Source organism: Sardina pilchardus, chromosome 17 (genome assembly GCF_963854185.1).
Source record: "Sardina pilchardus chromosome 17, fSarPil1.1, whole genome shotgun sequence".
Taxonomy (NCBI): domain Eukaryota; kingdom Metazoa; phylum Chordata; class Actinopteri; order Clupeiformes; family Clupeidae; genus Sardina; species Sardina pilchardus.
In genome coordinates, this window is record NC_085010.1 from 19,551,560 (window position 1) to 19,623,648 (window position 72,089).

A 72,089-nucleotide genomic window follows, 5' to 3' on the forward strand; every position below is an offset into this window, starting at 1 on the left:
TTTCAATGAAATACATTCAGTAAACACGTTGTTCTCTGTCTCGTTTTCTCTCTAGGTTTCGTTCTCTACTTAAGTTTCGATTTCCTGTCTGTACTCAATGCCCTGAACTACTCCCTGAACAATCCCACATTGCCATCTAGTGGACAAAAATGATAATGTCATCGTGATTATCTCACAAATACAAAGGTTATACAGAACACAACAAAGCAAATAAAATACATCATGGGGGTGTACACTACAAAAGCTCACACAGCATCATCAGAGGGCGGCTGGTTTGGAGCACCATCTCAAAAGAGGCAGACTCCAGCACTATCTCACCCTGATACTGCCGTGGTTTGAGCCCCAGGCTCTTTGCGTTCTGATCCAGCCCCCAGGATATGGATCGGTTCTCGCCATCCCAGTCGCTCTGCAACACATAGTCACATATGTGGGATAAAGAGGTAGAGGTCGCAGACCCACCGAACAGGCTGAGCTGATAGACTCCTGCACGTGGCAGGGCCACGCTGATCGTGACGTCTCTCTCATCACAGGAGAGGAGCACGTAGCGGGAGAGGGGGTGCTTAGGTTGCTGGTGCTCCTGTCCGGACAGATCAGCTAGAAGTTTCAAACTGTGCTGATTGCGAAATGTGATGGTGCATTGCCCCTGCTGAGTATCTATTATAGGCCTGGTGTGGCTGAAATCAGTAAGACCTGCTTTGAGCGTGGCATTGCCAGGCCCACAATTACTGCTCAGACCAGGTGCAAAGAGTCTATTGATGTTAATGGTAGCACCGCTTGTGCAATGCAGGAGGAAAGTACCAACAGGACTGAATGAGTCAGTGCTGTCGCAGTCCTTCACAAACACTGTCAGCCGATAGTAGCCCATATAAGGGCAGAGAACGTGACAGCTGAGCTGGTCAGGTTCACTTTGTGTGGCCAGGCATCTCTTGGCCATCTCTTCAACCAGGTCTTTGTGGAAAAGTTCACACAGCATCATCAGAGGCCGGCTGGTTTGGAGCACCATCTCAAAAGTGCCAGATTCCAGCATGATCTCAGCCTGATATTGGCATGGTTTTAGCCCCATGTTCTTTGCGCTCTGTTTGAGGCCCCAGGACTTGGATGGGTTCTCGGGGAAGCTATCTAAAGGCGAAGGCTTGGGACATTCCAGCAAGAAGTTGCAGACACAATGGTGCTTGCCAGACGTGTTAGCTGTTCGAGCAAACACATTTATGTCGAACGTCCCCTGGGTCGGGGGCCGAAGCCGCAGCTTCATGTGAGTGGTGGTGACGGTGAGGAAAGCAGCAGAGGTGCTCAGCTCTCTCTGGTTATTGCTACTGCGCTGACAGATTGTGTAGGTAAACTCCAGAGGCTCAGGGAAAGTCATGGAAATGGTGGCTTCACCATTCTCTGAAATGGGAAAAGAAGAAGGTAAAGATGTTCATGACTGAATAACAAATAAAGGAAACAGCAGAAAGGGAAACAATAGTATTGTGATGCATTATGATACTCCTACTATTTAGCATTTACTATTTTTTTGGCCAATTGACAACATGTTTGAAGTAAAGCCTCCTCATATCATGAACAAACTTATCAAAGTATGTACTATGACAAATCCTCCTAACACTCAATACAGTTCACTGAGATGGAAAGCCAACCTGTGACCAGCAGGAAGTGTGTGGGATGGTGAAGTGTCAGCCCCAGCTGAAAAAAAAAAGAGTATTTTTGGACCCTCATCCGGAACTCCTCCAATGAGAGAGGTTCTTTGAGGAGTTGCCACTCCACCTCATCTGGGAAGTGGTCACTTATGAACATATCTGGGTCCGTCAGGAAATAAAACTCATTGTAGCTGGAAAAGAGACAAAAAATATTTTACTGGAGATTCATTTTTATTATGAGCTTAGTCATTTTTTCTGCATGCCATTTAATTGTCCATTTAAATGTCCACAGCATTTTTAAAACCTTTTTTACTTGTGACACATTTCAATGACCGTTTCCATTACAGCAGTGAATTACACTATCTCGCCTATACGACTAACTGCAAAATAGCCTGTCTCACCATTGGTTGAAGACTTTTCCGGTCATGTCGACGGTTCCTGCCCCCCAGCATGAGTCCAGCAGGTACCAGTTCCCCTGGAGACGCACTGCATTCCAAGCGTGGTCAGACTTGGTGGGTTCGGCGTGAAGACCGGGCCGGTAGCTCCCACCTTTGCTGTGACCAATCACCTTCCGGCACTCGATCCCAACCTCACTGCAGAAGCACACAAGAGAGACTGGTGAGGAAAAATAGTCACCAGAATGTAATAGCACTACATATGGATTGTCCGTTGATTGGGGTCAAAGGTGAAGGTGAGAGGTTGAGAGGTCAGTGTACCTGCACATCTGCTCGCACAACCTGGCATATCCATCACAGACACCTTTGCGAGTCTCAATGACCTGCTCAATTGAGGTTATCATCTCAGTCATCCCGAAGTATCCGCTTACGTCATACTCTACAGAGAGACATCCAAGCACACTCTCATGTCATCAAAATAATTATACAGCTACAGAGATGTCCTCAAGCCATTACAACAACTATGGCTACACAACAACATTGACACATAATACACATGTTATGGCATGTTATGATACTCAGAACCTGATGCATCTCAATTTCAGTGAAGTGTTCCATCCACATAAATAAACAAGTCATTAACAGATTGCATCTCTCATTGTCTCATATTGGATATCTAAGAATACTTAAGACAATCTCTTTTGCAATATTGCAATGTTCAGCCTTTGCCAAACAGCTTATTCTTCTCCTTGAGACTAGGCTCTTATCTGGTCCAGAATCCTGAGCTAATATTGTTGTGTAATGATTTCATGCCCACAAAGCCAAATAAACAAGCTTGCCAAGTCTGTAGGCTCACTCAAGTCAGGAGAATGCAATAGAATGATGATAAGAGCCAAGGAACTGACCAATGTTGTGGCACAGCCAGATCCAGATAGCCCTTAACTTTTGCAGGTCAGTCACTGCTCCCTCAGTGATCTTCTCAGTGATGGCCTTCACAGAGAAGATCCTCCTCCTCCTCAGCTGCAATAGAAAACAATGTGATATAATGTCTGACATATCCACACAGACATACACACACACACATCTTGGTTATATAAATGAATGATATCCGTCAGCCGAAAAGCTTGCTACTCCTGGCTTGGCTTCAGGACGCTTGGTAAGATGTGTGCACTTTGAACCAGTTTTATATGCTTTCTTATCAGATACTAGCCTGGCTAACGCCTACCACTTCTCAAATGAGACGTGGTCTGGCAACCAGACGCTCATTTTCTCGTATTTGAAAAAATGCCCAGATCCGTTCATTGGGCGCCACGGATGTCTATCAAATGCGCATAGCTCACCCAACTCGTTCGTATGCAACGATAAGGGCTGCCATTGACATCAGTGTAAATCCTTTGGCGTCGAATGTAGACGCAAGAAGGCAACGGAAACTTCTCGGATGTTCTGTGATTGGTTCGCCAACATCAGGCGAACATTTGGGCGTTAGTTTCCAGACTGGCTTAGCAGCGAGATTCAAATCACCGCGCAAGGCAGTATGGGAAAACCCAGGCTAATCAGATACCGAGATAACAGTGAAACGATAATGCGATAATCACCTCCTCTCCGGCTCTGATGGCATGGGCATCAATCTGGCTGAAGACTGTTGGGCTTGGAAACAGATACTTTTTCAGCTTCCTGCTGCTCCTCCTCCTCTTGAGGCTCCCCCTGGCACTTCTCTGTGAGGTTCGGAGTTTGCTGCCACGTCGCTGAATGTTATTCTCACTCATTTTACCGGTGTCCGTCTCATCTTCCCCTCGTTTCGGGAAAATATCGTTGAGTGGCCGTCTCTCTACAGTATTTTTGGCTTTTTGGCTACGCTTTGTTCGAGTGCTCCTTTGTTTGCGTCTCTGGGTATCATTAGCTTGTGTGCCTCCCAAACTTGCTGGTTGCACATTGTCGTCTATCACCATATATATATGGGATGTGTCATCAGTGTCAGTATTTGTTGATGGCTCAGGTGGAGGTTTTCTCTGACGGTTTTGACTGCGCTGAGCTCCATGGCTCCTTCTGGACCTTGTGCTTCCCCTCACTCTCCTCGATGAGGAACGTGTTATGCTTCCTCTCTTCGCCACTACTACTTTTCCCTTCTTCTTTTTGCTTTTGGGGTTCCGTTCCTTTTTACGCCCCCTCCTCAACCTTGTTATGATAGCACCCATCTTCTCACGTCTTGTGTGTTTCAATAGTGTCTGGAAAAAGATGGAGAGCGTATCTCAAAATCAAATCACAAATTCAACAGTATGTCTTTCACATGGACACAATATACTCTACGTTGCCATCAGAGTGTCTTCTTATTTTGCAAGTTTTAAAAATAGCATAATTCATACACAGAATTTCACTTTTACACAGCATATTATTTCATTATGCATTCTCCAACTCATCTGTTCCCTTAAATTCCCTCTGATATTCTGTGAACTCTCCTGGAGTAAAGGAGACACACTAATTAATTTGATCACTGATGAGTGTATCTATTCAAAAGCAGCATAGTATAAAAACTAGATGTACCACAGGGCGGTACCTCTGGGCCATCTTCATTGCTGTTAACGGGACAGAAGTGCGGTTGTTCCCTGCTCAGAGGTTTGCAGAAGGGTGAAACACTGTAGAGGACGCACCAATGGGAAAGCCAAAAAGGCCACACGAAGCCCGAGATCAGAGCAAACTGTTTACTTAGTCTTAATTAGCTGGATTATTTTGACATGATGTGAAATTTTAATTGATTTACGTTTTACAGTCTGATTGTCATTTTATAGTCTTCCATTGCCCTGAAACTTAGGCCATTAGGCCATCTCTCACATCTCAGGTGTGGCCGTCGCAGAGCATTAGATATTTCATGTCTTTTTAGTTTGTGCTAAAGATCAATGTTCAACTGCCGATATGTGATAGGGCCTACAGTACCATTAACTTAAAAGAAATAGGCCTGCTGATTACTACTGCTTTTTCATGATTTCCCCTCTTTTTTTGACAAATCATACCCTGCATGTGGATGTGTTTATACACGTGTGTGTGTGTGTGTGTGTGCATGCCTGTGAGCATGTGCATGCGTATGCATGCATGTGTACTGTGTGTGTGCATGTATCTATGAGTGTGTGTGTGTGTGTGTGTGTGTGTGTGTGTGTGTGTGCACTGTGCATATGTGTAGTCACAGTGGATATGGCTATGACCCTTTCCGTGGAGGATGCTGAAGATATTTACCTATTCGCTTTCATGTTCATGGGTTTTGTGCTGATTGGAATAGGCCTTGCCCTGGTAACCCAAAAAATTCTGAAGAGGACGGCAGCTGTCCAAAGCCCCACAGCGCTGCCCGTCATGATTGAATCAGTGGGCAGAGCGGTGGGCGCTCAAAATGGGACTATTAAAATCTGTATGGACAATATCATGCAGAAGATGAAGGAGAGGGACAACACCACGGACATAAGGGACAAGGAGCTGACCCACTGTTTGGTCAACATCATGGAGAAGCTCACGGCTCTGCAAAAACAAATTGGTGGACATAGAGAGTAGCTACGTAAAGGAATGTGGCTCCTCGCCTTGGCTCGCCCAAGACCAAACAAATCAAATCTTATCTGCTTTTGGCCCCCCCTCTGCCAGCACCGGCCTTGACCGAGGCCTCTACTGGAGCAACTTCCCCAGAAGATCACTGCAGCAAGACGCTCTTGTTATCCTTACCCCCCCCCCCCCCCCCCCCCCCTCCAGGATTGTTGACTCTGCCCTGGACCTGACCAAGGTTGTCTCCATGGCAACATGCTATGTTATCGCTTCCAACTTGCGGACTGAGGCGCCTAGATTGGGACGACAGGCTAAGCAACTCTTCAGGCTCACACACACACGTACATGTATACTGATATGCATTTCATCTCATCCACCCATCCCCCCATCCAACGCCTTCGATTCGCTTCTTTCCCCCCCGGCCTGTAAGCGGGTCTGTGACCAGCGCCCCCCATGGCTGCAGGACCAGATGGCTGCTACCTGCGCCGGGCAACCTCCTCTCCCCCCCACCCTCCCCAGTTGCTATGTTGTGATGTTGTAATGTGTGATGATTTTGTGCTTATGCTGAGGTGTTTTTTTTCCTGCCCCCACACTGTTCTCTCCATAGGAGCATAGTCTGAGGGTTGCCTTTTTTCTCTCCTCCCTCTCCTCATGTTTATGCTGTATTTTTTCTATGCCTACCAATCCTGTTCTGTCTCCCCCCCCATACCCCCCCTCCCCCCCTATGTCATTCTGTAAATCTTGGACAGGCTGGTGTTAATTTCGTTGTACTTGTGACAATGACCAATAAAGAGCTTACTTACTTACTTACTTACTATGGATATAGAGTTTGAGCGCGCCTCTCATGAATGGAATTCCACAAAACTTGCTTTCAGAGGGAGTCTTAAAGATCCTACACTTTACATTTTGTGTCAGCCAAAGATACTGCGATACCATGCCTCGTTTTTGCTTTTTCACTTTTAACTAGGTAGTGTAATACCTTAAATGAGATATGGTACGATTTGGCCTCTTGAGACCAACATATGGGAAAAGGTTGGTCATCCTAGGCCCTACAGTTCTCGAAATATGAACAGAAAACTGTATCCGGCCTGCCCTCCTTTCCGGGAGCCCAGTGCGGCAGGTGGGCGACAGATCAATACGGAAAACAGGTTTCCATGTCATCCTTGTGAGGCTACATACTGTACCCACCAGCCCGGTCTTTCAGTGTCCTGGTAATCATTGACGTAAATTCATAAACTAAACCTTTATTAACGCCGTTTCGCTAGTGCGCTGGTCATAATAATAGCTGACCACTAAAACATGCACTTTCATGCGTTGCTGTGCCAGTTCCCTTCCAGTAATCTCCTCGTTGATGCTGATACAATGTCTGCTGAAGTACATTTTACACTATAGTTTTACATTTAGATTTACTCCTATTTGCATGCTGTCATTTGCCGTATAACACCTCGATTGAATCTTTTACCACAAATTAGTCATTTTATAGTGTTATACTGTATTTCCACATGCATACAAAATCCTTCAAAGGTTTACAAATTTAAACGTGAGAGGGAAACTGAAAGCTAAAACCTGCAGGAGAAAACCATAAAATAATGCTGTTGCCTATTTTTGGGCTCCTTATCAACAGAATGACTTGGCTCAGTGCATTGGTGTGTTAGTCATATGGAGGTAGTGGCATGGGATTTCCAGTGTGGAATCACACCCTTTTATAGTGAGCTGTAAAACAGCAGAGGTGAGTGTGTGTCTGAGACAGAATTTCCCTTCTGCTTTATCTTGTGAGATTGGCTGGCACCGACTGGTTTCAGAGTTACCAGCAAAGATTCTAGAACAGAGCAAGATGGATCACTGGCCGGAGAATACGTTGGATATGTTGAAGTACATTCTAACGCTCCATGGGCGCCATTTTGGTAAGCCGAAAAGTAATAAATCGTGCCTTTCACACGGCCAGATCATTACCGAGTAACACAACAAAACAAAAAACAGCTGGCAACGGCAAAAACAGCTGTTTAGGTGGGTTTATATGATTGGAACTGTGTCTGAAATGTTGCTGAGCTTACCACAATGGCGCCCTGTCGGTACTTCATTCTTTTGACGCAACTGATCCATCTTGCTCTGTTCTAGAATCTTTGGTCACCAGTGTTCCTAGATGTGCCTCCTGGCACCGTGTCCTTTCAAATGGGGTCTGGCAGAGTGCTGATGGAGAGCCCTCCCAACCCCGTCACCTCTTTCCACATATAATATTATAGACTGTTCTTGAGATGATAAGACAGATTTTTCTTTCATTATTCTTTTTTATTTAAAAACAATGCACATTATAATATAGAATTCATAAAACACAGAGTGCAGTTAGACCTACTTAAACTTAACTAAGTAAATCAAATAAAAAAATATGATAATAATAATATTATTAATAAAAAATAATAGCAACCATAATAACAACAACTAATAAATAACAACAATAGATAACAAATAAATAACAATAACTAGATAATAAATATAACACTAACTAGAAAATAAATATAATACAATAAATACAATTGCCTTAAATAGCAGTTTTCAAGCATTGAGCACAAAGTGCTTTACAGACAAACATGAATAGCGCTTTTTCAATGCACAACAAAAGTGCTTCACACACAAGATACTAACAAATAAATGATACATAAGCAGCCAGAGAAGCGATGTACTCACCAGCGTGCCCTTGAAACCAAGAAAGATAACGGAAAAATTAACAAATAATAAAAAGTCCAAAATAATAGGTCCATGGGCAATGACGACTGCATGGTGTTTCTCGTGTGGTCTGAGAGGTTTGAAAGGTTTGTATTGTTGAAACATGTTTAAAAGGTATTTTGGTCCCCACCCATTTAGATATTCATAGACAAGCAGCAGTACTTTAAAATCAACTCTGTTACTCTACATGCTCTGTTGTCTTCTCTGTCCTGTGCTTTGAATTAATATTGTGTAGAGTCACTGATCCAGAATAAGGTCTAAACCCTGCATAGAGAGGCTCTGTGAATGTACAGTTACATGTGTGCAAATGTTTGAGTATGTGTGTTTCAGATGAGACACTGTAGAAGGACAGGGTACCAGCTGGCCAATCTAAATACACTCCAACTCTGTTGGAACAAGGTGACGGGGCCTGTACATCAGTGGACTTCCCGTCATGCCAGACCGAGAATTTGCTATCACCACAGTATAATCTCCAGGAATTCTTATTGTGTCCAAATGTCGGGGTGGGACCTTTCCCTTTCCTGCTGATTCCTTTATAAGCCACAGCTACAGCTGCCACTCCATCCCATTCAGCTTCCCAATAAGAGCGGCCAGACAAACCCTCTCTACACAAAACTTGTTCATAGAAATCAAATCTGTCTGGATGGTCAGGGTATGGCTGCTTCTCTTCCAAACGTGTCACCTTTCTGTTTCCTTCAGACAGGGACAGAAATGCGTTTGCTGTGTTCGGGTCCAGTGAGAGCTCACAGGCATCTACAGACAAAAAAAAAGAGGTTTTAAAGAGCATTTTTACTCTTGTGTGTGTGTGTGTGTGTGTGTGTGTGTGTGTGTGTGTGTGTGTGTGTGTGTGTGTGTGCACGTGTGTGTGTGTGTAAATATATACATTGTGAAGGAGTGTGGGTATGGACATTTACATTTTTGGATTCCTGGTATGATCCTACACTGTCCTCCAAAGTCTAGTCTATAAAAACCAAACACACACACATAGAAAATCAAAACAAATTTCATATTGGACAAAAAAGCAGAAAATAAAATAAACATGGCCACAAATAGTTTGTTTGGGGTGAGCTCCCTCTGGTGTACTTTGGTGTTTGGTTCAAATACAATGGCAACAACCATAAACATACTTGAGTGTCTCCAGTTTGCAGTCTGGATCCTTTAGAAGAGCAGAAAGCATCTTTTCTCCTGACTCCCCTGAGTGATTGTAGGTCAGATCCAACTCTTTCAGATGAGAAGGATTTGAATTCAGAGCTGAAGCCAGATACGAACAGCCTTTCGCTGTGACTAAACAGCCTGACAGCCTACAAGGACATGAATCACAAGTGAGGGTACGCTATTGGTCATTAGAAATACAACTATTCATGTTCACCAGTCAGACACCAGACCCCAGACATTCAAGACACCAGTCAGCACAGAATCAATCAAGAGGTTACAAGGTTGAAAATGTGCCCATCATTGTGAAAGTGCAAATTATACCTTCATCCATCCTTTATGTATGGTGTCTAAAACTCAGTAACTCATTTGTTTCAATTCAAATGATTTAAAGGGAAACTATGCAGGATTGGCGATTTCATCGCCGGTTTCGCTTTCGCTTTTCGTTGGCACTCGTTTTATGCTTGCATATTTCACTGCAGAGCTTCCCCTAGCTTTAGCGTGTATATTTGACAAAACTCCTCAATCGGTCAGTCTGCCGTGCCTTTCCCCTCACTGCTCCCCAAGCGCCGCTGTAGCAGGCACCTCACTGTTCCAGGTTACTGTGTGCTCACTCTGTGTGTTTCACTAATTCACGGATAAATGCAGAGATCGAAAGAGTATATTTACTATACTTTCCCATTTCAATGTTTGCTGAAGATTCAAATGGCATGCTCAATCACTCAATAGCTCAATCTTACACACTTAAATACCTAAGAATCTCCAGTTTACAGTGTGGGTTCTTCAGTCCAGCGGTGAGCAGCTTTACTCCTGAATCCTGCAGGTCATTGTTACTCATGTCCAGCTCTCTCAGGGGAGAGTTCTGAAGTTGTAGAGCTGAGGCCACAATTTCACAGGACTGAGCAGTTAGGTAACTGCCCATACATCTACAGCACAAAAGATAAAGCACAGGTCAGACATAATTAATAATGTAAATAAATGATTTCCAAATCATTTCTGTACTTTCTTTGTGTATTCTCTCTGCCTTATGATGACACCGTTAGTTTAAACTCAAAGACCAGAAGTGCGTTCCAATTCGCAAAACATACTGTAGGCGGACATTTACGAATGCTTGCAAACAAGTTATTGTTTGCGTTTGCAGTTTTTGGGGAAGGTTTAGTCTGAGGAGGTAGTTCTCGACCAAATAATGTCGTTTGCCACAAACATACAAAAGTGTTTGCTGAATTTGAACGCACTTCAGTATTCTGAATACACTTTTTAAACACTCACAGAGCCCTCCTGCAGTTCCTCACAGCTGGTAAAAGCCTTATTCCACCTTCAACTGATGTGTTGTATTTCTTAAGGTTGAGTTCATCCAGCACCTCTTCCGACATTTGAAGCATGTAGGCAATTGCTGAGCAGTGGGTAGGAGAGAGCTCATTTTCTGTGAGTGTCTCAGATTTCAGGAACTCTTGAATCTCTTTGTAAAGAGACTGGTCTTTCACTTCAAGCAGACAGAGGAACAGATTGATGGATCGACCAGGTGAGAGATGCTGAGAGCTACCAAGTCCACTTCTGATAATGTGTTTAATGTACTGAGTAATTTCTTTGATGCTCTCTGAACTGCTCTCTGTGTGTGTTAGTAGACCTTGTAGTAGTCTCTGATTGGACTCCAGTGAGATGCCCAGAAGGAGTCGGAGGAAAAGGTCCAGGTGCCCATTCCCGCTCTTTAAGGCTTCGTCCACAGCTGATCTCAACAAACTGTACAGTAAACTAAAATGCTGCAGTGCCTCTGTATTCATGACCACATAGAAGTGAAATACATGGACCGCGGCCAGAAACTCCTGAAAGCTCAAATGTATGAAGCTATAGACCTTCCTCTGATGAAACACAGATTCTTCCTTAAAGATCTCAGTGCATATTCCAGCGTACACTGAAGCCTCATTTACGTCTATGCCACACTCCTTCAAGTCTTGATCATAGAACATGATATTGCCCTCCATCAGCTGTTTGAAGGCTAACTTGGCAAGTTTCAAAAGTACCTCTCGGTTTGACTGCAGGAGCTCCTTTGGATCTTTCTCATCTCTCTCATCATATTTCTGGCTCTTTGTGCTCATCTGAACGAGCAGGAAGTATGTGTACATTTCAGTCAGAGTTCTGGGAATTTCTACATCATCTTGTTCAAACATTTTCTGAAGCACAGTGGCTGAGATCCAACAGAATACTGGTATATGGCACATGATGTGGAGGCTCTTTGCTTTTGTAATGTGTGAGATGACTCTGTCGGCTTGATGTTCATCACTGATCCTCTTCTTAAAGTACTCCACCTTCTGAGGGTCACTGAACCCCTGAACTTCTGTTACACGCTTGATGTATTGAGAGGGGATCTGAGTTGATGCTGCTGGTCTAGAGGTTAACCAGATGACAGCAGAGGGAAGTAGCTCTCCTTTAATCAGATTTGACATCAATGCACCCACTGATGATGTCATGGTAACAGTAGACATTTTCTGGCACCCTGAAAATTCCAGAGGAATCCTGCTTTCATCCAGGCCGTCAAAGATGAACAAAAGTTTACACTTGTCATACATATTTGTATCCAGGCCACGAAGCTCAGGATGGAAGTCAAGCAGAAGTCTATGAAGACTGTACTCGTCATCTTTAACCAGATTCAGCTCCCGGAAGGGAAACATAAATATGAAATCTACATCCTGATTGGATTTTCCCTCAGCCCAGTCTAGAATGAACTTGTGCACAAAGACTGTCTTTCCAATTCCAGCAATACCTTTAGTTAAGACCATTCTGATTTTCACTCTCCCCCCCCCCCTTTGTGCATTTGAAGTAAGGGGGCAAATATCTCATTGCAGTTTATGGGAGTGTCTCGTAATCGCTGTATCCTTTGTGTTTTCTCCATTTGTAAAACCTCATGTTCTGTATTCACCCCTTCACTTTCTCCCTCAATGATGTAGAGTTGCGTGTAAATCCTGTTCAAGGAGGTTTTTTTATCTTGAATTTTATTTCCCTCAAATAAGCTCTCATACTTGTTCTTCATACTGGATTTATATTTCTCTTTGACTAGCTTCATAGCATCGTCCATTTCTTGGTCCAAAGTCTGCTTTAGGTCTCTAGTCAATCCTGTTGGTGAACTGGAAACTGTGTGTGTGTGAAGTACACACTTAAGTCCTGATGTTGGGTCACTGCTGAAGTTGGTAGGATAAGCCATGGACTCATCACTTTTCATAGACACACAGCTGGGTACTGGAGATGGAGGTCTGTGTGTATGTGGTCTAGAGATAGACAGAAGACAAGAAAAAAACCCAAAGACTAGTAAGCACTTCAAAATAAAAGAGAAAACAAAAAAACATAAGTGTGTGTGTGTGTGTGTGTGTGTGTGTGTGTGTGTGTGTGAGAAGTACACACTTAGGTCCTGGTGTTGGGTCACTGCTGAAGTTGGTAGGATAATCCATGGACTCATCACTATTCATAGACACACAGCTGGGTACTGGAGATGGAGGTCTGTGTGTATGTGGTCTAGAGATAGACAGAAGACAAGAAAAAAACCCAAAGACTAGTAAGCACTTCAAAATAAAAGAGAAAACAAAAAAACATAAGTGTGTGTGTGTGTGTGTGTGTGTGTGTGTGTGTGTGTGTGTGTGTGTGTGTGTGTGTGTATGTGTGTGTGTGTGTGTGTGTGTGTGTGTGTGTGTGTGTGTGTGTGAGAAGTACACACTTAGGTCCTGGTGTTGGGTCACTGCTGAAGTTGGTAGGATAATCCATGGACTCATCACTTTTCATAGACACACAGCTGGGTACTGGAGATGGAGGTCTGTGTGTATGTGGTCTAGAAATTGACAGAAGACAAGAAAAAAAAACAAAGACAAGTAAGTACTTAAAAATAAAAGAGAAAACAAAAAAACATAAGTGTGTGTGTGTGTGTGTGTGTGTGTGTGTGTGTGTGTGTAAGAAGTACACACTTAGGTCCTGGTGTTGGGTGGTCACTGCTGAAGGTGTGTGTGTGTGTGTGTGTGTGTGTGTGTGTGTGTGTGTGTGTGTGTGTGTGTGTGTGTGTGTGAGAAGTACACACTTAGGTCCTGGTGTTGGGTCACTGCTGAAGTTGGTAGGATAATCCATGGATTCATCACTTTTCATAGACACACAGCTGGGTACTGGAGATGGAGGTCTGTGTGTATGTGGTTTAGAGATAGACAGAAGACAAGAAAAGACAAAAAAAGTGAGCATTTCAAAATAAAAGATAAAACAAAAAAAACAACTATCTGTTTGTGTGTGTGTGTGTGTGTGTGTGTGTGTGTGTTAAGTACACACTTAAGTCCTGGTGTTGGGTCACTGCTGAAGTTGGTAGGATAATCCATGGACTCATCACTTTTCATAGACACACAGCTGGGTACTGGAGATGGAGGTCTGTGTGTATGTGGTCTAGAGATAGACAGAAGACAAGAAAATACACAGAACAAAGTGAGCGCTTAAAAAAAAAAAAAAAACAACATAATCATCTCTCTCTGTGTGTGTGTGTGTGTGTGTGTGTGTGTGTGTGTGTGTGTGTGTGTGTGTGTGTGTGTGTGTGAAGTACACACGGTCCTGGTGTTGGGTCACTGCTGAGGTTGGTAGGATAAGCCATGGACTCATCACTTTTCATAGACACACAGCTGGGTACTGGAGATGGAGGTCTGTGTGTATGTGGTCTAGAAAAGACAGAAGACAAGAAAAGAAGGTGAGCAAGGTGAGCATTTCAACATAAAAGAGGAGCAAAAAATACTTTGTTGTGAAAGTGAAAGAATGAGAAAGAATTCACTGAGTCATAGTGTGTGGATGTGGTGACTGCACTGTCAGTGGGTGTGAGGTTTTACCTTCTAAGGAATGTAAGACTTAATGTCTGGGGGACAACACCATGCAACAAAACATGCAACAAAACCGTAAACAGTTCATTCAATAAAGCTGTGTAAAACAATCCAAACTCTTGTGTTGTATGGAGCTCAATGGAGAGCCAAGATAGGGAACAGCAGCACCCTCAGGACCCTACCCTCCAAGTTTAAAACTGGTAGAGTAGCCTAACTCTATTCCCCTAGAACAGAGCAAGCAACAGACAACAAAAGCAACGCGGTGAGCAGAGAAAGCAGTGAGAGTAAACAGACTGATGCTTAAACTAGATAAGCACGCCAGCGGATCTCCGCCAAGCGCCTCCTGGATCCAGATGGTGGTTTTTTTTTATTATTTAATCGTTTCTTTTCATCAGACATACATTCATGGCAATAATTTCAGACATTTCCTGAAAAATTCATCGAAATCCATGCATATTTTTTAGTTATATCTTGATAACAAACAGACAGACAAGCAAACAAACCAACAGACAAACAACCGGTATAAGGCTGCCAGCAGTGGTAGGGAAAATCAGGAACAGAGTTTTCTCTTTAAAATGATGTGCATCAAGAAAGAGACAGCATGTTTTCACATAAAGATCAACCAGCTGCTCTAACTTAAAGGAACCATATGTAGGATTTTGGCCAAAACGAGTACTGCAATTACTTTCAAAATACTGTAGCGCGGTGAATCGCCTCCCCCTCCCCTCTGAGTCACGGTTGCCAGCTAGCTGCAGCAGGAATGTAGGCTGCTAGCTTTCAATGGCAAGTGCTGTTTTCCTCAGCATAATGACAGAGAAACGAACTCACTCTGATAATGCATTGCTAACGTTTGCAATGACTACTAGCTGCTTTTATTTCCCAAACAATTCCTTAGCCTACCTTTTCAATTCAATGACCCACCTCCTCCATATGGCCAACATAACGTTACTTTGCACGAACTTGCATAATTTGTTCAACTGTCATGAATAGGCTATTTAAAATGTCCTTACAGTATCCTACAAGTAAGTTGGCCAAACTGATGAATCTTTACCTGTCCAGGAGCAAATTAACAACACTGACGCCTGTCTTCAAATTCTTCTCCGTTTTCAGCCGTCTCAATCTCCTAAATCCTTGTTTTATTTAGACGTAGGCCTATTTCAGATTCATAACAAGGTCTTTTAGGTTCCATAACGGTGGACATTTTTTATCCAACACGTTTGTAGCTGCAGCTGTCTATGGTGGTAACTAGCATAACTGGCAACCCGGATGGCGAAATACTACTGACTTCGTGATTCGTCGATAAGTGTAGGGTGGCGCATCAAACCAAAACACAACATAACAACATCAACATCAGTTGAGGGCTGCAACTTCACTTTTAAATGAAAATATCTTGGCCGGACTACTGTTGTCAGTGATATAAGTATTTGAAATTAGCATGATTTCTAAATGTCTAGTGACATATCACAGGGCCATTTTATGATTAATTGAAATACATTTCCTACATACGGTTCCTTTAAGACTCCAGGTTAGCATGAGATGTTAGTAATTACAGTTTACATGGACAGCACGGAAACAGACCCTGATAAATGCCACTCCGGCAATCCAAAAGAGATAAATTCTGCACCCAGGCAGAACAGTGAAAAACTGCAAAAATACAATAATACCTCCCCTAAAACAGTCGCACAATGGTACAAGGACAGAATTCAATGAAAACAGAGAATCACAGTTACAATTTGAGTTTTTCCTCTCCAGCCATAATTCTGATAGACTTCTGACAGACAGAATCCTGCATTTAAATCAGACCTGGGCAAAGTACGGCCCGCGGGCCACATCCGGCCCGCGGCCTTTCCCAGACCGGCCCGCGTAAGGTCCGTGAAAAAACAGTAGTCAAGAAATAGAGATAGAGATAATGCACGCAAATCAACATCGTTGCTTTTATTTTGAAAGCGACTGGTTTCTTTACACCCATACGTTTGTGCGTGGATGCATACGACACCCTCACTAATGTGCTGGTGAGTAGAGTTACGGGGCAGTCACACGCTTGCGTCGGCCAACGTTCGTCCGTTGTTTTCCCATTCACTTTACATTGGCTGGACTTCATTTCATGCCGCACTGAATTGTGGGTCCGATGCGTTGCCTGAGATACGTTGCCTCCGCTAAAAAGTTGAGAAATGTTCAACTTTTGACGGATCGCGCAAGCGCCAGCCAATGAAATTCCGTGTATGCAAATTTTCGAACACTGACAAACCAATCAGTTCGCGTTTATGGAAATGTGACAAAATGAGGCATACGTTGGCGGACGCAAGCGTCTGACTGCACGGTTACGCATCGACACAATGCAGTTGCATCGGCGGCGTAAAACTATCAAAGTTTTGTTTGCGTCGCTAACCGCAACCCTAGCCAGAATGTTGAACTCCTACTGCTGCTTGGTGACGATACAAAGAGTTGATTTCAAAACGTTAGGCTACTGACAGACAGTTTACAATCGGATAACCTCGTCAGTGTAACCAAAATATGTCTGAGTTTATTTGCAAAGCTTATGTTAGCGAACTAGTAGGCTATGACGTTATCCACAGGTTGCTTGAAGCAGCCGCGGCTCAACACACAGCAGGGCGAGTTGACCAATCACAGTCTTATTAAAGCAAAAACATAATCAACATTTACAAATAAAACGTGTTTGTGAATGTAGGTTATGTTTTTGCTTTAACATAACTAGGCTTCTGACATAGCCTACTATTGTCTGCTCCACATTTGTGTAGTCTGATTATGTAAAGTTAATTTAATGATGGTCTTTGGCAAATTGCTGAGTGTTGATCAAATGGAGGCACAGGCCTATGTTTGTACTGACTCCTTCACATTTTCGTGGCCTAATTATACTACTTACTTATTTTTTTGTAGCAGTCTTTGTAAACTGAAAAAAAAAAAAAAAAAAACATATCAATGTCAAAAATGTTTTTGAGAATGAGGATTAAGGCCTAGCCTACTGGAAATATTGCTGTTTTTACCATGTCTCCCTCACATTTTCATCTGTTCTTTCTAGTAGGCTAGTAGTAACCAAAACCATATGATTTACTTAATGTTATACAAGAACAGAATATAATTGAACAGAATTGAGTTCAGACTTGAGTTCGGTGTTTTGAGTTCGGCCCTCCTCAACAATCCCAGTATCTCATGCGGCCCCTTGGGGAAAATAATTGCCCACCCCTGATTTAAATGGTAGGACGGACCCACAAGCTCCACAACACCTCCATCTACAGGCCAACGGTGGTGATAATAAGCAATAGCGAATGACATACTGCAGGGGGTAGTTCGAATGTGTTGATAACGGAAAATGTAAAGAAATGATTGCCAGATCTAGCCTATCGCAGGGAGCTCGATGTATGAAACATGAAATAATTTGGTAATCAAAGCAAAGCCATTTGTTTGTTTTGCTTGAGAAAACAATTCTACCTAGATGTTTAATGCCGATAAACTTACTGTCACATTTGGTAAGGAGACTTGGTGGCTGATAAGATTTGGGAGTGTCCCGTTCCCTCGGCCCTGCGCATCGGCACCAGGGCTCCTCCTTTGCCGGAGAAATTCCAACCGAAATGTCCAACAACCGAATTCCTAAAACTTAAGTAAGTAAAGTTTCTTATTAAGGAATTTTCTGCATTAGAAAGGCAGATTGATTAAGTAGCCCATAAAGAGTCGCTTGCTTTGCACCTGTAGCTTTCTATCCACACTTCGCCATTGATGAACCTAACAAATAATGATATTAAAAAGAATAATAATAATAAAAAAAACTCCTTACCTTTAGGCTACACAGTCCATGGAAGTAATCACCGACCGTAATTCCATTTCATGAAATAAGATAGCGTTGACAACACCGGCTGCTCTGAAATGCAATAGCCTACACTTCTGTTCTGTCCCCGAAAAACAACAACAACAAAATCATGTTGCCATAATAAGTTCGCCATTAACTCGCAACAAGAAGATGACAACCCTGCAGCATGTAGGCTACTCTCGCATTTCGCATGTTCACCAGATTAAATGTTTAAGTTGGTCGCGGCTATCAATTTACTCTAAAGACAACCGCTAAAGACGTGTGCAGAAGAACTGAAGAAAAAGATACGGTGTCTGGCACCTTCGTGATTACCTCAACAGCTCGGTGGGTAGGCTATGCCTCATGTTCCACAGTCTGTTCAACCCGATAAGAAGACTTCGTGAAAGCGTCTCTGATTGTGATGTTTTTCGCCTAAGTTAAGCAATAGGTCTACCATAACGCTGATTATAAATGTAAATGTAAATGTAAATGTACATTTCATCATATGTATACTAGTCGCTGTCTGGCATGGTAATTACGGTTCCACAGCTCAGCCAAGTTTGGCTCGAAACGTTGCCTTTAGAGTAAATATTTCGTGCAGCCCACATACAGTGTGCAGACCTGACCCGTTTTTTTCTGGCATGTGTGAAAACAGACACTGGATGTGTGCAGTGCTTCCACAAAAAAAAATTGTTATTGATCTGACATGACAGGGACTTCAATTATGGATAAAATGGGAAAGTTTCTAAGACTATACAAAATGACTGTTTATATTCTGTCATTTACATCAGCAAAAGACGTTATGGGTGCACCCTCAGGCATTTGATTAGATTAGAACTTGATTGCCATTTAGCAGAGTAGCCTACAGAGCCAGAGCCAATGAAATCCATCCGGAAGTGCAAATAAGCATTACATACCAAGTGCAGGTTGAGTATAGTTGTGTAGACAATAGAGCAGACAATAGACAGTGTACAATGTAGTTGGATAAATACAAGTTTTCCAGATGGCATGTCTACAGATGTATGTCTATTTATACTCTGTATACATTCACACACACACACACACACACACACACACACACACACACACACACACACACACACACACACACACACACACACATTGCCTACAGAAACGTTCCAGAATCATGTACACAATTTACTAGGCTAAATAGTGTGCTCATTTTCCTAAATTTTACTCTCATTTTAATTTGTTTGTAAATTGAGAGCACAATAAGTAAAACATGTGCACAATATAGTAAATGGTGCGCACAATTTACGAAAATGAGCACACATTCTCTCGATACACAACTAGGCCTATATATTGCAATGATACCTCTGGGTGCCCAGGGAAGATTTTGAGCCTTGGTTAATATTAAGCTACAGTTTGTGATGGCTTGTAGCCTGGGTGTTCCCATCCTGCCTATGATTTCATTCACGCTGCTAAGGCAGTCTGGAAACTACCGCCCTAATTTTTGCCTGAGATAGGGGACCAATCACATAACAGGGGGTGAAGCAAGACGATGATGAGCTAAGCACAGACACATTTGATAGACATCCGTGGCACCCAATGAACAGATCTGGGCATTTTTTTCAAATACGAAAACATGAATGTCCAGACCACACAAGAAGTGGTAGGCGCTTGCCAGGCTAGATGGCTTGTGCTTGTAGGGATAACTTCTTAAGTTGATGTAAGATGGGGTAACCAGTTTTCATTGGTGTCTCATCATCTCTGCTCGAATGATGATGGCTAGTCCTAGTCATCAGGCACACACTGAACACAGAGTGAACAAACTCAAATTTGATTAACCCAGAGATCAGGGTTATACAGAGAGTTTGCTAAACCTCCTTTCTGGAATACCTCCCTGATTGCACCCCAAAGTCACAGTACAAGGAATGGCTCTTTGTGGATAGTTGAGAGGTCATTAAGTTTTATGAGGTTTTGTGACTTTCCTTGACACTGTAGCAATGCCCTCCATGTCAATGTATTGTTTTTCATGTTATGTGACTCAAACCTGCAAAACCAGTTTTGTTCACGAGATGATTTTCTAAGGTCTTGTTACAGTATATTGTAAAGTAGTTTTGTGACTTTCCTCGACACTTGACTGTCCTCTAATCTGTTTGTGTGTTTCACAGTAAGGGCCTTATCTTAACAATCTGAAATGCTTGGTCTGAAGCTGATGGTTTAAACATGTTTAGGGAATGTCCAGCCCCAAATTGCTATCTTGACAGAGTAATAAGTTTGCCACAGATTACTTTTTCACATAACAGAAGTTAACCATGACACCTAAACCTTGGTCCACTGACCACAACAAACTTAAGGGCAATGCTTGGCTGAACAGCTGGACCTTGATGCTTTATTTTCTTTGTGTAGCAGCAGGTGGCAAGACCATGCAGAGGTCAAATCACGTACCGCAATGCACATGTACAGTACATCTAGTATAATCTATCTAATAGTGACACTGGGCAGTGGATAAGATGAGTTGATTAGGATTTGCCCACCCACGCAAACTAAGAAGAACGCCTCATTAGCCTACATGCCATGTATTGGCATATTGCACACAGAAACAGTTGATGGCCTGTCTGAGAATCATGCACATTCATTACATTTTGTATGGAAAGGAATTTCTAGGCTATATGATTTTTTGATGTGGGTTGTAAGCTTGTCAACCGTGACAAAACGACTGTGGCTATTGTTGATGTTCCTGTTAATCAACATTGCAAAATAGCCTGTGACGCATTTTACCCGTGTGCAGAGATAGAGAGATAGAGAGAATATAGAGAGAGAGAGCATCAGAAGACTTCTGACTCATCACTTAGTATTCACCCTGAGCTGCTTCTGGGGGGATACGCGAGATGAAAAGGGCTATGGCGGAAAGGTGTCAAAAATAAACATTTCAAATGTTCTGTTATTAATTCATGAATGATAAATTATTTCATTTTGAATCAGTTGTAATGATATGATATGAAACATTACATTAAAGGAAATAATTTGTCAACTCTAGCTATAGTAGGCTACTGTAAGTTTTCATTGAAAAAAGGTGTCTCATTAAACATGATGCCTGGAATGCGTCAAGAAATAGAATGCGTTACTATTGAATGTGTCGGATGGTGGGGCTACGCGAGCCGACTCAGGACGTAGAAGGTAGTACGTGAGGAAAAAGTTTGGGACCTGCTGCCCTATGGTTTAATGACTTGTGACTTGTGCTTTCGTTAGAGAAGAAACTTCTGGAATTCCCCTAGTAAGGAACACGTCACTGTTTTATAAAATTTGGTTATTCGCCATCTCCCCTAGAGATAGAGAAGTGGGCAAAAGCATGTTGGTCTCCGTGCATGCATTGTCTTGGCAGTGCCACTGCTTAGCTCAGTGAATTGAATCGTTTGGCTGAATAGCATGTCATGAGTAAATGTGAATCAAAAAACGGGAAGGGAGAGTATCACTTTCAAAACATTACGTTAGTTGGGCCTACATTTTGTCTTTGGAGACTGTGTTTTCTGTCCTTAGTTTGGGAGGCTATAGGCAGACTAATGAAATTGCATCTGTTGACCCTTCCCTGGATTGGTGGTTCATATTGACATCTTAATAGTGAATGCCTATATGATCATATTTGTTTCCTAAATGTATGTTTCTATAATGCCAAAACTCCATGACAGCTAAAGCTGATTAAAAGCTAGGTTAATGTCAGTCCAGGTTGCCTTAAGTTGCGATTACGTTTTCTTTTTATAAATCATGACATTGAATTCTGCAGTGCAAAATGCCTCACAAAGATAAATGCAGAAAGAAAGCCACTAAATGCACGAGATCCCTGACCACTGTGAATGTTGAATTTTGTTTGAATATGGGTTACTATATTTCAATAGATTGAACTGTAAATTCTGTTGACATAAATGTTGCCTTTGAGCGCTTGCTCCTCCAAAGGACTCTGAATGGCTCTCTCTCACATGGTGTCTTGTCCAGTCTGAAATAGACCCAGTCGTTATCCAGCCTCAGCTCAAATTGATGCCTGTGGCAGTTCATTGGGTTAACCCAAACAGATTTTCCTTGTGAAGGACCCTTTTTTTTCATAAGGCAAGAAGGATGAAATCCCTAAATCATGTTCAAAATAAAATCAGTGGCTCAAAATCATAAACTGTATGAAGCTCAAAACTTGGGATTAAAGACAGTTTAATCAATAATCACTTGTTAGTTTTAAGAGTTTGCCGTCATACCGCTGTGAAGTACCTGATTGTGCAGTTTTAAAAGGATGGCGCACAGAGTATATCCTATTTTAGCTAGCTTTCAGAATATTTGACAACATTGTAACCAGAACCAGCTGTTAGAATACATCTGTTGCTTTAATGAATAAAAAATAGGGCCTAATGTTAATGTATGACTGTTTTTTCTCATTCTGTGTCACTTCAGTTGGGGGCCATATGATCTGATTCAGGCACAGCCCGTCTGGAGTTTGTAAGCAGATTCTGAAAGATCCAGCAGGAAGTGCATTTCTGTGTATTGGGATCAATTCAATTGATCAGAGGACTGACTGTCCCCAGTGTGTATAGATATTCAGTGGATCCTGCAAAACAATGGATGATATCCTACAGACAGTCAAAGAGAAGCACAAAACTAAGTATGAGAGCTTCTTTGAGGGAATCAAGCAACAGGACAAGAAAACCCTCGGTAACAGGATTGACACACAACTATGGGTCATAGAAGGGGAGGGTGTTAGGATAAACGAAGAGCATGAGGTTTTACAGATGGAACAAACACCCCGGCCTCAACCAATTCAGGACATGCCAATCAACTGCAATGGCATTTTTTTGCTCTCTCAAGAACCTGGATATCAGGAGAGAAAAGAAAGGAAAGCAAAAATAAAGACTGTTCTCACTAAAGGCATCGCTGGAATTGGAAAAACAGTCTCTGTGCAGAAGTTTGTTCTGGACTGGATTGAGGGAAAAGCCAATCAGGACATAGATTTTATTTTTGTACTTCCATTCCGCAAGCTGAATTTGATTAGACATGACCAATCCAGTCTTCATAGACTTCTGCTTGACTTTTACCCTGAACTCAAATGTCTACAACCAGAAGCATATGATACATGGAAAATTGTGTTCATTTTTGATGGCCTCGATGAAAGCAGAATTCCACTGAATTTTTCAGGAAGTGAGAACGTTTCTGACATGACAACATCGTCATCATTAGATGTGCTAATAATAAGTCTCATCAAAGGAGAAATCCTTCCCTCTGCTCTCATCTGGATAACCTCCAGACCAGCAGCTGCTAATGACATCCCCTCCGAATACATCACCCGTATAACGGCTATCAAGGGATTTACTGACTCTCACAAGGAGGAATACTTCAGGAAGAGAATCAGTGATGAGCATCAAGCCAACAAAATGATTTCACACATCACAACAGAAAAGACCCTTTGCATTATGTGCAACATACCAGTCTTCTGTTACATCTCTGCCATTGTACTTCAGAAATTACTGGAACAAGATAAAGCAATGCCTAAAACTCTGACTGAAATGTACACACACTTATTGCTTATTCAAACAAACACAAATAACCAAAAGTATGGTGAGAGAGATGGGAAAGACCCAAAGGAGCTGCTCCAGTCAAATCGAGAAGTGCTTTTGAAACTTGCCGAGCTGGCCTTCAAACAGTTAATGGAGGGCAATATCATGTTCTATGATCAAGACTTGAAGGAGTGTGGCATAGACGGAAATGAGGCTTCAGTGTACGCTGGAATATGCACTGAGATTTTTAAGGAAGAATCTGTGCTTCATCAGAGGAAGGTTTATAGCTTCATACATCTGAGCTTTCAGGAGTTTCTGGCCGGGGTCCATGTGTTTTACTGTTATGCAATCAGTAACACAGAGGCACCACCATTTTTTGATTTCCTACACAGTTTGCATAGAGCAGCAGTTGATAAAGCCCTCGATAGTAGGAATGGACACCTGGATCTGTTCCTTCGATTCCTGCTGGGCATCTCACTGGAGTCCAATCAGAGACTCTTTCAAGGTCTACTGATACCAACAGAAAACATGTCTGCTAGCATCCAGAAAACCGCAGAGTACATAAAAGACAAAATTAAAGATGATCAACTCATACCTGATAAATCGATCAATTTGTTCCTCTGTCTACTTGAAATGAAGGACCAGTCTCTTTGCAGAGAGATTCAGGAGTTTCTGAAATCAGAAACATGTTCCGAGAAAAAACTCTCGGCTGCACACTGTTCAGCAATAGCCCACATGCTGCAGATGTCGGAGGTCACGTTGGATGAGTTTGACCTGAAGAAATACAACACATCAGAGGAAGGTCAGAGGAGACTGATACCAGCAGTGGGACATTGTAGAACCGCTCAGTGAGTATTACATCTTTGTGTCACAGAATTCATATTTATTTCCACTCCTCCCCAAACTCTATTGTTTTTTTTTTTTGTCTTCTGCTATAGACTTTCTGATAGTAACCTGAGCGATCAGTCCTTTGAAAATGTGGCCGCAGCTCTTAAACTGCCAAACTCTCCCCTACGAGAACTGGACCTGAGCAACAACGACCTACGGGATTCTGGAGTGAAGCTGCTCTCTGCTGGACTTGGGATCCCACACTGTAAACTGGAGATCCTGAGGTAAGAATTTGGATCAAGTTTACTGAAGCCTACATTGCAGTATAGATGTACTAAGAATTACAGCTTGTTTCTGACGCTATTTGCATCTTAAAACGGCAAACTGCACTTATGCATATGCATGTATGGGAAGGCTGAGGGACAATGGGAGTATCGGGAAGTGTTCATAGTGATTGATTAGGTATTCCAGTATGTAAAACAGTGCACACATGTTTTGTTCTGCCTTTTAAAAGCAGTGTAATCCAAATTCAGAGACAACATAATGAGTTTTTCTTCAAAATGCCAAAAGTGACATTAACTTTTGTTTGCTTTTCTTTTTTAAATTTTTTGGCCTTTATTAGTGTAGGACAGTAGAGACAGACAGGAAACAAGCGGGAGAGAGAGATATGGGGTGGGATCGGGAAATGACCGCAGGTTGGACTCGAACCTGGGTCCCCGTGGGCACCCGTATATGGCATGAGCGCTGTAGCCTGTTGCGCCACAGTGCCCCCTTGTTTGCTTTTCTAATGTCACATTTCCACTTTCACATCATTCCCAATATGTGAGTATTAAATCTGTCATAGCTGCTTCAAGTAGTATTTGTTTTTAAAATGGAGTAGAACTACTCCACTGCATTATGTCGCGGCTTGTTGACATGTTAATATCTTGTACATTTCATGATTGCCAATGGCAACTTTTGGTTCTTTTTAATGTAGCCATCTGCCAACTGTGCTTGTGGCTGAATCATACAGTTCAGTTATGAGCTATGGCACTCCTTTGACCATGCAATCTGGCAAGGATTCGCTGTTGGCTTCCTGCAGACAAAAAAATAGTAATTGTGGTATTGACACCACCGCCCCGCCCCCTCCCCCCCTCAAAAAAAAAAAAAAGCCAAACAAACAAAAAACTTTCATGGGGACTCAGGTTCTCTCTTTATGTTCTCTCTGGTTCCCACGTAATTCAAATCCTGGCTGACTTTGTACAGCGAGTATCAGGTTAAACATGCCAGAGGACATAGAAGTCCAAAGTACAAATTGGTGTCCATAATCCAGAATGGCAGACTGTGGAGTTCACTCTGAACTGGTTCTTTTGAAGAAGTCAAGAATGAGGAATTCAGTATCTTGACTGTCGTGGAATATCCAGTCTAGCTGAGGAGTGGTAGAAAAACATTTACTTCAGTTATCAAACACAGCAGGACAAGACAGCACCTCCACTAGTCCACATTCCCATCTTGCATATCTCCTTCTCCTCCATCCTATATTGGTTTCTCCGTGTCCCTTTAATTTTCTTTCCCACCATGAAACAAATAGTTCGCCAGACAAATAGAGCTTGACAGAACTTGTTTCAGATATTATAGCAATGTATTACTTGCTGACTTGCTGACTGACATTGCGATAAGTGAAAGGACAAACAATTTATGTATTGAGCTGACAGTCAGATAGGCTCTAGGTTTAGGGGCTATTCTCTCTTCATATAGGCTCTATATTAGGGCTTAATTTCTGCCTGATGGTCTTTTGGGCCTCCGCTGGCCTTCCAGGTAGCGCTGCCTTGAAGTTGACAATGGGGGCCCAAAAGACCATAGATCTTTATTTCTGTTGGGCAGGCTACTGTGAATCTATATTTTTCTGGGGGTTAGAGTCTCTCTCCCTTTCTCTAAAACAGAACTTTCAGATGGATTTTTTCCCCGTTGCTATTATGGGCTCTTTTGTGGACTTTTCCTTTAATATTCTAAGCCAGTGCCACGAGGGAAAGTGAAGTGTGTCATGGAATTTTGAGGAACCCAATGTGATTTAGCACATGCTCATGAAATAGGCTGGAGGGGTATTTTCAAATGCATCAATGACACAGCTTCTTATTTAAAGAAGGAACATTTTAGTTCCTCTTTTAAGTTGATATTTTACAACTTTGTTTAAAGCTGGTCTTTAGTAGGCTACAAATCTCAGTGTGATTTCATGATGTAAAGCTGAGAACCGTCTTGCAACTCTTTTTAGGAAACAGTTGCACAGTTGACAGGATATGCTGTAATATTGCTGTTGATTTAGTAACTGTTTCACTCGCCTGCTCTAGCAACAAAGCAACATCACACCCTTTGCCTTACCCATTGCACCCTTGTTGAGCAACAAAATAAAATCACCTGTTCCAATATGTGAATGATCATATTATGACCACTCTGTAGACAAAATGTGGTTAGATGAGAATGGACACCCAGCTGTTATAGCATATGATAATGAATCACTCCAGTCACATCAACATAATGTCACAATAGACAGTTGCTTTGATTGAATTGTCAGTGGTCTCATCAATCTGCCGTGCGGAAAATGGTGCTGTGTCGATATTCTGTTTGTAATCTCTTAAATGGTAGTGGAAACTTAGTCAGATTGTTTTGAATTGTCTTTGACATTCTCAGAAAAAAGTAGACGATTTAAAATGGGAAGCCAAGATATTATAACACATCCATAACGGCAAATGTTATCATACACATCAGGGAACTTTCTGGCTACTTTGAGAAGCTGCACTTTCTTTCTGTCATACATTGAACTCTCCTTACTGTAGCACCCATGACCTGTATTATTTCACAGGAGGTCTTGGTCTCCTGCTTTCACTCATAATTTCTCCTCATTTGAAAAAAGACTGTAAAGAATCCTGTAAGATGTGTCAGTGATGTTCATCCTTCCACCACCAGGAATGTCAGTTGAATCTATGTTGCTCAGGAGCTAGCGAGTGGCTAACAAGTAACTCAATTTCCACCCCCTTTCCTTGCCCCAGCTGTGGTGCAACGGGCTGGGGCACCTGCACCATACGCCGGTGACCCGGGTTCGATTATATGTATATTTCCACCCATTCACTTGGCACATCGACAATTAGACCGAGAATTGAGATGCAGTAGCGGCAAAAATTGACCTGTCCAGTTACTGTAGTAGTGTCCCCTCCCGCAGCTGCACCAAGACACTCAAGTTTTGCTGTCTTGAAACTCAAAAGATCCATGAGCTGCCCAGGATTTCACTCGATTTACATGAAAGTCAATGGGAAAAGATATTTATGGTATAGTGAAGCAAACTGAAAAGTTGGTAAAGCAGCCTGTTTCACTGTGGATGAGTGTGCCACTGTTTTACACTCACAGAAATGAATTCAGGAAAACAGCTTGGGTTGACTGAAATTCTGTGTCAAAAGAGCAAAATGTGATTGTTTTTGGTAACTTTGTTTTGATGCGAGCAGCACGACGCAACGCGACGTCCTTGAGAGAACTTTTGTCGGACGCCCTGTTTCTATTTTCTTTTTGTCGCTCGCATTGCTCTGCTATTCTGAATGAGAAATATGGAACCTCGTGACGCAATACAATGCCATATTTAACGGATTCAGTGTAGACAGACAACATTGACAGTCGCTTGCTTGGATCCAGTTAGGACAAGGTGTTATAGAGGCCTCCTCTGGTATAGGCACTGAGGCACACTATGCATCCATGTTAAATAGAAAATTGTAAAATTCACTTGTGATGTGTCTTTGTAGACTGTCTGGCTGTTTAATCACCGAGAAAGGCTGTTCGTATCTGGCTTCATCTCTATGTTCAAACCCCTCACACCTGAGAGAGCTGGATCTGAGCTACAATCAACCAGGGGAGTCAGGAGTGAAAAAGCTGTACGCTAAACTGGAGGATCCCAACTGCAAACTGGAGACACTCAAGTATGTACAGTGCTGTAGACCAAAGTTAGTGTGTGTGTGCGTGTGTGTGTGTTATATTCCAGTCAGGACAGAGTGTGCATACCTTGTTATGCTTGGGTTAAGGTCCAGTAGCTTAAAATCATCAATAGGCTACTGCTTACAGCCTAATACTTAGCTGAAGTATTGTAACACTTATCCCATGTGAACAGGGAAATATGTTGTCCTTCCCTCTTCTACTTTTCATTTGAGTTTTCATATTGCACTTTGGACAGGACAGGGATATCTATCAAGTCATTTACTCCACAAGCACTGTCCACCGGTTATACCGTTAAGTAGAGTGGTACTGTTTTACACCCAATCAGAGTGCAGTTACCTGATCCATTCTTTCACCAAATAATACATTTTACTTATACAAGGCAAAGCAAGGTGATGTATAGTATAGCATCCCACTGCATAAAAGTGCTTGAGAGATTGATGCTGGCCCATCTCAGACCTCAGGTGACCACCTCCATGGACCCACTGCAATTTGCCTACTGTCCTGAGGTTGGTAGTGAGGATCCCATCATCTACCTGCTTCAGCATCACCTGGATGAAGTTCAGTGAAAATAATGTTCTTTGACTACTCCGGTGCCTACAACACCATACTTGTACAACTTGTACTGCTACTTGAGAGAAGCTACACAGGATACAGTGAACTCATCCATAACCTCATGGATCACTGATTACTTGACAGAAAGACCACAATACGGCTCAGATGGCTCAGGAACACTGCAAGGGACAGTGTTCCTCCTTTCCTCTTTACACTATACACCTCAGACATTTGCAGCGATACTCTGATGACAGTTGTGCAGTTGTGTGGTGTGTGTGAAGGATAAGTATAAGTGAATGAATACAGGGATCTGCTGAACAGCTTTGTGGCGTGTGATGTGGAAACAACCACCTCCTCTTAAATGTGGTCAAAACAAAGCAGATATTAAACTTTAGCAAGGCGGAACATTGCAGATATATTGGTGTACATCTTGATAACAAACTGGACTGGAAGTGCAACACTGAGGGTGTGTACAGGAATGGGCAGAGCAGACTATACTTCTTGAGGAAGCTCAGGTCTTTGAAGGTGTGCAGCGGGATGTTCAACATGTTCTACAGTACACCATTTAACAGTCTGCTGTTTTACTGAAAATAAAATTGTTTTGTAATGTTTTTGAAATAATAAAAAGCTGATTTACCTGTTGTCTTCATATGGCTATTGAAGTTCAGATTGCCGACAATCATGCTGAATGTAACAAAGAGGTCATTTAGAAGCAGAGGTTTTAAAACACATACAGTATGAACTTCCTATTGGTTTGTAGTAAGTAAAATAATTAATATGACATTGGCTATGTGACTTACCTGTAGGATGTTTACCTAAGCTACAGTATGATTGGTTAGTAGATAATGAATGGATGACTTGGCTAGGATCTTCTTGGTAGAATGTTTGCTTATATTATGCTGTCATGTACATTCAGAACAGAAGGAAAGCAAATGTCCAAATGTGTGTCTATCTGTTTTTATAGTGTGGCCTTTGGGGGATGGGTCAGAATCACACCAGGACTACAGAAATGTAGGTATTTCAAAACATCCACACATACACACCTATTTACAGAGTTGGACTGGTAATCTAGCATAGTCTGGTTTTCTGGTGGGCTGACACCTTTTCAATGCGCTCTCACCATCCACAAGGAGGGAAACTAGGCCTCCTAGCACATGACTATGGACTATGATTATGTTCAGCTCTGGAAAATAATTCATTCTGATGTCATCCTATGAGTTGACAATCATATTCAAATTTGCTAAAAGTTAGACTGATTTAGGATCCGCTCTGCGTATGCCCCTTTTGTGTTCATTCATTCTCAATCAAAGTTCTCTCATAGTTTTGCCAACATTACTGGATTAAGTACTTCAGCATGTAAGAAGATAGACAACATTACTGGATGTAGTGCCAAGATCCTAAATCAGCTGTTGAAAGGCCCTTTGCAGATGACAATCACTCAGTTGTGGAATTGATTCTAGAATAGAATATATACTTTTTTGATCCTGTGAGGGAAATTCTTTTTTCTGCATTTAACCGAATTAGTGAGCACACACAGCACACAGTGAATACACAGTGAGGTGAATCACACACTAACTCAGAGCAGTGAGCTGCCTGCCCAACCAGCAGCGCTCGGGGAGCAGTGAGGGGTTAGGTGCCTTGCTCAAGGGCACTTCAGTCGTGGACTGGTTGGGGATCGAACTGGCAACCCTCCGGTTACAAGCCCGAAGCCCTAACCAGTAGGTCACGGCTGCCCCATTCTCATGTAATGTTGCACCTTTATCTCTGCTTGAGCACCTGAGCAAAACTTTTTCATATCCCTGGCAGGCACGCCACTCTAAGATGCCTATATACATCTTGAATATGCAATCTCAGTTGATCATTGTTAGGAAGCATGCATTATTCATTTAGAAATAAAATATTTCACTTAACACCAAACGTTTTTGATGAGAAAATATGCTTACCACTTAATTAATGTGATTCCTATTTATGTACAGCAAGAGGAAAGTATAGAATGCAAATGTATACATTTATGCAATATCTATTCTTGTTCTTGTGTGCAGATGCCTGTGACCTCACGCTGGACTCGAACACAGTAAACGTATGTCTTTCTCTGTCAGAGAAGAACACAATGGCGACATATGTGAAAGAGGACCTATCATATCCCGATCACCCAGAGAGATTTGATGTCCGACCACAAGTTCTGTGTAGAGAGAGTCTGTCTGGACGCTGTTACTGGGAAGTTGAATGGAACGGAGTGATTGATGCAGCTGTGTCCTATCATGGGATCGGCAGGAAAGGAAGCGGCAATGACTCTTACTTTGGGCACAACGAAACGTCCTGGAGAATGTACTGTGGTGACAGTAGGTTTTCTGTCTGGCATGACATGAAGTCTATTGACATAAATGCACCTTCATCTTGTTCCAACAGAGTAGCAGTGTACGTGGACTGTCCAGCCGGCACTCTGTCCTTCTACAGTGTCTCGTCTGACACACACACACTCACACACTTGCACACGTTCCACTCCAGATTCACTGAGCCTCTCTATGCAGGGTTCACGGTTTACAATGGATCGTTTTCTCTGTTGGATACTACTGGAAAAGCTGTTGTCCTTAGGAACACGTATTAAAAGCGCTGTTTACTTTTTAAACCTTTTTTACTCTGTTAGATACCCCCATGGCCCTGATTGGTGCGTCTGAAATGGGAACGTTGGATGTCTTGCAAATCATGCTACAGGCTCTAGGTGGGGCCAGAGGAGCTGGATGTTTTTTTTTTATTTATTTATTTTTTAAATGACCTGCTTCATGTACTTCTGATATTGAACATAGGGTCAGTGTTAGCAAAAATAACAGAAAGTTAGTTGTATAAGGCTGACCTTCAAACTATCACTGGATCACTATCTAGACTTGTAGTAGAAAATAATTTGGTAGAGCTCACCTGCATATTATGAAAATACTGTATTCGTATCACTTCTGGCATATTTTGTCATGACAGGGTGGATAGCTTGGGCAGAGCAAGTAAGGATACTTATACAAAGAAAATTAGTCAGGAAGAAGATCAACTCTCTAACTTCAGCAGGTGAATTTGCCACCACTGAAGAGAGAAAATAAATGGTTGTCCTGATGTTACTAGAGAGGATGGCATTAGTGGACAGTAATCTCAGGGACACACAAAAACTCCTCCTCTTTAGTAAATAAAAGCATTATAATCACAAAATTATCAGTGCCCTCCAGTGAGTAATATATTGTTTAGCAAAACAATCATTTGAAAGACAAATATATATTTTTAGGATTTTACTATATTTTACTTACTTTGAACTTTAATACATAGTTCTGGGGACATTTCAAAACAGTCTGCATCCTCTTTACTTATAAAACTGAAAAAAAGAGACTGTAGCCTAAATGTGAGTGTTTTGGACCTTTGTAACAATGCACAAGTTTAGTTTACTGTGTGTTTTGTAACTGTGTTAAGCCAGTGTAAGATAGATCGAATATTAAAATGAACACACAGACACACACATTGCATTTTGTTTTATTTACCGTCTGATTGGGGAAGACAGTGTTTTGTGCCATTTAACGGGCCTTCATTCGGTGTATTCCGGTACATTCCATCATTTTTCAGAGAAATCTCTGAGCCTTGTGAGTGTGTGTCCATCTGCTGGTTTGGGCGGAGGCAGGATGAATGGACAATTCTCTGTATTGTAGCCCTTTTTCTCCAAGACAGCTGCCTTTGTTCCCTGTGGTAGCTTACTCATTGTAAATGCCTTCCCACATGTGAAAATTCACTTTTTTTCTCTCTCCCTTACACATGCACACACACGCATACGCTTTCACACTCATAGGGACACACACAAACAGATGTTTCTGGAAGTTCATCTGAAAGGAAACTCGAAGAAAATGCACAGTGTTTTCGCAGGAAGTTAGCTCTTTATTAGACAAGACAACAAGACAAGTACAGCCGAGCATCATCTGAGAGCTGAAGATTCGTTTTTTGTTCTGAGCCTCTTATCACTCTTGGACTGCGATCAGAGTTTTTTTTTTCGTTTAAACTCTGTTTTTTTTTCTGCTCGGTAGTACTGCTACGTCGTTAGAGTTTAATCTGGGGTATGGCACCTCCGAACACCTGCCTGAAGCGGGCATTCAGTACTCTTGATGTTGTACTCACGGTAAGTCAGGAGTGAATGTGTGCTTATGATAGTCAGTGTTTATATAAACACATTTTTCATAGAATGTGCAGAGAGATGTCCTAAAGATGCAGGTTATGCTCAAAGTTGACCAAATTCTTCATTTGAGGACAAAGGAAGAATTTGCCATTTACTATGCCATTTAACTGCATGTGTTTACAACTTCAGCTAAGCACAGATGCGTAGTGCTAACAGAGACCACATTTAACTGGCACTGACAATAGTTCCTTGTTCAGCTTATGTCAAGCTATTTGAACTGAAAGGACTTGACTTTTCTCTTCATCTCCTTTAACACGCAATTTACACTCAAAAGTTCAGTAAGATTTTTGTCAATGGATGTTACACGTGTTTGTCTTCTGTGGTACCAAGAGAATAGAGTTTGTGTACATCCTTAAGGGAGATTTGGCATATTGTGCTGTGCTCTCCCAGTAGCACAATACGTGTTTAAATACTTCTTCTGTCCTCGGAAGAGGGAATGTTGTTCAACATTTGACCTTGTGCCATATGGGAGGATGCTGAATTTCGCATGAACTTACGTGCCTGAATGCTGTGTTCATACTGCACAGATCCTTGGGGCCTTCATCCTAGCCTTTGCGCTGTTTCAGCATGGAGTTCTCCATAATGAGCAGAAGGTAATGAAATCAAATGACCAATTTTGCTGAAAAAAGGTTTTCGAATATACAGTATATATTCATGCTGTACCTTATGTAATATTCTATTTGTTTAATTTGAAGATGATATGGATTGGGAATAAAGTTATGTTGAGTTACATTGACCATGTCATTCAAACAGCCATCCATCAAATGTTCTATGTTTCTGGTCAGACAATTCCAGAACCTACCGATTGATAGCTAAGTAATGAAAAGACTGACTCTCCGGACAGAATTACAATTAACACGCCTACAATAGTATTTGTGTGTAAATCAAAATGGCTGTTTCCCTGTTTGTAGGTAGAAGAATTTCATGTTGTGGTGATCTCAGTGTACGCCATTGGGGCTGCCATTGCAGCCGGGGCTACGCTTGGATTGTACGGCGTTCGGAAAGAAAAACAATGGGCACTGATTGTGGTAAGCTTGTTGACATATGTTTGACTGGTGGGGAGGGAGGGTATACTACGAAGTGAGATTAGTGGCTCGTTGAGCCTAAAGTCAGAAGTGACATTCGACTGCAGGCAAATAGGCCTAGTCTTTTTCTTCCACTTTTACATTTTAATGTTTGTGTTGACATTTTCCCATTGTTTGCTTGAAGGTACAGTCAGCGATTGCGCAGGAGGTCGTGTTTGTCTATGTATATATTTAAATTTATTAGCAGACGCTTTTGTTCATGACAACATATATTATATTTTATCCAAGGGCCAAAGCTCACCCCTCCATTCACTACTGCAATGAAACACAACAGACTCACTATCAACAAGGCAATTGCCACAAACCTCTGCCTGACAAATTTGAATGCATTTATACAGTCTAGGCTAGGGGTATATACTGTAATACCCCACAGCCCATTGTCATTTACCAATTTGTGACCCACTGCTTGTTGTAATGATTACTGTGTTTGCCTCTAACAGTCGTCAGTTGGTATGACAATCATCAGCCTATTTCTTCTTCTGATCTCCATAGCAACAGCGATTGAGGCAAACAAGGTGAGAGACATGAATGATTCTTTAGCCAGTTGCTGTGAAATCTCTTGCCAGTAGTTTTGAAAGGGTGATAACTTCTCTAGAGGCACGGAAACATTTGGATTTTAGTTTGGGGTTTGTTACAGGTGGAGCAGTACATTGAAGAATCTTATAAGCTCGACCATCTCCATGAGGTCAGTGAAGACAGGCAGCAGGATGTAGAGGAATGGCAAACAATGGTGAGGGCAAATGTCAAGCTAAGATGACACACTTTGTTATTGTATACAATAAAACAAACTTTTGCATGGTAACTCGCTGAAAGCATTTAGAAATGCTTTACAGGTATAAGCCAAAACATGAATAAAAGTTGAAGGTGCATTCATGCATTTGAAGTATAAGTGTGTTTGTTTCATATCTATTCTCCCTCTACCAAAGCTCCAGTGTTGTGGCCTACAAAACGGGTTCCAGGACTGGCACGGGCATCACCCGGAATCCTGTCTCTGTCCAGAGAAGCCAGACCCCTCAATCAAATGTGTGAGTGAACTCCAAGCGATTTCCTAGTCCGTCTCAATCACCTTTCAGGGAGATAGACCGCAACACCATAATTCATTGTTTCCTGACTGCTGATGCTGTTTACTGTCAGTTGCTTTTGTATTGTCCTGCACTTTAGCAGGAATAAACTAAACTAAACTTAGTTTAGGCAAGGAAGTAGTGTTAGGAATCTCTGATCAATGATTGGTATGGTCTTTCAGCCACTGTGATAAAGGCTCCTGGTCTTAATAATGTGGTGTGCTTTTAGGTCACTGCTTCGTTCATAAATGGCACCACAACTGTAGAGGAGCTGGTGTACGAGCAGGTACAGTATATTTCCCCTCTGACTGTTAGAAATGACTCGGTCTGGCATGCATATTAATACATGTTTATGCATCATAAATACTATGCACATTGCTTGTATACAGTACTGTATCTATTGTTTGTATTTTGTCTGTAAAGCTACAATGACACTATGGGCTGGAAACAACTTATTTGTGGGTACTAACTCATGTGTAATTGATGTCATGTATGGCACAGGGGGTAAATTAGTCATTTAGTTATGTATTGTAAACATACTGTATACATATAGTACTGTGGAGCCTACCACATAAGTAAATCCCTCATTTCTGCATAGACATGTCCAGAGATAATGTATTCTGTTACTCTGTAATAGCATACTAAATCCCAAGTAGTAAATTATGAATTCATTTTTTAACAAAAATGTGAAAGTTTCATTTATTTAAGTGGAAAAATGGTTTTCTCCCTAGACCTGTTTGCCACTAATGGTTGGGTTCATGAGAAGGGCGTTCAACATTTTCCTAACATTGCTGTTTGGCTTATCAATTCTTGTGGTGAGTATTTAGAACATAGAGTAATAGGCTACTGAATGTACAGCATGTCTGTAATTTATGTTGACATTTTCTTATTATGTTGACATTGACTTATTTTTCATTTATCAGGTTATTGCTACAGTTATGACCTTGGCTTTGCTCTACCAAATGAGAAAGAAGACTGTCAACACAGCTGTAGTGTTCAAACTTACTCCCAGCGGCTCCACCTATGCACAGTTTTCCAACTCTGACCAACATTACTTGCTAAGTTGAGGCTTTTGCGGATTGTATTTTGAAGTAATACATGCACACATACTGTACAGTGGCCCTTGCATGTATTGGCATAACTGGTAAAGATGAGTAAAAAAGATTCTGGTGTTCTATCACCATGAACAAAATGAGGTATAATCAAAACTCTAAAGGGAAGCAAATTTATTCTGTGAAGACAAAAATCTTCATGAAGAAATTAAAAGAGAAGATGATTTCTTTACCTCTTTTTACTCATGTATACCAGTGCCAAATATGGAGGGCACGTACTATATGTTGAAAGAACAAACTGTTGGAAAAATTGTTAGCTAACAAAGCATCACTGTGACAAAATTCTAAACAAGCATTTTGTTTTAAGTCCTCATCCAGCTAGTTGTGGCATATTAAGCTATCTTCAAAAAGAATGACAGTGTCAAGTCTTTCTTCACTAAATGTGTTTGATCCATTAAAAATAATAATAATAAAATAAACATATTCTTCATGTACTGTAAGTTGTTTTGAGAGAATGAATAAATGTTTTAGTTTCTGATTAAAGCTCCGCAGTGGATTTTTGAATACTGTGATTTATCATCATAGAACATGGATGTCTTGATGACACGAAAGGCATCTTGAATGTCAAATACTGGGCCTACTCGTCCCACTAAGTTCTATATTGTTATTATGGTAATACTGTTTGGTCTATTAATGATTAGTTTTGTTTCTTATAACATTATAATGTTCATGTAATGTTTATTGTGTTTATGTCCTTAAAACATCTGCTAAGAAACATAAACATGAGTGAGAACTCTGTTCCCATAGTATATACTGTAACTATGTGTGTCAGCATCTTCACGCCAATACATTGTTTTTGGTCACATTCAGCAATCATCTCCTCACAATCCGCTAGTTGCCCATTCTGTGCACTTCAAAAATAGTCTCTGTAGGGAGCCCTGGCTCCTAGCCTGACGAGCCAGACCCACATCAAGATGTAGGGTCTGGACACTCACCGTAGACAGGGCTCAATCGGAGGGGTGGGATAAACAGTTGTCTTTCAAATTCCCTCCCCGCAATAGGATAACGCTAAACGAATCATCTTCTTGTTTTCAAGTAGCAGGATGTGTAACCTTCCCTCTCCACGCAATATGGATAACTCTAAACAAATAATCTTCTTGTTTTCAAATAACAGGATGCGTTACCGCATGTCAGTCACCATTATGTTAAGCCCTGTGATTGGGCCGCTGGTGCTGGGGGTTCTCAGCTTCCTGGCTCAATGGATCGTGCCTAGACTGCCCCGCCAGCCAAATTACATTTGCTGCCGCTAGGGGCGTCTAGATTTCTAGGCTACCTGGCTTCGAAAACTGGAGACAAACAAAATCAAACCCCAATGTGGAGTATTTCTGGGAATACTGAGGGCAGGGGTAAGCTATCTCTCTGTTGTGTTTCATTTGGTCCTTGGTTAAAATATAATGTAATTGTTTTGGACAAAAATATCTTCTAATAAATATATAGAAATATAAACATAAACAAATGTTACTTCCTGTGTAATCACCGACTGTACCTTTAAGATACCTTTTCATATACCGATTTAAACATTGCCTGGTAATGACATAATATTTTAGTGATTTCTTCAGCTGCCGACTCTGCTCAAAAAATAGGGTCCTCGACAACGAATAATCAGCTATGTTATCAGACTATTATTAGGCCTATATGATTATTGATTTCAAATACCGGCTCAAGATACCTTTAACCCAGCTATTTTTACATCAATAAAAGAAAGACCAAGAGGCAATCTCTCAATCAGACTATTTCCTTGAAGATCAGAGCTATTCCTGATTATACAGTAGCACATTGTTATGTGCCCCTGCCAGGATTATTCAAAGTTCCACTCACTTAAGTTTTGTAGTTGGAGTTGTAGTCGGTAAAAAAACACAGGCTACAAACTTTGCAGTTGTTTTGCAGTTTGTTTGGCCTCAACTCCTGCTTGTTGTTTCATTTGTGGCCTGCAGATGGATCTAGATCACTCTGAAATCAATGCAGCCAACTTATCAGAGTAGATCTATAGGTTGAATGAAAATGTATACAACTTCATGAATAGATACATAGACCTAATTTAAAATCAAACCCTTTCACTGACAATATGTTCACACAAATAGCTTATGTTCAGACAGCAATGGTTGTCTGATTTGATTGTTGCTGTTGGTTTCACTCATGGCCAACAGAGGGCACACATCACTTGAGAATTAACTCAGGACAGTTACAGTACAAAGACCTAAATGAAACCAAACAATGTGTGAACAATTGATATGCTATAGCTAAGAGAAAATGTACAGCAGTATTTTCAGTCAAACCCTCTCCCAAGTCCTGAGTCCCCCGGGGGGTTTCAGTGTGGGCAATCTACGAGGGAAAAAAACACCCAACCCAAAACTAATAGCAACAGAAATGATTTTTGCTGGATTCAGTTCATGAAACCTTCCCATATCACATACAAAAAGTCTATGAAAATCCAAGTGGTGGAACATTGTTAAAATTGGAATCATTTGTGCACAGGTCAATTACAGTACACCATGGAATTATTTATGCACAGGTCCCTTTGTCAGTTTTACGCTGGCTGCACAACGTGAGTTTACTGAACTTTCATAGAACAAGGGATATGTGAAAATTAGATCCAATCCTGTCATAAAGGGAACTTGGAGAATGTGTAGGAGCCCAAAACATTTTCAGATATAAAACCATAATCAAAAAGCCTTAATGGTTGACGTGGCAATGATTACATGTTCCACTGTAACTAAGTTTCATTTTGCATCATATCTCCTGAATCAACAGAACAAGTGATGTCTACACAGTTGTGGTAACGCCAATAGGCCTGCTTTTGGTGATGTAATGACATCATAAAAGTGCAAAAACAATTAATGTAGCCTCTGCCTGGTGCCGTCAGGGGTGAAACTTGCAAAATATTTTTAATTGGCATATTATGTCTATGACTATGGCTGTTTCCCTTGTGCGCAAATGAAGGCAAGGCAGCATGGGGATACCCAGGCTAATCAAATCCTAGGTTTTCTGGGATGCTTCTGGGGTGAATTAAGAAGTTGGGAGTCAAATTTATATTGTAATGGTCAAGGTGATTACCCTGGAAATCCAAAGTTCAGAGGACAATTTGAATCGTGTCCGCAAGATACTCTGGCAATGAGCAATGATGCACGTTACTTTTACCTCAGGAATCTGTGGTGACCAAAAAAGGAGTGGGCGAGCTAAACTGATGACGACAGCGCTAAAACTTCGTCGTAGTGTTGTCAATTGCGTCGAAGTCCAGAATCAGAGTAAACATTGGTCGTAGTGTTATCCTTTGCGTGCAGTGAGATTTCAAATGCATGCCTGGTGCCGCCCCTCGAATTAGGCCATTTTCATGATTCGTGGTCAGATCCTCAAAGTGCGTATGTTAACTTAAATCTTTTATTATTATTTACTGGATAATGGTTAGATAACTCAGAGAAGATATAATTACCATTAACATTATTACTATAATTGCAATACAGTAAAAGGTATTGCCATTTCTGTCAAAATCACATTTTTATGTTATGACGTCAGAAGAGTGAGTCCTGCTACTAAAGTTCTATTTAAATATTATGCCAATATGGAGAGTTTTGAGTCTGAGGAGATCCAAAATCCCTCTCAAAGCTATGATGGCCCACAGCCATAATTCAAAAGCTGGAGGCAAGGCTGCAGGAAATGTCCATAGGGCCACAAACTGTTCTCAACCGATTTTGTGTGTCTGATCAGACCATGAAATATTACATTCAATTTCCATCTCAAGAAGTGTTTCAAGTGTTTTGGGAGTCTGTTTGCCCCTCGACACAGTATATAGTTTATTGGACCAAAGCACAGAGGATTGGACAAGAGGTGATTCCAACACCAAGCCCTTCGAGGAAGATTCCAATCATTGATGAGTTTTTCATTTACTGTTGTAGAGTAGCGGCTGGCCTTAAAGAAAGGTCATTGCTGACATCTTCCAGGTCAGCACTTCCACAGTGAGTCGTGTCATCATTACATGGGCAAATGACTCGTTTGTGGTGTTGGGTTCAATACCCATTTGGATGTCTAGGCAACAAGTAGCATTGTCAATGCCCAAAAAGTACACACTGCAGAGTCCAAAGCTGAGAGTGATCCTTGACTGTACTGAAATACGCTGTCAGAGTCCAACTTCTACTATGACACTGCACTCTGAGATCTTTTCCAATTACAAGAGCACCACAACATTCAAGGGGCTTATTGGTGTTGCTCCATGTGGAGCAGTGACATTCGTCTCACCTCTCTACACCGGTTCAATTTCTGACAAAGAGATCACCAGGAAGTCTGGCATCCTGAACCTGCTTGAGCCTGGCGATGAAGTCATGGTGGACAAGGGCTTTACCATTGACGATCTGCTGTCCAGCGTTGGTGCTACCCTTGTAATTCCACCATTCAAAAGGGGGGCGCAGTTCAGCAAAAGTGACTGTGAACAAACGCAAGCAATTGCACGGCTCAGGATCCTAGTGGAGAGGGTCATCCGTCGGGTTAAGGAATACCACATCTGGGATAGTGTTGTGCCAGTCAGTCTGTCTGGAAGCGTCAACCAGATCTGGCATAACTGCTGCGTCATGGTTAATTACCAGGGGCCAATGTTTTTGGAGGAGTGAGTGGATCAGGCTAGCCTGACTCTCGCCAGACCCTTGTAGTTCCGCCATGCTCCGGATCTGGCGAGAGTCAGGTTAGGATCAGGCCTCATTCATTCATAATTGTTGCATGAAATAAACTAATAATCTAACTTGTGTTACATTTTTCTAACTTGCGCATTGAATTTTGGCATTATTTCCTTACATCAATAAGATATGTTTACAATTGTTCTGACCACACAAACAGTTTTTACATCCTCTGCAAACCATCATAATTTGTGTAAATAATGTTCGAAAAAGCTAAATCTCTGTTTCTGTAGATCTACAGTAATTACAGTAGAACAGGACACACATACTTGACTGATTCAGAAGAAAAGTGGGAGACAACTGAGTCAGAATTTTATCAAATTAGACTAGTAGGGACAAGAGACATTAAATAACAATAACAACTGTGAATTTGTGAGAAAATCAATTAATATTTAATGGCTTAAGAAGTGGTATGTTACTGATGTTCACATAATGAAAGATATACATCCATGTGCACATTGTGGTAATACAAATCTAGTCCTTCATGGATGCTATGAATTCATCATCACACCAGATTCTCTGAATAGTGAAGTCTTCTGCTGTATCTGTTACAAAGTCACACCAATGTGTGACTTTGTGGCCTTGAACCTGCCAATAGTATTTGTGGCTTTCTTTAAGTTTGGCCTTGCCGTTACTGATTTTAATGTAAGGGACACTGGCAACATTTTCTGCTGAGGTGCTTTTAACTTCCACCAGGCCAAATGGGTAGGTCTCTGTTTCATCAAACACTTTCCGTCAGGACTGGCCCCTAGATGTGGTGTCTCCGGAGGTAGCACGAAACCACAAGGCAGGACAATTACATTGGTCGATTCAGTATATTTTTTTGATAATACTTTCCTCTAATTCCAGGCCTTGCCTCTCATAGCATGCGTTTGTTTTGTGCCTCTGATTATTCTGGTTGCTAATGCTTTCCCTGATGTTTCCCCTCTCACATGGCATATCACATTGGCTAATGATTTCTAGCAGTTATGCTAAAAATGCTATCTAAGCTAACAATGCTAACCAGGTTGATTAGCTAACTTCGCTGATGACGTCTATTATGTCAACAATGCTTAAAAAATAAGGCTGCAAAAAATAATTAAATAAAATAAAATAATTTCCCCATTTATTTCAATGGGACTGAAAACCCCATTCATTTCAATGGGGAAACGCCTCTGGTGGAGCATGGCGGACCTACAAGGGTCTAAAAACGGGAATACCGGAAAAACGACAACCAGCAGCCACCCGACATTAACAAGGAACCTACACCGGATCGGGCCTGATTTTTTAGTGTTTGAACCGCGTCAATAGCTCAAACGCTCTAGGAGAAGAGGCGTTCTCAAAAAACAGCCGACGGATAACAATAGATGGGCTTGCCTTGCAGCAAGCCCACTAATAACTAGAAATGTGCATGTCCGAGGACCTGCAAGAGTGGCCTTGCAAAAATGCTAACAATGCTAACCAGGTTGATGAGCAAACTTAGCTGATGATTTCTAGCATTTATGTTAAAAATGTCAACCATGCTAACTTTGCTAACTATGCTAACCAGGTTGATTAGCTAACTTAGCTGATGATTTCTAGCATTTATGCAAAAAATGTTAACTATGATAACCATGCTAACAATGCCAACATAGCTAATGACTTCTATTATGTCAACAATGTTTAAAACACACAGGCTGCCAAAAAAATACCAAAAAAAAATATTTCCCCATTCATTTCAATGGGACCATACCGGAATAACGACAACCGGCAACTACCCGATATGAATAAGGAACATACACCGGATCGGGCCTGAATTTTTAGCGTTGGAACCGCGTCAATAGCTCAAACACTCTAGGAGAAGAGGCGTTCTCAAAAAGTGGGTGAAACGTTAAATGTGCTTGCGGAGGAATAACAATAGATGGGCTTGCCATGCAGCAAGTGCACTAATAAAACTGATGTGAGTGAGTTTAAAGGTATACTAGGCAGGATTGGCGATTTCATCGCCGGTTTCGCTTTCACTTTTCATTTTCGCTTGTTTTATGCTTGCATATTTCTCTGCAGAGCTTCCCCTACAACTTTAGCGTGTATATTTTACAAAACTCCTCAATCGGTCAGTCTGCCGTGCCTTTTCATGAGACTTTACATGGAGTAGAGCATGGGTGCGTGCCCAAGGTCTCCTGAAGTTGCAAGCGTGGTTCTACCGCTACAGACCATTAGGGCGGCCAAAAAAAAAAACACTGTTCGACCGGTAATGACTCATTTAATCATATAGAAGAGTATGGAACGAATTGATTAACTGAAAAACGTTGCATAGTATACCTTTAAGGGGACACATATAAGAAGATAAAAGATAACAAAAGTGTAGCCTATGAGGAATGGTATGCCACATCAGCATCCTGATGTCCTGTGGATAGAAACTATCTTTTTTGCAAAGGCTACCTCAGCCAACTAATTCTCATTTTGTTTTGTTTTGCAGATGCAAAACTCCAAGAACAGGGGATCTCCCTATGCCCCAGCCAGCAAACGGGTGAGATGCGTGGGAAAAGTTGTGCGCCTAAAGGCGAAAACGTACACATTTGCGTCAAGTGTAACGGCAGAATGGGAGGCAGTGCCCACGGTTGCAATTTCGGATGGGGCATTGGTGTGGATGATGTCCATACCCGAAGAGTCAGATGACTTTGAGATAGATGGCACATATGTCCTCAAGAATGTTGGTTTCTCGAAGGGGAAGGCTTTCTTTCAGGGAAACAGCATGGCCTTTGGGTCGTACGATTTGCCTGTGGCCCCTGAGATATCGAACATGGGGAATGCAATGCTGATGCTGTCCCCGTACAGCAAACCCCTAACCCTTCCCAAATCTACCGCTCTAAGGACTAGGGATTATGTTTCCCTAAAAGGGCAGGTGACAATGGTAAACATAACATTTTGGTATCACACTGTATGCTACCTTGATTGTCCCAATGGACGGCGAGTGGGTCTATTGGGTTGAAGACTGCTGGCGAGGGCTTGGCTCGCGTCCTCCATCCGTGAAGCGCTGCGCTTCGCCGTCTGGTTAGGACAGCTGAGGACCTAGGCTATAGCTACCAACTGCGGGGGACCTGGCCACCAACTGCGGGCGATGTGCTGCTGCCGCGACTGATCTGCTGCTGGCCTGCGAGCTGCCATTCCCTGTAGCGGTGCTGGCAATGGAGGCCGGAGGCAAACTGTTGCTGTCGGGAGTCCACCGAATTGCTGATCTGGAGGGTCGCTCACAGCTTTGGACTGCTTGGTGCTTCTGCTGCTAGGCCTACTGCTTCATGGTGCTCTCCAGACGGCCTGCCTAGCGCTGTTTTCGGTTGGTCTGATAGCTGGGCTAGGCTGTGCGTCTTCATTGCCCTGGGACTTCTCTCAGCCGTCTGACTTGAGTGCAGTCGATTGGACTAGGTTGACGTGGACTTTACTGTTTTTTTGTTTGTTTTATTATTTATTTAACATTTGTTTATTTGTTTGTATGTCTTGGTGTCACGGGTACGCTGGCGATTACGCCACTCCGTCCGGCATCTTGTCTTGTTATTTTGTGAATTTGTTTTGTTTGTTGTGTTGTCATGGGTAGCCTACGCTGGCGACTACGCCACTCCGTTTCGGCACTGTCTCTGTGTTCTGTAAAGAACTTTGGGTTGCACTCAGTGCACGTTAAATGTGCTATATAAATAAAATGACCTTACCTTACCTTTTGTGCAGTTATCTCATATTTTGTGTAGTTATTCTGTATCAGGATACCCGACATACAGATGGTACGGGTTGAGAATGCTCCTTTCTTTCCCGCACATCGGGAATCCCGAAGCATCGGGACTTTGCAACCGCAAGGGGGCAACATAAGACCGCCCTAATAAAATGAAGGTTCGGCTCATACCGGAAAACACGGAAAAACCCGAAGACACCGCGCTGGTGACGAGCGGAGAAAAGAGACATCACGCTCGGCATGTCAGATTGCAGTTTCAGAGTTTTCGAATGTTTTACAGCCTACCTCACAGCTGGCTCTCTCACTCGACGTAGCCTATAACTCAGTCAGTCCAGCAGAGATGCCAGAGCAACGTTTTGGTCAATGGAGAGGGAGAGAAATGCTCCGCATATCCGTCTCATTTAATCATTATAATTTCGCCAGTCATCACCTTCATTTTAATCAAACGACGTTTCAATAAACCATTGTTGAAATTAATGAAAATGGTTTTAGAAGCCTTCAATTCAACCTGAAAGACTCGATAGGCAACCTTAGATTAATTCATTAATTCATTACGGTTAGAAGACCGCATTTCCGTGAATAGGCTATTATTGTCAGGCGAAGACGAAAGAGATGGACAAGATGGACATTTAGGCTACATTTATTCTAGGAATACTTAGAAATGTGTAGGCCTATAGGCTATTTTAAAACGGAGGCATGTTCATTTTAACCGGCGACGCTGGGTAGCTTACCCAGCACTTTATCACAGATTTTGTCCCCACCACTTTTGACAACTGAAAATAAAATGTATTTAACAGAAATATCTTTAATAGGCCTACATGCCTATCATGTCACTTTACTTATAACCGTAGGCTACATGCATGGAGAAGATCGCGCATTTTGTAACATTGTAACAATGGATGGTCAGATATGCGATAGGGCAGTGAGGGTGATTCATTGTAACCATCGACTAGTAGGCCTAGCTCCGCAAAAGAAGTTTCTAGCAACTTAGAATATATGGATCTCGTTATGCATGTTCATGTTGATTCAGAGATAGACATAGACTACCGTGGGCTATACTGTGCGTCAATATAACAGCATTTTATCATGTGGTGAATTAATGACTAACGTCAGTTTAACATGTCAGAACTTTTGATCGGCGTTTCAAGTGCATGCCGCGAATAAATGAACTCGACTGACTGAATCCTTTATATTTCTTGGCTAAGTGCGAAGTTATTGACACTCGAACTGTGGCGTAACTGGTTGAGGCATCTTAATTACACGTCAGCGACCGGGGTTCAAAACTTACTCTACGAACCTCCGGAACCCATTAAGACAAGAGGCTTTATTTTATTAAAAAGTTTTGCGATTTTTTTATGATTGCGATGTCTGCTGAAAAGAAAAGTTAATATGTGAATTCGTGGTTCAGCACACTCACACACACACACACACACACACTTTTACATTTACATAATAGGGCTCGGGCACACGCCTTGCATTCTAGGAATATCGCCGCCATTTGGTAGCGCACTGAACGTAATATCCATTCATTCAGATGCACAAGACAAGAAGCAGAAATATAGTAGCGATTTATTCTTTTCCTCTTGCGATCGTGGGTTGCACTGTTACACCCCACTACACAGCAACATACGACCAAGAAGGCAAAAACTAAGTAACAGGAACACACTAAAAGGCGGGAGTAAATCCATAGTAATCCATAGTAAACTAAGGAGTGAAGCTGCCAATGTGGCTGTGCCTGCGAAGTTTTGATGTCATGAGCCCGAGCCCTAGTGTCAGGAAGTGTCTGTCGAGAGAGAGGGGGGAGGGAGGCAATCGTCCTCAACGCCGCATATAGGTAGGCTATAATGTCTAGTGAACTGGTTAGACAAGTGTGGGGGAGGGGGAATGATCGCACAAGACAATTGCTCTTCATGAAATGGGTAGTCTCACAGACGTTTGTCGATGTTTAAACGTAGCCTACTACATCACTTGCGAAATCGGACGTGGCACATAGAATTATTAGGCTACTGGATATAATATAGGCCTAGCAAGTCCATAGACTTTGTTCATCCTATATTAGCCTATATTAAAATGTAATGTGCTGCGGGGAAGCATTGGGGAAGTCAGTTTAAGTTGTCCTGTAACAAATTAGCAAGCATTTCCGCAGCAACGTTTGCTTTCTTTTTCTGTCGGTCCGCGGTTGCTTGGTCAATTACGCAGCAAATTATCAGATCACCGGACCTAATTTCACTCCATGTCTCGCGGACCAGCAGCAGTCTCTACGTTTCGCGGCCCATAGTTTGAGAAACGCTGCATTAAAGTGTCATTAGGTTGTAGGCTATATGTTTAGTGATTTCTTTGTGTGTTTTTCATTGTAGTGTGTGTGCATTGAGTAGTTCCTTAAAATACGGAACAAAGAGCGTCCCGTATCTGTTCAATACGGAAGAAGACTTTAACTATTACTTATATATTTCTTATAACGAAACGCGAAGAAAAAATACGAGGACTGACCATCTCGTTTCTCCGCGTTTCCCCCAATACCATGGCGACAAAGAGAAATAAATATGATTTGACATTTAAGCTGATTGCTGACAAATTTGCCACACAATTCGGGAGGAGCAGCGGACAGGAGCGCCACCACAAGCAAGCACTTCTAGCCCAAATTAACATGGCAACGTTGCCTATGACTAAACTGTCTAAGTAGGCTAGTCCTACTAATATTACATTTGATTGGTATGTTTGTAGCGCGCCAGTTTACCCATCCCCTACATCAAAACAGCTTAGAATCAATCAAAGAATCAGCTGTGTCGGCGTTAGGCTTTAGGCGATTTTCTATAACCATTTTCATTCATTTCAACAATGGTTCATTGAAACGTCGTTTGAATAATTTCGCCAGTCATCACCTTCATTGTAATGATTAAATGAGATTAAGGAGTCGACTATTGACGGATATGCGGTCTTCATCATTTTGAAATGCGGGATGAAACTTTCTGCCACCTGGTGGTTGTTTGGGTACATTGCCTTAGCCTCGAAAAACATCGGCTTGACGGCCTGCGGGATCTCTTCGGGAGTCCCGCGGGAGAAGGTGCATTCTCAACCCGTACCCACTGTACAATCCAAAATGTCTACAAGAGGGGTTACCTTTCATTGTAGACCAAGGTTATGCTTCTTCTACACAAAGGGGTTCATGCAGTAAGCATGATTGTCAGTTTGCACTTTGGATAACTAAAAATCCTATGGGGAGTTTCCACAAGGCATTTTATAAAGTGCACGAGCATACCTTGGCAAATAATGGTCTAAAGTACTCATATTTACATTCTATATTGATCTACTTTTGCATACAGTGTTGCCAGATTGGGTTGACTGATTTCCGCCCAATCACCCCGCCATCTTCAGCAAAAAAACGCCCGATGACGTTTTTCTCATAGAGAACCATTGAACTCAAAATGTTATTTACCCGCCTACAGCTTATTTCCCCCCCGCCGAACGATATAAAAGAAGCCCAATTGGGCCAATCTGGCAACACTGTTTGCATACAGCTTCACGAGACCTGCTCCTAGGGCTACATACATATAACTACATTGTGATATTCTAGGTGTAACCACCTCACCAGGTGACAGTAACGGGTGACGTTGTCCCCATAGCGGACCTTGAAGTGACCAACGGTGGAGTCTCCCAGAGGCTGGCACTCTGGCGGGAGAGTGCGTTGGCAATTTTGCATGTGGAAGATTGGGTGGAGGTCTCCCACCTCAGACCGATGCAGTCGGCTGACTTTGGATTTAAGTACAGCACCACCTTTTTCTCGAAAATAAGTGTAAGATAGCAATCATCATATTCTCCAACATCTATCTAGTCTTAAGTAAACTGAAGTGGCAAAGGCCTAGCATAACATGCGCTAGAGATAACAAGCCCATGTTTGAATCTGTGTTCATCAGCATACAATATGAATATACAATGTGATATTGGACCATACTTCTAGTCAAATGGATCATTTTTTCCTATATATTCCTTTGATATGGTTTAATCATTCAAACCCTGGCTATATTACATCAATTTAGTTTACTTTTTTTGTGTTTTACTGTTAATTTTCTAACATATGTTATTTGTGCTGGTAAATTCACCTCTGCTTTGCCAGTTATTGTTCTCTGACACCATTGTTTCTGTTGCCTTTCAGGCTTGTGAACTCTCTTCCTGCGAGAGTCACTATCATAGAGGGTTCCCAAAGGGAGAAGGACAACGTTATTATCATTTTAACCAATGACTCCCAAGTGACGGTTCCAGGAACCCACTGGCAAGGGACCATTGCGGAGTTTCTCCAACGCGGGAAAGTCATTGCTAGGATTATGCTAGGGTACTTGAAGTGATTACTATGGTGTTGCCAGGGCAAATAATGTGGTTACTATTCTATAAAAAGTGTTCCCTAGGTTGGTTGCTAGGGAAATCACGTCGGTTGCTAAGGTTGTTGCCAGGGTGTCATTATACATAATACAGTTGAAAAGATTATTGAAATTGGGAGAAATAGAGAGAGAGATCCTAATGAATGAACTGGGCTAGCTAAGTGCTATCATCATAGCACCGCCCACCAGAGCCAGTGAGTGCACGCATTGAAACGGGAGAGGTATCAACAGTGTTGGGAAAGTTCACTTTCTACATGAACTAGTTCAGTTCATCGTTCACAAATTTTAAAATGAACTAGTTCAGTTCATAGTTCATAATTCCAAATTATGAACGACGTTCACAGTGGGAGAGAGGAGTTATTTTATCATTTTTGATTCATAGGTGTTTATGTGGGCGTTGCCAGCCCATGACCTCAGGTGTAGAGACCTTTAACCTGGACCTTTTGACCCCTCCGTAACCATAGTGATAATCCAACTTGATTTGTCTGTCTGACACACACACACACAGGGCTTGAAGTCACATGTCAAAAATCCTATTTACGCATTTCTGGTTTCAGTGCCTGAGGTATGACAAACCTGTTCTTTCTCATTAGCCTGTTGACTACAGTCAGCTCACCTCTGATGTAATACTGTTGAAGGACACCTCTTGGCCAACCCTCATTCCTTAGTAGTACCTTCCCCCATAAAAGTCCCAGAACCAGAGTAATGGAAACACGCCTAATATCCAGCAGCTACAGGGTGGGCCACTGTGCTGTTGGAAAAGGGATGAAAGAGGTGTCAGCTACCATCTGGGATGCCCTGCTGCCTGAATACATGCCTGGCCCATGCATGGAGGACTGGCGTGCCATAGCAGAAGGGTTCAGCTATCGCTGGAACTTCCCCAACTGTCTTGGTTCGGTGGATTGGAAGCACGTGGTAATCAAGGCGCCAGGCAACTCCGACTCCCTGTTTTACAATTACAAGGGCACATATTCTATCGTGTTGTTGGCAGTGTTAGATGCTGACTACCTCTTCAGGATAGTTGACGTCGGTGGATATGGCAGGACGAGTGATGGCGGCTCCCTCTACAACTCTGCCTTTGGCAAGGGCCTCTGAGATGGCACCCTGTACCTCCCTGAAGATGCGGTCATCCCTGGGTCTGAGCATCGTGGTCCAATGCCATTCGTGTTTGTGGGTGATGAGGCATTTCCCCTCCGCCGGAACCTCATGCGCCCTTTCCCTGGTCCCCATGTCCCTGGAGAGCAGAGGGTGTACAACTACCGCCTCATTCGTGCCAGGCTTGTTGTTGAGTGTGCTTTTGGCACTCTGTCTTCACAGTGGCGAATGTACAGAAGAGTGATGGCTGTCAGCCCCACCACTGCTGAGACGTGTGTCAGAGCCACTTGTGTGCTCCACAATTATCTGCGCGTCATGACCCTGAGGAGAAGGCGGAGGGCAGGTTGTTACCGTAAGCCTGACGATGGTAGTTGCCTCAGGGGAGTTTCCAGGATGTCTGCAAATAACACCACATGGGAGGCCTTGAGAGTGAGAGGCGACTTCTCCTCTTATTTCAGTGGAGAGGGTGCTGTTCCTTGGCAGGTCCGGCCACAAACCGATTCAGCAGCGGCATTAACACAACGGCTCTTTTAACTCATTAACCCATTGACGTCTATAAACGTCAATTTAAATACTTACGTTGACTGCCTCTGACGTCTATAGAGTTGATTTTCACATAAAGATTGTTTTCTCAATTTTTTGGTTAAAAACGGGTGTTTTTAGCGAAACTACCCTGTTCTACTGCCGATTACTTAAAGAACGGAAAATGGTAGAAACAAACCGTTTTTTCCTGGTGAAAGAGTCCACTCTTTCTTTTGGTAGCTTTGGTGTTTACATAGTTGTAAAGCTCACTGTTCGGTGGATCTTGGAAAAACAGTCAAAATGCTGTAATACGTTTGCCAGTATGGAGTGCTCTGCACTGAAAATGGCTGCCAGTGAATGAGTTAAGAGCCACCCACATTGTCCTTGAAAAGCATAATTCCAAAGTAGCACAAGCATTATACAGTACACTGCTCTTTCTAAAACGGATGGTCCCAGTCCTTGATTATGATATGGCTGAATCACGTTTGATGCCGTTGTTTATTCCATAACCTCACACCTTGACCACATTTCATTCTATAGTAACTAGTGCAGTGCCCGTACAACCAATGTTTTCCAAGAAACTTGTTGCCCAATTACGTTGATGCAGGTAGATCATGTTAGATTGGTGGTGATGATGTAGAAACAGGCCCATGCAGTTAGTAGCGCTTTTTACTCACTTTTCAAAGTAAAAGAGTGAAAGGGAAAGGCGTTTGAGTTGCAGCTAATGGCAATACACATTACATACCCGTGCGTTTTTTGCTGTTGTTGGGGAATGATGAAATAAACGCATGGCCATGCCAGTACTATTAAGTCGGAAGTGATGTTTGAATGAATGGTATGCCCATAGCCGGAGAGCGGTAGAATTGTGGGATTGCGGTAGAGTTGTATAATAGCTATACATGTTCGTGCAAAGTACTATGTTAGTGCATATGGAGGAGGTGGGTCATCGATTTGAAAAGGTAGGCTAAGGAATTGTTTGGGAAATAAAAACGGCGAGTAGTCATTGCTAACGTTAGCAATACATCAGAGTCTGTTTCTCTGTCATTATGCTAAGATGCAGAGGAAAACATTGGCACTTGCCATTGAAACATAGATATATATATTGACGATGTCGCCTTGGGCTTCTAAGCATATACGTCAACACCGGCGCCATCTTGGAGCAAGGATCTGAAGCTCTAAACTAGTTCACCTGTGTTGTCCAGTGTTACATAATTAGCTACTTTCGGGCATCCCGAGTGATTCAAAATCGACTAGCGACAAATTTGGTGACTTCCCACAATGATGTCAAACTCTTGTTTCTCAGTTGAAACGTCAGAAAATCACTGTCATAATGATCGAATCGCCACATGATTATAAAAGTAATGCTTGTATCAGACCGTGTTAAAGCACAGAAGTAAATGGTCAAACTTACTTCTGGTGAGATTACAACCTGAGTCAACGAGATCAAGCAGCAGCCTCAACCAGAGCCCGCCTAATCCATTGTATCAAACCTGGTTGAGTTCACTCAGAGTTCCTCTAGAGGCGGTCGTGAGCTAGCGCAGAATGAATGGGAGTCTATGGGGCTAGACGGGTAAGTTTATCTTAAAGGAATAGTTCTGTATTTTACACTTTAAGCCCGTTTTTCGTATTGCCTAGAATGAAAACGAGTGTTTGACACCGAAATCTCGACGATTGAGCCTGTTTGTGGAATTGGGCAGCTTTAGAATGGAGCTCTGTATGGCTTTAAAGAGGAACTATGCAGGATTGGCGATTTCATCTCTGGTTTCGTTTTCGCTCGTTTTATGCTTGCATATTTCTCTGCAGAGCTTCCCCGACAGCTTTAGCGTGTATATTTATACATACAGTAATAGGCTATATATAAATTGCAAGCGTGGTTCTTCTTGTTCCTTACACGTCTCAGACTTCCAGATGTAAACAAGGAGCGATCGTCTCCTGCCGAAACTGCAAGGTTGCAATAGCGGATAGGGACACTGGGGGCGGGAGGAAATATTACTGTTTTCGATGAAAGTGGTCAGTCAAGCAAAACAGCGATTTTATGACTGAAAAAGTTGCATAGGGTCTCTTTAACATTGCTCGCTTTGTGCATGGACGATATTTAGCTCGTTTTACGCTTATAGGTTCCTCTGTGTAACGGGTGCTAGCTGGTTAGCTATGCTGTGGAACGTTAGTAAACCTCACTCCCCGACACTTCAAGAGCGCTGCTGGCATGAAAGCAAGTAGCTCGGGCTTTTAGCTGGATTGTTAGCGCGCTCGACTCCCGATCCGAGGTGCTGCTGTCTCGCGGGTTTGAGTCCGGGCGTGTGCAGGGCTGGACCGCGGTGGTTCCACACAACGCAGGTTACATTGGTGCCGTGACCCGGATCGGGAGTGAGGTTTAGGGGGGTGAGTGTAACGGGTGCTAGCTGGTTAGCTATGCTGTGGAACGTTAGTAAACCTCACTCCCCGACACTTCAAGAGCGCTGCTGGCATGAAAGCAAGTAGCTCGGGCTTTTAGCTGGATTGTTAGCGCGCTCGACTCCCGATCCGAGGTGCTGCTGTCTCGCGGGTTCGAGTCCGGGCGTGTGCAGGGCTGGACCGCGGTGGTTCCACACGGTTACATGCTGCCACTCAGACATGCCACCACTACGACATGCTTCCATTTAGACATGCCTCTATTTCGACATGCTGCTATTTCGACATGCTGCCAATCCGACACATTTTAGTACCCCCATTCCGACAGTTTACAAATCCTATTTTTTTCCAAGTCAATTTAACGGACCCTATAGCCCGACGGACGCAGAAGTGCATCAAAAAACACACCCATTTTCTCTATTACATTGCTCCGCGATTATTAGTCACATCGAGATGAGACCTATATTGCATGAAAGGGCAGAGCCGGGGCTTTCTAACGAGACTAGACACGTGTCTGTACGATCAAGTATGAAAATAAAATGAATTTAAATCAAAGTATATCATATTTACAGTCTATTGCTCTGCCCACGCAGCCACTGCTCTCGTTTAAATTACTCCGGGACCAGGCATCGTACAGACATGACACGCATATCAAATGAAAGAGGGGAAACAGAGCTTTCCATCGATACCAAACACATCGATCCTTTTGTGTTATACAAACAGACGAAGTGACAAACAAGAATGTCATGGTTTCGGCTACCGCTACTTTCGTTTGATTTACTCGTGAAACGATGGTCAAAAAGATACGGCTTGCATGTCAGATAAAAGAGGAGAGCTAGAGCTATCCACAGATACCAAATACACCTTCTAGGCCATAAAACAGACGAAGTGACAGCAAAATAATAACTTACTTCAGATCCACTTAATCCGCGAATAATGAACTTGCCGCACAGAACTGCTTTCACTTTCCCCGAGTAGCGCACGCAACAGACACATAACCATATCAAGAAGTCTTCACAATTACATTTTAAATGTGAATCTATATTTTACACAATTGACATTATGACATTAATAGCCTATTAATGACCTCATGTCGGAATGGCACGTTGTTTGAAAAAAAAGTTAAATACCGCCACTGCGACCATGAAAAAAAAAAAATGTCGGAGTGGTGGGACTTTTTCCCATAAAGAGACATGCCTCCACTACGACAATTGGACGTCAATGTCGGAGTGCTGTTATGTCGGAATGAACGGCGGATACCGTTCCACACAACGCAGGTTACATCTGCATAGCTTCCCCTACAGGTTTAGCACATATATTTTACCAAACTCCTCAATCGGTCAGTCTGCCTTTTCATGAGCATGATCACGAGGCTGGAGACTTTCTGTTTAAACTTGCAAGCTCGGTTTTTCCGCTCAGAGGTGCGAGGGGGAAGTGGGCCAGCCATCATTCCACCCTAAATAAGTCAAATAACCATTCCAATGACGCCGAAGCTGATCAGTTAAGGCAAATTAAGCCAGACAACTGGCATAGTTTATCTTTAAAACCTTTCCATTAATGGAATTTGTGGAATCCAAATACTAATAGTTCTAAGCACTTTGTGCCTAGCGCCTTTCTGTGCAGGTCATTGTTCTTGACGCATGGACGACTGGCCTCCGATCAGACGAGCCCACTCTTCTTCATGGTCGTCAGTCCACTTAAACTTACACTTGTCGTGCCAACAGCTGTTTCAGAAGATAGATTTGGAATGAATTTTCGAATGACATTGATCATTCCAAGCACATCTTCTGGCCTGGGCGTTTCCAGTATTGCCATCATCTTACTACACAAGTCTAGGTGTGTTCAAGTTCATCGAACACAACCCAGACTGAACGTTAAAGACCAATGTGGAGGTTGAAATCAGAACTAGATTAATACATGATCTTGTCTAAAAAGATCTTATAAAACACATGTAAAAATAACTATGTTACACAAATTCTAAGACAGGAATTTTGACAAAAAAAAGGCATTTCAATCTAACCGCCTTTCTCGCTAGCAATACGTCATATGACATATAGCGAGGGAAATAAGAGCGCACGCCCAGTTCTGTCATTGTGGCTGTAAATATAGTTTGACAGCAGTCGTGAGAGACAGAGCGAACGAGAGATAAAGTTTTCAAGTTTAGAGATGGTGAATTACTGTGTTTGTGGTGATTGCACTAAGTCCTGCCATTCAGGACATCGAGTCCATCATTTTCCGAGCAAGAAAAGAAAGTATTTTCGATCTTGGGTGCGTTTTGAGCAGGTGAAAAGAGGAGACTTCACTGGGTGAAGCTACAGTAGGCTAACTCACCAAGTCACTTGACCGATTCGCCAGTTGTTTTCTTAACACCACACTTCTCTCTGCCCATTGATCCTACCCCTGATCTGCCCCCTAATCTCTCCCTCGCCTCGATCTCGCCGTGGAGGCGTAATTATAGGCCTGTGGGCCATCATAGACATGATCATCGATGTCGGTTTCATCGTCCACATCCATAGCTACTTGAGTTCGAACTTCACCGGACTCCCCTGGGAGTCGTCACTTCAGGGCTATTATGTGTAAGTTATTTAATCACAACGTTATCTACAAACATCGTTGTTATTTATTTCTCTGGTTCTGAAATTTTAGTTGTTTGGTCATTATGCTGTAGAGGGGTATCCAACCTGCACATTGGTCTTTAAGTCCTACCAACATTGGCAATTAGGGCACCAGCAGCCCACAGCCCCCCAACCATAGGCGGGATGAGTCTAAAGCCACAACATTGTGCACTCCGGAGATTGGCGGAGGAACCGTGAGGAACTATTTTGCCAATCCCGCTTCTTCTAGATCTAACACGCAAATTGATCCACATCAAGCCAACTGTCTACGTTAAAGGAATAGTTCGGAATTTTGGACAGGACCTCATTTCCAACTTTACCGAGGTGATATAGGTCGGTGGTGACCGTTTTTATCGCGTTTAGCCCCTTCCTTCAGTTGCAGCGTCCCCCTTTGCTAACGCTGGTTCTGAGCTAACGCATTTCAACGGTAACATCAGTCTGACATCAACAACAGTCTTACTCACTCCACCGCACACCCTAGACAAGTCAATTAAAACGTCAGACTATCGATACACGTCCATGTCCGTGTTGATAGAATAATTTTAGAAATAAAACTAACCTTGCAACTCAATGATTTATTACATTTTGAGGGACTAGTTTCTCAATATCAATCCGCCACTGCCATACAGGGAACAAAGTAGGCTATTGCAATGCGATGCAAGGTTAGTTTTATTTCTAACATTGTCCTATCAACACAGGCATGTGCATCGATAGTCTGAAGTTATAAATTATTTGTTTCGGGTGTTTTGTGGAGTGTTTTCAGTGGTAGGCTGGATGTTACGGTTGACTTGCGTTATCTCGGCACCAGGTTAGCACGAGATGAACACTACAACTCAAGGAAGGGCAGAAATTCACTGACAATGGTCTTAACCGACCTATATCACCCGACTAAGTGAGGTCCTATGTCCAAAATTCCGAACTATTGCTTAAGCTTGTCTAAAATCCATATCCCACAAATTATATGATATGACATTTTGTAGAATGTATAATCTGGTGTAGGCTAACTTTTTATAGATAGTAATGTTAAAGGTAGGGTATAGAATTAGCTTTTTTTTTGCCATTTTTGCAAAATCATTTGAAATCCTATTCCTTACCACCCCTTTCATTCAGATTCTAAACAACGATGGTTATTAATACACCAAAATAATATTTGGTAAATGAACTTTACATATTTCAGTAGCCATATAGGTGTGTGTATTTGAACAGAATCTGGTTCAGTTCTTACCGGGGTTTTTACCTCCTGAAATAACCGAATTTAGTTCTGGCCCGGTGGTTCGCCTATTCCACTGGAGCGCCAAGCGGTTTCGTTTCGGTTTCAGCCTAACATTCTTCGAGTCAAGGTACAATGTCATTTTTGGTACAGTTTATTTATTGCGTGGGTGCTTGAGTTTCTGTACGAATCCACCGTCTTAGTTTGTATAGAAACAGGGTGCTTGCTCAAGTCTTGAAAGTCTTAAAAGGTATGGAATTTTAAAGTGCCTTCTTACAGACCTTGAAAAGTTTGGAATTTTGTAGAAAAGTCTTGGAAAAGTCTTGAAGTGTAGCTCATGAAGAACTGATGCAAGTACTCAGACTGAACATGACTGATATACCCTCCACAAATTTGCGACTTTTGAGATTTCATTTTTTTTCCCATTTGCAATCAAAATCCATAATTTCATGGCAGTGTTTTCTAAAACATGGACAAGGATTTTTGCAATGTTTTTCATTTTAAACCTAATCTAGGATGATCTCTAGATATCAGTCTCTCAATTCTGTTCAAGATTCAAGATTGTCTTCATTAATTCAACTCAATTCAATTCAGTGATAGGAAGAAACCTAGTGATAGGAAGAAACCTGTGCAGTTCCACAACTCAAGGGGCTGAACCATGCAGTAAATCAGTAGCTAGGGTATGCTACAGGATGTCCATAGATTTTGCAGAGGCAATATCCTATATGATCTACAACATGATGTAAAAAGATCCTTTTTTCTTGAGTTTACATGTTTTTTTTCCTGTTGGACTATATTTAAACAATCAATTTAACATTTTCAAAAATGTAATATTTTGAATATGGATGATAGTTCCAAAATCACTGAGTAATCACGTTTAATAATTGTGATGTCAATATTGAACAAAATAATCGTGATAATGATTGTTACCATAATCGAGCAACTCTAGTCCAGAGTTAGTGTTGAATAAAGGGGTGGTGGGGTAGGTCGATCCTGCCATGGGCATCTGAGAGGGTCTTTGGGAGGGAGATGGTCCTGCCATGGGGGTCTCGGTATGGTTGCAATCTGCATTACATCTCATTATACTACTATTAGAGAGTAAAAATGATTGCGTGTTGGCAGCCTGACTACAAAACTACAAAATGTCGAGGTCTTGAAGAAAAAATTATACGTTTGGAAAAAGGTTGGAAAAAGTCTGGAATTTTTAGTTGACAAAAGAGCAAGCACCCTGAGAAATGAAGTGAAACATACAACAAGGATGGACATACGGGATGTTCAGTAGCCTAGTTGGTTTCGTTTTAGCACTTCCTGACAATGTTTGAGCATGTGCATGAATGCAACCGTTAGATTGACAAACGACCAGTGAAAGGATGTTAGAGGGTCAAGAATATTTTTTCACAGAGTTTTTCCACAGATCCACAGATTATTGATGTTTAATTTTGATTAGGGGCAGCCGTGGTGTACTGGTTAGCGCACCGGGCTTGTAACCGGAGGGTTGCCGGTTCGATCCCCGACCAGTCCACCATGGCTGAAGTGCCCTTGAGCAAGGCACCTAACCCCTCACTGCTCCCCGAGCGCCGCTGGTTGGGCTGGCAGCTCTGGGTTGTGTGATTCACCTCACTGTGTGTTCACTGTGTGCTGTGTGTTCACTAATTCGGTTAAATTGGGTTAAATGCAGAGAACTGAATTTCCCTCACGGGATCAAAAAAGTATATATTCTATTTTTTCTATTTCATTGCTTCCAACTCAGTGGCTAAGTGGGTAGGTAGCCAAATTGGTGCTTTTACGATAATGTATTACAAACCCATCTGCCTTCTGGGATTTGTGGAACTATTACCTACAAGAATGTAGAACTAGCTAGCAAAGTAATCTGCTTGGGGATGAAGCTGATGTGAACGATTAATTGGGACTAGAGCACGTATAGTGTACGGACGCTAGCAGCTAGCTACAAACGTACCATGAGCGCAGTGATATCACTGTTTGTTGCCTATGGTGACATAAGTAGGTTTTCTGTATTTTTCCCGGGGACAGGCAACCAAAAACGGGAACTGTCTCCTGAAACCGGGGATGTCTGGTCACCTTACTTACGTCAATTGCCCTGCCAATCCCTGCACTCACCGATACGTGATATGATCTGTCCTTCATGCTAGCCTTCACCACACCTGTCAGGTCTCCCTGAGAGTAGTTACACTGCTCTATATGGGACGATCTGAAATGGTTACCCCTGCGAAGTATGCATTTCTTATTAGAGGAGAAATACTCCAACAACCACGCTATGCAAATCGGCATGTTGATTTTAGCTATTGGTTAGCTTGATTAGTTTGATGCAGAATCGGAGAAGCGGCAAAGGGAACGTGACGCCATACATGCAACATAAACTCTGTAAAAAAAAAATCGAAACAATTCCAATAGTGGCTGAAAATAATATACTGTGCATGAACTCTCATGCCAAAAACATTATTGGGCCCACAAAATGCTCCCTTTTCTGTGTAACTTCTGCATCAGCATAAGTTACACTGTAGCTGTAACCTCCGAAAGGCACCAAATGAGCTGAGCCAGAGGGGACTCAGGTTTTCTAATGAGTTTCTTTATTTATGATTTTATTTTCCCTTTGTAGTTCTCATGTGGGAACACTGGGAAAAACCCCCTACAGTGGACATTGTACACAATCTGGTCCATCCCTTACGGTTCACCAATATGGTTTGCAAAAGATTTTAGTATTTGTCCAGCAAGGTTTAGATGTTCAGGGCCCAAAATGGATATTGCTGTTGACATGTGCATGCAATTGTTTTACATGTTTCGGTCCAGGAATCCCACCAGCACCACAGGGCCAGTGTACAGTAAGAACTGTCTGAATTCAGTCGCCTTCCAACGGTCCAACTCCCAAAGTCACTGTGGCCTCTCCTGGCAAAACTCAATTGGCACGTAGGGCCTCATTGACTGGAGTTTTCCTGACATCCTGTCTGCTATTAATGCCGGCAGTCTGACCGTTAACACAGTGGTTCTTAACTGGTTTGGCCAAGGGACCCACAATTCCCTATGGTTACTAGGTCGCGACCCACTTTTTAAAATATATAAAGAACATATTTTATTTCTCTAAATATATTACAATCGACAAAATACAAACATTTAGATTTACAAAACAAACATTTCAACATGTAGATCTATTTAGATTTGACATCACACTGTAACTGGATGTGAACACAGCAAATAACACGAGGGGCCTATAGGCCAGGTTTACAATGAAAAGACCAGAGAACAATGTGCAAATTAGACCTATATGCGTTTTAGGAGCATTAATGAGAGAACTGGAGTTATTTTTTAGATCTGATCAGAGACTCGAGCCCCGTTTTCACATTCACTGGTATCCTGACAAACAGACTTTTCCCTTCGTTTGTGCCCTCCGTGTAGCCTACACACAAACGGTTTCGCCTCTGAATTCTTTCTGAAAACTCCGACAAAAGTGGAGATTCGTGGACTCGTTTCGCGTATGAATGTGAACTGAGAAAAACTAAGTAGGCTACTTGCATCTGCGCAAAAAGTGTGGCCAATGTTTAAATTTTCATTTGGCTTTGGTGATCATGGATGCATTCCGAGTAGCAGTTGCAAAATATAATCTAATGTTGGTGCCAACCCTTTTCGTTTTTTGCATTTGCAAATACAGTTGAAATGAAACAAGGAAGTGATTCGTTGATGTTATTGATATTTTCGGGATTCTGATTAGCTAACGTCGGCTCAAACTTCTTGTTACACCACTAAGATTTGGCATGCTCTTGGCGGCATGAACACGGGTGTCAACGAAAACTTTTCTGAAAACTGACAAGTGTGCACGATGTTAAATGTTAAAATGTTGAAAACGGAGGGGAGGAAATATTCGTTTATCAACTTGTAGCCTAGTCCATGGTAGCATAGCTCCGTGGCTGGGGTCAACCTTAAGTGGTTGCATGAAAAAATATACATAGCCTATATTTTTTACAACATCCCTTCGCGACCCACCCAGGACACCTCCGCGACCCACTTTTGGGTCGCGACCCACCAGTTAAGAAACACTGCGTTAACAGACTCCAGAGCCAGGTCTGGAGCAGTTTTCTTATAATGTCCAAACACGCTAGATGCATGTAATCTAAGGGAAACTGCGAAACTGTGCCAACCTTGACGTTTTTAAATGGATGTGGCCCCTCATGGTGGTGTTGCTCATCAACCAACCAGGTTGAATGAGGTCAGTTCTCAGGGGGCGCTCTGGTCCAGGGAACGTCATACGCCGGTTATGGTATTGCCCTAGGTGTAGGCACCTATCACACCCATGGTACACATTATGGGCCTTTGTTCTTTTACAAATCAAAGACAACTGTGTGAAGCTCAATTTTATAAGGTTCCTGTCTCCAAGGCAAAACCCAGCTTCTAGTTCTCCTACAGTGGTTCATTGATGAAATCGGATACTCTCTGTTGCCGAACTAGGGTTTTTTGGTCCACAGGATGCCCTAATGACCACAGGTTCCTTTACTTCATGGGGACAGTAACCAGTAAACCAAGGATGGGCCACGGCTGCACAGTGGAGCTTTTAAAGGGACACTTCCCCGATTAGCATTAAAGGGACCCTATGCAACTTTTTCATAGTCATAAAATCGCTTAGAAATTGTTGTTTTGCTTGACTGACCAGTTTTATCGAAAACAGTAATATTTCCTCCCGCCCCCAGTGTCCCTATCCGCTATTGCAACCTTGCAGTTTGTTCAGGAGACTATCGTTCCCTGTTTACATCTGGAAGGCTGAGACGTATAAAGAACAAGAAGAACCACGCTTGCAATTTATATATTTATATATAGCCTATATATGTATAAATATACACGCTAAAGCTGTCGGGGAAGCTCTGCAGAGAAATATGCAAGCATAAAACGAGCGAAAATGACAAACGAAATCGAAACTTAACATGAAATCGCCAATCCTGCATAGTTTCTCTTTAAGCTTTGTATCTTTAGAAAACCAGTCATGTTTTTGAATGGTCATGCATCAATTCACTCGGTTTGCCTTGAGATGGGAGAAATACGGATTTCAATGAAACCCATGAATAGGACTTCCTGCTTTCAATGATGTAAAATGATGATTTCCAACATTGAAATCCGTATTTCTCCCATCTCAAGGCAAACTGAGGTTATGATGGGGGGGCTGTATAGTGCCTAAGTTTGTTTTTTATAATGGTGTTGTGGAGGGGGGTACCATATGTTTCATGTTTTATATGTCTATGTAAAAATCTGTGTACCGCCGATGCTCCTTGTGTGCCCAGACAAATTTCTCTCGCAAGAGAGACAATAAAGATACTTACTTACTTATTTACTTATGCACAGCATTTAAAGGAGTCATAGAACGCATTTTTTGACCATTACAAATTGATCTTTGAGCCTAAATAATGTCATATGTAAATTTGTGGGGCTGAAAACGCCCCAGGAGCACTGCTAGATCGCCTAATACAAGGTCATAAATAAGCCTTGCAATGAAACAGTTTGTTTTTCCCGCCCACTCAGCAAGTTCATGAATATTCAAATGAGATGCGCGCTGATTGGTCTATTGGCCGATATGTCCTGAAAGTTGATTGGCTCAATCCACCGGTCTGAAGCTAGAGCAAAGTGAAACTACGTTTACTGCTGGTAAATAAAGGCAAAGTCTTTGATAAAGCTATCAACAATGGATTTAAATAAGGAATACAGCCGTACATGTATAAACCGAGTCAGAAGAAGGTTATGACGAAGATGAAGTGCAGCAGATTCCCCAACAGAATGAATGTGTTAGATTGGTAAGTTTTATCAGTACATTTCTTAGTGTAGTAACTCTCCAAAGTTAGCTGTAATAACGCTAGCATTACAACGTCTCTGCCATAGACCACATATCTAGATACTAGCATAGTAAGAGCAGTTTAACAAGAATTATTTAATCGAAGGTATGCAAATGAGAGGGGCCGAGGGGTGTATCTAAAGGGGGATGGGCGCCTATTACGTGTTATCTGAGCTCTGTTCAGATTGGAGCATTTCAACACGGCTGTTTCTATTTCCCAATTTGCATACGAAAGCAGGCGGGGGACGCGGTAAAGTCTTTGGTGTTGTCCTTTGGACACTGCTCGCAGCCTAAATTCAACAGTAACAAGGTGAATGTGGTTTTGAATTCTAGGACTCCTTTAATTCTAGCGCGCTTTAGAAGCGCGAGGTTATTATGAGCAAGAATCAACCATAGAGAGCGGAACTATAAAGGCTGCATCATCTTGCCTGTGTCACCAAAAACGCGATGACACAAATGTTTACTCTGTTGGATGACAATGGCAGCTGGTAACGTAGACATACTGATAGCTTTGATTAAGCCTGAGTGACGCATATGTGGAGAGACATTAGCCCTACGTGGCCGGTGAGCCACTGAGGCAGGCAGTCGAGTGGATTTTTCCAGATTGCACAGATTGCCAGTCCGTCCCTGGACATGTAGCCTACAGATGCTTTCGGGAAACCCAGCCCTGAACGTGTTTGACGAGAACAGCTACCTACCACTTCCTTATCTTTGTTGCTTATATCATTAACCAAATGCAAACAATGACATGCATGCCCAACCCTGCAACTGACTGATCATGTTTTATTATAAGATAACTGTCAAGTTAGATCTGTTACATGAAGGAGAGTGAGAGGACACCCATGTCCTACTTGCATGTTTGATCAATTGGTCCATTATCTCAAGGACCAATATGGACCAATCGAAATAACGGTTGTGTGGGTCTACACTCATAACATTTGAACATTTTTGGGGTAAGTGTTGCTTTTTCCAGGCTATGTTTTCGATGATAACCCCTTGTCAATCAATAGTGAAATTAATTAACTGTAAAGAAATGTTTTGTCATTGACTATGAGACCACTTTCACAAGGCTATTCAATTTCAATACCAAGGGCGTAGGCCATGGTAGTAAAACCACTGGGTCTTCGCGGGCCACCCAAAATATGGTGTTGACTATTGTGGCATAAGAGGCATGCGTTCAGGAGTATCCAGCTACATTTATTAAGTTCAGTTTGCTTGGTATGTACTGTAGGCTTACTCTTTTCTTGTATCCTGTAAGGTTCAGTAGGTAGAGGTGCGTTCGGCAGATCACACCTCTCAGGCACTGCAGTCACAGCACGGGCTGTGCAGTTCCCATACCAAGTGATGATGCTACTTGTCAGGACACTCTCCACAGCTGAGGAGTAAAAGGCCTTTAATATGGATGCTGATACTTTGAATTTCCTCAGCTAAGGTGGGAAGTACAGTCTTTGGCTTGATTTCTTCAGTGCGCAGCCTACTGTGTGTTGTTAACAGTCCATGTTAGATCGTCAGCAAGGTGTAGGCCTACTCTCAGATATTTGAAACTTGTTGTGACTCTGTGACGCTGCACTGTAGAAAAGGAAAAGTCAGGGCTGTCCAATTTATCAAACCATATTATGTTACAATTACTAGTCAGTCTAGTTTTGAATGAAACACAACCTCATCATGTTCGAATAGTCATTCCAATTGAGTAATCCATTTTTCTAATTGAATCAAGTAAGGTAAGTGTATATAACAGGGGGCAAAAGAAAATAAGGTTTGTCATATTTACTCTACCACAAAACATGAAATTAAACAAACTCATTAGCCTGGCACGCCCTCCCAGTGACGTAACACCTTCGGCTTTTGCTGTCGCTGGTCTGGTCAACTGCTAATCGGGAAGGATTTCTGAGTTCCCGAAATCTGCGGAACTGCCCCCTTTGGTCGACAACCAATCAACTTTGAGCAGCTCCAACGGCTCTGGGTAGAGGCGTGTTCAAGGCAGAGGAAAGAGTGTTGTTATTGGTTTAAACTCGGCAAACCGCTTTCTGACATCGACCAGTAGCAAATCGAGGCACTTAAAGGAGGCGGGTCAACCAGCGCTTGGAGAAACCGTGTTAGCACAGTTTAGTATACTAAATATCCCACATAGTTAAAAGGTTATTTAGCATATTTTGACCAATCAGCACAAATAAAGGTTATGGATTGCCCCACTTATGTTTGGGTGACATTTTATGATAAGTTAATATTCTATATTATATTTTATTCCTTTCAGGTGTAAAGTTATGTGCAGTGTAAATATTGGTCATGTTTATGTTAGTACATTTACGTAAATAATAGAACAGAAATGCCAATGCAGACTCAAAACAAGCACAATATGTTCATTTTCATATTAAACATGCACATTATCTCATTAGTGTGATATAAAAATGTCCCAAGCAGAAAAGTGATATATAAATCAATTGAGAAAAGTTTAGCAGTTCATAATGTTCTGGGTTTTGCCCTGTCTAAAGCTATAAGGAAATATAATTGTTAACGTTCCCCACTGTGGAATGTAGAAAGGAATGCTACAGTATTTCAAACACACCCCACATCTTAAGTCTATTGATGTCATTGTGGTTCACTGTCATGCAGTATGTCATTTTTTTCTGTTAAAGGAATACTTTAACGTTTGTTCATATTAAACTACATTATTCCCAAGACGAGTTGAATCATACAGTACCTCTCACGTTTCAATGCGTGCACTCACTGGCGCACGGCGCTACTTTGACAGCACTTAGCTTGCCCAGTTCATTCATTAGGATCCAAACAGGGAGGAATTTAGAAACGACCAAACATCTCCGTGTTTTCCCTATTAAAATGCAGTAACACGAGTAGTCACATGACGAAATATGGTGAGACAAAATAAAACGTGGTGCATTTCTAAGTGGGTAAGAGCAGAGAATGTCTAATAAGACGGGCTCTGGTAAGAGGGATAACTATGTTGTGTGGCGGAATAACACTTAGCACTTCGACTTCAGTTTCAGGATTAGATTATTGTCTCCACACCAGCTTCTCGACCTCACCCTAGGAAGATTCCTCCTCATCGCGTATGAGGCCTTTAACAGCGGTGTCGTCAGCAAACTTAAGCAGTTTGACAGATGCAGAATTTGATATACAATTGTTTGTGTAAAGAGAGAATAACAGGGGTGATAAGACACATCTTGTGGGGCGCCAGTGTTCAGAACTCTGGATGATAACACATTGTTCTGGATTTTAACGCAAGACAAAAAAAAAAAAGAAAGTTCAGTAACCACTGACAGAGTGAGGGATTAGCACCCATGGACAGGAGAGAATTGTACAGTTTGACAAACTAGGCAGTGTGGTGGGAAGTGAGGGCAACAGGCCTATAATCATTGAGACAGGTTATGTTAGTTTTCTTGGGCACTAGGATGATCAGAGCTGAGTGCTCGCCTGAGCACTGTTGTTCTCAAAGCGGCAAAAAATGTCAATGTGTTCATTTAAAGTATGTGGAATTTGTGCGAGAGGATGTAAATGTTGTAAATGTTATTAAACAGAAAATGTGTTTGTGTGTTGTGCTTGCTTTGAGTTTGACTTGGCATTTTTGTTATATTATTTATGTAATTTACTAACATAAACATGACCAGAATTTACACTGCACATACTTTACACCTGAAAGGAATATAACATTCATGAACTAATCATAAATATGTCACCCAAACATAAGTGGGGCAATCCATAGGCTACCCTTTATTTGTACTGATTAGTTGAAAAGAGCATAATAGCTTTTTAACTAGGCCTACAGTACCATATGTGTGATATAAAATGGATATTACTATTACTGTAAACTATTCTATTCATTACTAAATGCAGTGGAAAACTGGAAGGGGGAAATCAGTTACAACAAAGCATATTTTTTCTTCACAGACCCATTTTCGTATACAAATTAGTCAATAAAATGATACAAATTAGCTCTCACAAAATGATGTGCAGTGTAGGCCTATATTTACACTAATTAAGTAAAAACATCCATAATTGTCTTGACAGATGCTCTTAGACCTTGCACATGAACGAAAAAAGGAAGAAGTGTCCCAATTTGTAACTGCAATATCCCATCTAAAAACATACTTTTGTATGATTATTTGCTATTTCATACAATTTGAACATTATCTGGACTTAAAGCCATTAAGTTATCTATTTACAGCCATATTATCAATACATTTAGCCTATTTATTATGCATCTGTAGGCTATTTGCTAATGTATTCCAATATACTAATTCTTATGCGTGATACAAAAATGTCCCAAGCAGAAATGAGTTCTACGCGAAAAGGGACTAGACTCAATTGAAAAAAGATTGGTAGTCGTTCTGGGTTTTGCCCTGTCTAATAGCAGTAGGGGTGGTTTCTGTTGTCGGTGCCTTTTGCTCTGTGGCAATCACAATCATTTTGTTTGGGCTGTTTTCATATTGGGCTAGGCCGAGTTTCATTTGACATTTCAAGTTCAAGTAGGCCGATTTGTTTGCCATTTGCTAGCACGGATCACTCGGTCAATAAAAAAACCGAATTATTCATTCACCCAGTATAACCACGAATAAATAACAATAAGATCAATAAATAGCCTACAACACAGACATTTACATACGATAGTCTGGCGTTATAATTTATTAGCCTCGGGTAGGATATAACTGTGCTACCTGTTTACCTGGAAATACCTGCTTGCAGTTATTTGGATCAAGTTCTGCCTGATGCACAGTGACATCAATGTGAGACGCAGTCAGAAATATCGGTGAGTCAAAAATATGTTCTCTATATGTCACCAAACGCGCACACGCATCAATGAAAGCTTCCTAATTGCAGAAAAAAAATCTTTTTTTGTTGGTCTGCGGTTGCTTGATCAATTGGGCAGCATATTGTCAAGTGAAGCACCGGCCTCGCGGACCAGCGTTTGAGAAACGCTGCACTAACGTGTCGTTAGGGTGTAGGTTTTTAGTTGTTTTGTGTGTGCGTTTTTCATGGTAGTGTGTGTGCATTGGAGCGATTGGCCTTCGGAACGGTTGACAACCCTAGTTAGTCAGTGTTCGTGGAAGAACTTGGATTGACATATCAAAAACGAATAACAAGGCAACAGAACACTGAGTGGGAGTAGGCTACAGCGACATTTAACCAGTGAGGGTTAAAGCGGAGTAATGAAGTATCTTTGATTTAACCAATTCCCCCAAAGGTAAGGTAATATTTAGGCTATCCTACTAACAAACTTTACCCCCTCGATTAATTTATCGTTTGTTTGATGCGAATTAAACCTTATCCCTTATCATGATGTCAGAGTATTAATTTATTTTAAACAGGGGCTACGAATAGGCATACTAGACATCTATTGCCGTTTCTTCAGTTCAGCAAAATGAGGCTATAGCCTATTCATAAAACATTGGCAGAACACAACTCGAAGAGCAGTAGACATGATACAGCATCACAAAAAAATATTTTTTTTAATGAAAAGTCCACATAAAAGCAGAATTAAAAAAATGTATGTATAATGAAAAAAAGAAAAAACAGAATATGACATGTAAACAGATAATTTGCATATTGGCCTATAGTCTAAGGGTTTTACCCTGCCTGGCCTGAGTGTTGCTTTGTTTAGGCCAGAGCCAGAGAGTTGCGACACGCTTTGATGTCACCGCCACGCGATCAAAAGTTCTGCTGTAACTATACTGACCAAGAGATTGGCTGTAAACAGTTCCAAAAGTCCCATAACGAGGAAATAGCCAGGAAAAAGCGCTGCCATTTTTTCCTATAGAGGTCTATGGGAGTGTCGCCACTCTGTTTTATCTGCCGCTCTGGTTTAGGTTATGTGATTGTATGTAGTAAATGTTATGTTAATTAAGGTTAGTTTAACAGGTGTGACCTTTACATTATTCAAAGGAGTTAGGCTTATTCCCTTGATGTGATGAGCTCAAACTTCCAATAGACTTGATTAAAATCAGTTGAATATAACAACCTTTTTATAGGCTGTGTTGTTATATGGAATCAATATATTATAATATAATGTATAAAGTAAATTGATCAATTAGCAAAGTGTGAGACAGCAAGGGTGTGTGTGTGTGCATATGGTCGTGGGCCTATTTGGAAAGTGTCATTTCCCAATAGAATGAATGAGGAATTGTCATTAAGTTGTTTTTTGTAAATATATATTTTTCTTGTTGCATTTTTTGTGTATAGCTTCAATGGGTTTCATGTGTTGGTCAGATCACACAAATGTTCTAAATTGTTAAATTATGATGAATAATTATTGTCAAGCCATTGATTGATGAGGGAATGAGTTGTAATGGGAATTTAAGACTTCTTTCTACTATTGTATCATACACACTGATGAAGGCAGAACGCTGAAACACGGAACGTGGAATAAATGGTGATTATTTATGCATAATGCCTTTGCCTTTTTTCCTGTTTTTCAATATATATAAACAATAAGCAGCATTGGAATGTCTTAATCTGGTAATATAACTTATCATATGCCTTCTTGGTAACACTTTATTTTAATGTGTCGCTGTTACAGTGCACATACCTAATTAGGTACAGTGGTACAACCTGTGTAACAACATGTACTAGCATGTACTAACATTGTAGATTATGTATTTGTGGGTACCTACATATAGTTGTTACATTTTAATACTGAGTGCTTTTTCAAAACTTTACCAATTTGCCTAAATATTTCATCAAAGGCAAAGGGCTGACCTGAGACCTGCTGGATGGGGCAAATCTTGTAGTGACTTGTAGTGCCACCTAACATTATATTTCTTCATTACCCAAATACATTTATTGCACAGGCAAGGCAAGGCAAGGCACTTTTATTTGTATAGTGCATTTATTACACCAATGCATTTCAATGTGCTTTACAAAAAAAATGAGAAATTGAAGAGTGACGATGAGGGGGCATGAATGCATACCGACAAATAACAAAAGACCTTCAATAAAATCATACAAAGTGTATACCACCAAATAAAAGACCTTCAATAAAATCATGCATTTAAAAATAAATAAATAAATAAAGAGATAAATAAAGTCACACATGTAACACAAATCACACATTAAAAATAAGATAAAAGACTAAAAGGTTAATGACAAAATTTAATTTAAACAAGATAAATAATTATAAAAAAAAAAAAAAAAGAAGTCCTATCACGATCACGTGAAAATCTGCCAATTCTGGTCACCAACCAATCAATTGGTGCATCTCTAGTAGTTTCATTGTCATTAGCCCTCATTTGACCTGCTCTCCCGTCTCCTTCCCTCCCCAGTATGAAGATGAAGATGAAGATGGCAAGAGTTCAACGTCTCCGGAGAATGCTCTTGGTCTGCTCTGTGACCCTCCTCTCCTGTGTATTGCTCAGGATGCACTACCACACCGTCATCTCTCCGGACTCATCCCCTTTCCATGCACGTTACCTGCATAGTGCCATTTCCTCACCAACAATGGCCCCTTTCACTGACCAGGAGAACTTTCGTTGCTCTGCCAATGATAGCACGGAGGTTATTCCATCACACCTTCCCGAGTCATACCAGGATTTCCTGCGCCATAGGCATTGCCGGGTATTCCCACTCCTACAGACCCCTTCGCCTTGCGAGGATGACCTCTATCTGCTGTTGGTCATCAAGTCCACAGCTATAGAAGCAGAACGCCGTTCTGCACTGCGGGACACCTGGGGTCGTGCAGGCCTAGTCCAGGGTCGACGGATTAAGCTAGTCTTTCTAATGGGCCGCTCAAATGACAAGGTGCAGGGTCACGACCTCCAGCCATTGCTGGAGTGGGAGAACAGCCGCTATAGTGACATCTTGCAGTGGGACTTTGTGGACAGATTCTTGAATCTGCCCCGGAAGGAGGTAGGATTCCTCAGATGGTTCTCTCGTGCATGCAACACTGCCCAGTTTGTGTTCAAGGGCGATGATGACGTGTTTGTGAGCATAGAGAATGTGGTGGAGTTCCTGAGAGCCCACCAACCCACAAAGCACATGCTTATTGGTCACATCCATGGTGGCTCCTTCCCTTGGCGAACTGTGGGCACAAAGTATTTTGTCCCTGTAGAGATGTATCCAGACGGGAAGCCCTATCCACGCTTTCCAAGTGGAGGGGGGTATATAATGTCACGGCAGACTGTGTTGGGCCTGGATGTGGTGGCCCAGAAAGTGAAGCTGTTTCCCCTCGACGACGTGTTTGTGGGCTTGTGCCTGAAGGAAATGGGCTTGAACCCCACATTTCACAGTGGTTTTCTGACATTTGGTCTCAGCGCTGAACTGCGACGCTTAGGTCCCTGTGTTTATCATGACATCATGCTGGTGCACAAGCTGAATCCTCTAGAGATGCGGGTCATGTGGTTGCGGATGCAAGTCGTTCTGCCCTGTGGAGAAGAAAGTAATCAAGGGGGTAGGCCAACGTTCAGAAGGCCAATCTATCAGCCAATAGCAGATTTCTGGTGAAATTAACCAGCCACTCAATGTTGAAATATGACTTTGTGTCTGAAATCTACCAGCCACTCTCACATTTTACCTGCATTTGGCTGGTGGCTGGTGCTAATTTCCATCCCTGGTTCTACCTATGTGAGGCTCTGAGGCTAGCAATTGACCACTTGGGGTTAGCATTTCATTAACCCCCATTCATTTTGGCATCACCTGGACATCAAATAACTTAACATCTGAAGCGTTTATCTTAGCCTTTATATGGCCATTTTTTAAGCATTGTGTTATTGGCTTCATAACCTCCTATTTCACTTTACAACTCTTCTTTGTTTTATTCTAAACCAATGGCAGCAATCATGCTTCATAGCCTTGCGATAGCTTTAAATGTCATAGATGTGTTATGTGTTAAAATGGCATATTTATCACCTTTTTCTATTGTGCCATTGACATAAATATTAAAATTTAAATGTTTAAAATGTCACTTGGAAGCATATGTTTTGATTTATTAGTTCATAATTAAGGATCTTTGCTGAAACAGAGCTTCACAGGTTTTATAAAGCATGGAGACGTGAATTCCATAAATAAAGCATTTATTGAACACAAAAGAACACTGGATTCTTGACATTCTAACAAAGGAGGGGGAGTGCAACAAATAACTGAGGCAGGCAGAGCTTGCCTGAGGGGGCAGGCTAATATCAAGGGTGACAAGTTCACACCAATAAACTCACGGCAAGCCTATGAAAGTGTTTCAAACAGTCGTGCAGCTCTTCACAGCAAGCAACTCATATAACACATGTGCAGTTACACAAGTCCCCCAGCAGGTGACTAGCCCCCCCACTAAAGACACTGCCTGCTCACAAAAGAAAGACAACAGACAAAGACAGCCAAACAAAAGTAACCGGGACAAAATACTAAATAA

General features: G+C 41.9%; 3 protein-coding genes across 3 annotated transcripts; 2 read left to right on the top strand and 1 right to left on the bottom strand.

The window, feature by feature from the left end:
* Positions 1–7,983: 7,983 nt before the first annotated feature.
* On the bottom strand, positions 7,984–18,298 carry LOC134062274 (NACHT, LRR and PYD domains-containing protein 3-like). Its single transcript, XM_062518238.1, is given in 13 exon segments — positions 7,984–9,028; positions 9,190–9,236; positions 9,403–9,576; positions 10,180–10,353; positions 10,697–12,222; positions 12,225–12,690; positions 12,824–12,934; positions 13,134–13,244; positions 13,488–13,583; positions 13,727–13,837; positions 13,996–14,103; positions 17,737–17,874; positions 18,053–18,298. Coding segments are annotated over 11 exon segments (3,453 nt in total). The 5' UTR covers positions 14,058–14,103; positions 17,737–17,874; positions 18,053–18,298; the 3' UTR covers positions 7,984–8,453.
* Positions 18,299–19,670: 1,372 nt separating this feature from the next.
* Positions 19,671–31,617, top strand: LOC134062014 (NACHT, LRR and PYD domains-containing protein 12-like). The gene is made up of 6 exons (XM_062517887.1): positions 19,671–19,697; positions 22,606–24,410; positions 24,501–24,674; positions 28,158–28,331; positions 29,864–29,910; positions 30,942–31,617. Exons 1-6 carry the CDS (start codon positions 19,671–19,673, stop codon positions 31,505–31,507), a joined length of 2,793 nt encoding a protein of 930 aa, XP_062373871.1. The 3' UTR covers positions 31,508–31,617.
* Positions 31,618–32,670: 1,053 nt separating this feature from the next.
* On the top strand, positions 32,671–37,050 carry LOC134062275 (tetraspanin-8-like). The gene is made up of 9 exons (XM_062518239.1): positions 32,671–33,043; positions 33,628–33,693; positions 34,012–34,128; positions 34,626–34,700; positions 34,823–34,915; positions 35,112–35,210; positions 35,476–35,532; positions 35,978–36,061; positions 36,170–37,050. Exons 1-9 carry the CDS (start codon positions 32,984–32,986, stop codon positions 36,311–36,313), a joined length of 795 nt encoding a protein of 264 aa, XP_062374223.1. The 5' UTR covers positions 32,671–32,983; the 3' UTR covers positions 36,314–37,050.
* The last annotated feature ends 35,039 nt before the right edge of the window (positions 37,051–72,089 follow it).

Coding starts and splice junctions, on each gene's coding strand:
- LOC134062014 (XM_062517887.1), top strand. CDS start 19,671: ATGAATGTCCAGACCACACAAGAAGTG. Junction 24,675..28,157: donor TGTAAACTGGAGATCCTGAG/GTAAGAATTTGG, acceptor GTGTCTTTGTAG/ACTGTCTGGCTGTTTAATCA. Junction 29,911..30,941: donor CACACCAGGACTACAGAAAT/GTAGGTATTTCA, acceptor TCTTGTGTGCAG/ATGCCTGTGACCTCACGCTG.
- LOC134062275 (XM_062518239.1), top strand. CDS start 32,984: ATGGCACCTCCGAACACCTGCCTGAAGCGGGCATTCAGTACTCTTGAT. Junction 33,694..34,011: donor TTCTCCATAATGAGCAGAAG/GTAATGAAATCA, acceptor CCCTGTTTGTAG/GTAGAAGAATTTCATGTTGT. Junction 36,062..36,169: donor TTGGCTTATCAATTCTTGTG/GTGAGTATTTAG, acceptor TTCATTTATCAG/GTTATTGCTACAGTTATGAC.